Genomic DNA, 72089 nt, shown 5'->3' on the forward strand with positions numbered 1-72089 from the left:
CCGAAAGAGGAATTCCCGCACACAAGAAAGGGAATTGGGGTGATATTTGGCATACATATTGTATAGTATCTAGTTCTAAATAGATAACTGATTAGAATTATATTATGATATATAAACAATGCCAAATACAATTCCGAAGTTTCCTTATTTCAAATGAAGTAACGCTACAAAACTCAATGGTAGTGACTGTAGTACTGGTGGTAGTGATTGTAGTACTGGTGGTAGTGAGGTGATGTGGTGTTGGTGGTGGTTGAGTTGTAGTAGTAATAGTATGATGATGTGGTGGTGGTGATGATTGTAGTTGTAGTAGTAGTGGTAGTGATGATGATGTGGTGGTGTTGGTTGTAGTTGTAGTAGTAGTGGTAATGGTAATGATATGGTGGTGGTGGTGGTGGTTGTAGTAGTAGTGGTAATGATGATATGGTGGTGGTGGTTGCAGTAGTAGTGGTAGTGATGACGATGTGGTTGTGGTGGTTGTAGCAGTCGTGGTAGTGATAATGTAGTAGTAGTGTTAGTGATGATGATGGAGTGGTGGTCGTTGTAGTGGTAATGATGATGTGTAGGTGGTGTAGTGGTAGTGATAATGATGCAGTGGTGGTGGTGGTTGTAATTGTGGTAGTGATGAAGTGGTAATGGTGGTTGTAGTAGTAGTGACAGTGATGATGTGGTGGTTGGAAAACATAGGTTATTATAATACATGATTACACACATTCTCTAACTTCATTTTTTGACAGCTTCATTGTGGCATAAATATACGCAACAGTTCTGAACCATTTTATTGTTTGTTGTTTGTCGTTATGTTGACATAGAGACCGAATGAATGGTAATGCTTACATTCCCAGCCCAAGATATAATGGCGCTGAATGCTTTCATTGGTGGACACTTTTTAGGCTTCGTACGTATTCTCATTCGTTTAATTCTATGGGGTAGGTATAATTAAGTTCTGGTGTGTTTCAAGGAATTTACACAATGGAAACCGTACGGTGCTCTTATTGGCTAACCAACCAGCGGCCTCGATGAGAAAAATATCAGCCATTGAGACATGGGCTGGGAATCGCGTTACTATAGTAAACAAGCGCTGATCGGCCGTTCATGAAATCTAAGAAAATAACTTCCTGATCGCTCGTTTAACTCAAAATTATTCAAAACGATGTCTCTAAAATGATATAAATGTGACTTCTTAAGGTTTTCTTCACGGCCAAAACCACACAACATTCTATTAATGATTACGTCCAAGGCAAAAAGGAATATTGACAGGTCGACCGAGAGTTGAAATCGTGAGACGACAAACATCAATGCGAAGTGGAGAGAGAGTCAAGCTCTTGTTTGTCTTGTCCTGTTCTATATAGAGACAAGGATAAATAGTATAGCCTCGTGTGTGAGTGGTTGCGTGTCATAGTCATGTTTTAAATTGTTTCTGTGTTGTTTATGTGTGTAGTGATGATTCTCTCAGACTCAATTTCAATGCCGAAAGAGGAATTCCCGCACACAAGAAAGGGGAATTGGGGTGATATTTGGCATACATATTGTATAGTATCTAGTTCTAAATAGATAACTGATTAGAATTATATTATGATATATAAACAATGCCAAATACAATTCCGAAGTTTCCTTATTTCAAATGAAGTAACGCTACAAAACTCAATGGTAGTGATTGTAGTACTGGTGGTAGTGATTGTAGTACTGGTGGTAGTGATTGTAGTACTGGTGGTAGTGAGGTGATGTGGTGTTGGTGGTGGTTGTAGTTGTAGTAGTAATAGTGATGATGATGTGGTGGTGGTGATGATTGTAGTTGTATTAGTAGTGGTAGTGATGATGATGTGGTGGTGTTGGTTGTAGTTGTAGTAGTAGTGGTAATGGTAATGATATGGTGGTTGTGGTGGTGGTTGTAGTAGTAGTGGTAATGATATGGTGGTGGTGGTTGCAGTAGTAGTGGTAGTGATGACGATGTGGTTGTGGTGGTTGTAGCAGTCGTGGTAGTGATAGTGTAGTAGTGTTAGTGATGATGATGGAGTGGTGGTCGTTGTAGTGGTAATGATGATGTGTAGGTGGTGTAGTGGTAGTGATAATGATGCAGTGGTGGTGGTGGTTGTAGTAATTGTGGTAGTGATGAAGTGGTAATGGTGGTTGTAGTAGTAGTGACAGTGATGATGTGGTGGTTGGAAAACATTATAGGTTATTATAATACATGATTACACACATTCTCTAACTTCATTTTTTGACAGCTTCATTGTGGCATAAATATACGCAACAGTTCTGAACCATTTTATTGTTTGTTGTTTGTCGTTATGTTGACATAGAGACCGAATGAATGGTAATGCTTACATTCCCAGCCCAAGATATAATGGCGCTGAATGCTTTCATTGGTGACACTTTTTAGGCTTCGTACGTATTCTCATTCGTTTAATTCTATGGGGTAGGTATAATTAAGTTCTGGTGTGTTCAAGGAATTTACACAATGGAAACCGTACGGTGCTCTTATTGGCTAACCAACCAGCGGCCTCGATGAGAAAAATATCAGCCATTGAGACATGGGCTGGGAATCGCGTTACTATAGTAAACAAGCGCTGATCGGCCGTTCATGAAATCTAAGAAAATAACTTCCTGATCGCTCGTTTAACTCAAAATTATTCAAAACGATGTCTTTAAAATGATATAAATGTGACTTCTTAAGGTTTTCTTCACGGTCAAAACCACACAACATTCTATTAATGATTACGTCCAAGGCAAAAAGGAATATTGACAGGTCGACCGAGAGTTGAAATCGTGAGACGACAAACATCAATGCGAAGTGGAGAGAGAGTCAAGCTCTTGTTTGTCTTGTCCTGTTCTATATAGAGACAAGGATAAATAGTATAGCCTCGTGTGTGAGTGGTTGCGTGTCATAGTCATGTTTTTAAATTGTTTCTGTGTTGTTTATGTGTGTAGTGATGATTCTCTCAGACTCAATTTCAATGCCGAAAGAGGAATTCCCGCACACAAGAAAGGGGAATTGGGGTGATATTTGGCATACATATTGTATAGTATCTAGTTCTAAATAGATAACTGATTAGAATTATATTATGATATATAAACAATGCCAAATACAATTCCGAAGTTTCCTTATTTCAAATGAAGTAACGCTACAAAACTCAATGGTAGTGATTGTAGTACTGGTGGTAGTGATTGTAGTACTGGTGGTAGTGAGGTGATGTGGTGTTGGTGGTGGTTGTAGTTGTAGTAGTAATAGTGATGATGATGTGGTGGTGGTGATGATTGTAGTTGTAGTAGTAGTGGTAGTGATGATGATGTGGTGGTGTTGGTTGTAGTTGTAGTAGTAGTGGTAATGGTAATGATATGGTGGTGGTGGTGGTGGTTGTAGTAGTAGTAGTGGTCGTGATGATGATGTGGTGGTGGTGTTTGTAGTAGTGGTAATGATGCGGCTAAGTGGTCTAATAGTATGACACTCGCTTTCGGATCGGAAGGTCCTGGGTTCGAGCCTCGCGCTCGGCGCATAGTTGAGGCCTTGGAAAAGGCTCTTTACTCACATTCTCTCACCATACTCAGGAGTAAAATGAGTACCTGGCCGTTAACAGAGTTGCCTTTGTCCGAAAAATTGTAATATCGCCTAACAGACGTCATGTCCCGTCCTACATGTTAAATGTTGACCAGGGACCCCTTGTAAAGCGCTTTGAGCACATTTAGTAGATATTGCACTATATAAAGCTCAATTTTTAAAAAAATATTTCAATGATGATGATATGGTGGTGGTGGTGGTTGTAGTAGCAGTGGTAGTGATGATAATGTGGTGGTGGTTGTAGTTATAGTAGTAGTGATAGTGATGATGATGATGTGGTGGTTGCAGTAGTAGTGGTAGTGATGACGATGTGGTTGTGGTGGTTGTGTAGTAGTGGTAATGGTAATGATATGGTGGTGGTTGTAGTAGTAGTGGTCGTGATGATGTGGTTGTGGTGGTTGTAGTAGTCGTGGTAGTGATGATGTGCTGGTGGTGGTGCAGTAGTGGTAGTGATAATGATGTGGTGCTGGTGGTTGTGGTAGTAGTGGTAGTGATGCTATTGTGGTGGTGGTTGTAGTAGTTGAGGTAGTGATGATGATGTGGTGGTGGTTGTAGTAGTAGTGGTGGTGGTGGTTGTGGTAGTAGTGGTAATGATGATATGGTGGTGGTGGTTGCAGTAGTAGTGGTAGTGATGACGATGTGGTTGTGGTGGTTGTAGTAGTAGTGACAGTGATGATGTGGTGGTTGGAAAACACATTATATGTTATTATAATACATGATTACACACATTCTCTAACTTCATTTTTTGACTGCTTCATTGTGCGATAAATATACGCAACAGTTCTGAACCATTTTATTGTGGATTTTGATATTGTTTGTTGTTTTTCTTGTGTCGTTATGTTGACATAGAGACCGAATGAATGGTAATGCTAACATTCCCAGCCCAAGATATAATGGCGCTGAATGCTTTCATTGGTGGACACTTTTTAGGCTTCGTACGTATTCTCATTCGTTTAGTTCTATGGGTGTGTTAGAAACGAAACCAAAATATCTAGTATTATATATAAAATATGATATTAGACGTAGTAAAGCCCTCAGTAAAGCTACCATAATCTAAGGAGATTAACGTTTGACAGCAAGATTTTTGGGAAAAATTCCTTGCCTAGGTATTGTTAATTTACAAGACGTAACAATTAGAAATATTGAGAAGCCGAAAAGATATGGATGACAAATTCACATTTTTGTATTGTATGTTTGTTGTTTGTTGTTTTTTTTTTCACTGTATAATTGATATTTGAAATTGCTAAGATCCGTATTCTCGATTAACAGACAGGAGTTGCTTCAGAGGGCTCTATTTTTCATTAAGTCCTTCTGTATTTGTTTGACGTCAGTCACATCGCGATAGTGCGGATATGTGGTCTTGTATGACACTCGCTTTCGGATCGGAAGGTCCTCGGTTCGAGCCTCGCTCGGCGTATAGTTGAGTCCTTGGAAAAGGCTCTTTACTCATACTCATATTATTCTATCACCGTAGTCAGGTGTGAAATGAGTAGGCCGTTACCTGACCGTCTCTGTCCGAAAAATTGTAATATTATTGCTTAACAGGCGTCATGTCCCGTCCTACATGATAAATGTTGCTGTTGGCCAGAGACGACTTGTAATGCGCTTTGAGCACGTTTATGGATATTGCGCTATATAAAAGCCGAATATTAATTTTTAGAATGAACTGCCACATTTTCATTTACAATTGTATTTTTTTTCTTGAAAAATACCTCAACCAAAATGCCCAAAGCTATCAAAACGAAACCTTTTGATTTACGTACGGTATTACAATGTTACTATATGATATTTTCAGAGTTAGTGACACTTAACAGGTCAATTCCTGCTTGCAGAGCATTTCGTTCACGATGCACAAGGCGTGCTTTCCTTCCGAAATGGGTAGGTTGGAATACAAGTCACCAAGTATATTAAACATATGTTGAGTAGGAGTGAACTTTCTATTTCAAAGAGTTACAAACAAAACAAAAAAAAAAAAAACGAGTGAATCTATATTATATACATTTAATATCTTCATCGGTTTTATTTAGAAACGCAGCATAACGGCCGTGTGGATGATTTATATAATACGAATTGTTTTTATCGTTATCTATTTGTTTTTAAATCAATTAATTTTCCTCCATGATATACACTGTTGTATTAACCCTTTTGTATCCCGCATTTTACGTACAGCACGCAAGGCAAAAATTTTACATTCGTCTTTCTCGACTTCTTCCAAGTCAAAAGCATAGTCTTAAATCATTCTAATATTCATTGACAATGCTAAGACCTAATTCAGAAGCATACAATAGTATGGGTGGGTACCTTGAAGCAGGCGCCTCAGTCATTTAGTAGCCAAATTGAATAGTCTCACTCTTCATTAACAAAAGCACATGTTTTTGAGATAAAAACAAAATCTTGAAGATTATGTGTAACATTGAACAAATATAATAGCCAAAAAGGCTTTCCGCTACGTTTCAAAATTTAAAAAAATGAGGCTGGTTATAAATGTATACATATTTTTGATAAAGAGTATATAATATCGTTATTCAAAACCGACAAAAATTGCTATGTACTACACCAATGCGTTCAGATGATTACCACATGCTGCAGCTGCTCAGACAAGTAATCCTGCTCCTCCTAATGACCGGCCGCAATAGACTTAAGCATATGCACAGACGCAGGAAACTAACAGTCACCGGTCTGCTCGTGATGAGAAGAAAGATGCAGAGCATATACTGCCGCGATGCAGAAAATACTCAACCCATAGAGAAGAGATATTGCCCTCTGTAACTTCTCTACATTAAAAACGTTTTGGCCCGCTAGAACTAAAAAAAGGCGAATACCTTCATCTTCGGGACTCCAGATATAAAGGCATACGAGAAGGAAAAAAGTTCAATGGACACTAACAATCTCTTTCTACAATTTGGATAGACCAGTATTCTATCACAAATTACTTTCCGCCATGCCAATTCTATCGAACCTACCTATCAAACCACTGCCGTATAATAGGATTCAGAAGGAAAAAAAGCAACCTTACTTTTGACTGCACCCTAAGGACACGATTTATAATTACGAGAAAGCTCTTAACTAAGTTATCGAGACGATCCATTATGATTAACACAAATATATGGATAATACATGTAGTTTTTTTTTTGTTTTTTTTTTTTTTATTTTTAAGTTCAACCGTCTCTTTAAAGAATCAATGGGGCCGTCTTCCAATTATCAAAAGAGTCAAGCACAGGAGAAACAAAATCGTCATGTAAAGACTCAATGGGAGAAATTCCATTTGTGTCCGCCACCTACAAACAGAAGGTCTTCGTAGATGCAAAGTTACTGAACTGGTCTAGTTCATATCACAGTTTGCATCTACAATTAGGGTCTTATTTAAAAACGGTTAGGGTTGTTTGAATTGCCCAGGGACTATCAGGCATTACTGATAACTAAGCAAGATTGCTGTACAAATGAATCGCTCGACTGGAAATTTTTAAACAATGAAAGATTGTCGTCTTTGTGGCTTAATAGAGGTCAATTTGTTTCTCTTTGAATAAATAAACATTCGGTTAGCAACTATGTTATATTTATTGCTTGTAATGAATGAATGGTACTACCGCAAACTCGGGGACCCAAATAATTTTGTGGTTTGGGAGAGGGGAAACTTTTTTTTAAAAAAAGTCTAGTAGGGGGTTTGGGAGGGGAGAGACTTTTAAAAAAAAGTTTCCCCTCGCCCAAACCCCCAAAATTATTAAAAAAAAAAAGTTTCCCCCCTCCCAAAACCCCAAAATCATTTGGGTCCCCGAGTTTGGGGTAGTAAAAGTGGTGGACGCATATTATGGACTTTCTCCCGAATGAATAAGTTGGCAGTATAGAAAGTATGTGTGAACGGATGAATTCACAGCCACATGGACAATACGTTGGAAGGCACGCCTAAAGAGGGATTTTTTAAATGATTGGGGGGGGGGGGGGGGGGGGGGGGGGGGGGTAGATACTATGATACTATAACCTAATGAAACTATGTTTGCCATCACTTGCAATATCGAAACTGATGGGAAACGCAATAAGTAATAATGGCGTCGGCCGGAGTCATAAACGTTAACCGACTCGGCAAATTGTTTTTGAAATTAGAAAAATCACACGACTTATAGAAATGAAACTTAAATATCTAGTAATATTTGTTGGATATTGCATTTAACTGAGTCCATAATGGCTAGAAGATTAACTAATATAAGTGTTGTGAAACTACGGAAGTCCTCCCCAAAAATAAGATGTCAACCAAGTTTTTTCTTTGTATTGTTCATTGTCATTGCTGCTTTTACACATCTATATTATTTAGAACAATTTATTTCTTTTAATTTAAGTAACCTTTTAGGAGGCATTGAACAAATTTTGATGCTCATATTCATAGCAACGCTTTCCCTCGGAGGAAAGGAGCAGTTTTATAATAAGCCAGTTCGATTTTCAATGACTTCCATCATTCTGTAAATAAATTAAGACCACAAAACCGCATTCTACAATAAGACATTATTTGAAATATGACGGGATATAAGCTTTTCTTACCTGCTGGAGACTATTTCTCTCTTAATTTCTCAAATCTTTTCTAAATATATAATATAAATTGTAGACCTCTAACGTTGCTCAGAGAAGTGATATAATAGTGGACAGTCCAAGTGATTTTGTAATAAGTATCATGAAGCAGATCGGGGCTTGATGTATGGTACACAGGCAAACTGATCTCATGAAATAAATACAATGAAGCACGTTGAGGAAGAAGTCATCTAAAAATAAATGGGAGCGATCTATATTCATGTTTTCGTCCAACCAGGTCACCAATCACATGATTTGTTGCTGTCCAACGATTGGATATTTCTTAACAAATGTAAACACGTTGCTTTGTTTACAAATGTTATAAACATACCCATGTGTCAAGCTGTATCAAATGACCAATCGTGATGTTAGATATTTAAAAAGCTGTGAACACTTTTCACTAAGTGGGTCACTTTGAGCACATTTTGCAATGTGACTAATGACCTCGAGCACATGGAAAGTTAATATAGATCATGCCCATTGGCTGAGTAAAGTGTAAGAATCGGTTTATTCTTGAAATGCACGGGTACATCGACACCGTTGTTTTGACCACCAGATCAATCACCAACACACAAAACTGTGTGTAACCATAAACATTTATAGTCTGCTTGAGATATCTAATTTAACGAGAACTTATCACCCATTGCCGGCATAAAATCATTGAGCACTGAATGAAATCAACTGTGTGTAAAACTGTTGTATTTGTTCATGGGTATGACTGAATGAACCACACACACACACACAAACATACACATACGCAATGAGTAGTTCTCATCAATATTTTTATGATATGGACGGAGACTTAAATGATAATATCGAGACTTGAAACTATAGATAGAATGAAGTTGACGTCACTTGGGTCTTTGTTATTGTTTTTGCCATTCATGTCTGTGAGTAATTCTCACTATACTGTATTAACCAGACTATAAACGTTCAAGCTTACACATCATTTTGTGTGTTGGTGCGTTATACTTCCGGATGGCAATGTTGTGAGCTTCTTAGCCAAGCGCATACTATCTATAAGGCTTCTTCTGTAAAAACAAGAATAATAATGCACATTTGTTTAGTGCAGCCATAGAATTAAACGAATGAGAATACGTACGAAGCCTAAAAAGTGTCCACCAATGAAAGCATTCAGTGCCATTTTGTTGTTGGCTGAGAATGTAGTAATTACCATTCATTCGGTATCTATGTCAACATAACGACAATAAACAACAAACAATATCAAAATCCACAATAAAATGTTTCAGAACTGTTGCGTATATTTATGGCACAACGAAGCTGTCAAAAAATGAAGTTAGAGAATGTGTGTAATCATGTATTATAATAACCTGTAATGTGTTTTCCAACCACCACATCATCTACTACTACAACCACCACCACAATATCATCACTAACACTACTACTACAACCACCAGCCCCACATCATTATCACTACCACTACTACTACACCACCACCAGCACATCATCATCACTACCACTACTACAATCACCACAACCACATCGTCATCATTACCATTACTACTGCAACCACCACCACCATATCATCATCATTACCACTACTACCACAACCACTACTACTACAACCACCACCACATCACTACCTCAACTACTACAACCACCACCACAATAGCATCACTACCACTACTACTACAACCACCACAACCACATCGTCATCACGACCACTACTACTACAACCACCACATATCATTACCATTACCACTACTACTACAACCACCACTACCACCATATCATTACCATTACCACTACTACTGCAACCACCACTACCACCATATCATCACCATTACAACTACTACTACAACCACCACAACCACATCATCATCACTACCACTACTACTACAACCACCACCACATCATCATCACTATCACTACTACTACAACTACAACCACCACCACATTATCATCACTACCACTACTACTACTGCAACCACCACCACCATATCATCATCATTGAAATAATTTTTTTTTTAAATTGAGCTTTATATAGTGCAATATCTACTAAATGTGCTCAAAGCGCTTTACAAGGGGTCCCTGGTCAACATTTAACATGTAGGACGGGACATGACGCCTGTTAGGCGATATTACAATATTTCGGACAAAGACAACTCTGTTAACGGCCAGGTACTCATTTTACACCTGAGTACGGTGAGAGGATGTGAGTAAAGAGCCTTTTCCAAGGACTCAACTATGCGCCGAGCGCGAGGCTCGAAACCAGGACCTTCCGATCCGGAAGCGAGTGTCATACTACTAGACCACATAGCCGCATCATTACCACTACTACTACAAACACCACCACCACATCATCATCACGACCACTACTACTACAACCACCACCACCACCATATCATTACCATTACCACTACTACTACAACCACCACCACATCATCATCACTACCACTACTACTACAACTACAATCATCACCACCACCACATCATCATCACTATTACTACTACAACTACAACCACCACCAACACCACATCACCTCACTAACACTCAGTACTACAATCACTACCATTAGGTTTTGGAGCTTTACTTCATTTGAAATAAGGAAACTTCGGAATTGTATTTGGCATTGTGTTTATATATCATAATATAATTCTAATCAGTTATCTATTTAGAACTAGATACTATACAATATGTATGCCAAATACCACCCCAATTCCCCTTTCTTGTGTGCGGGAATTCCTCTTTCGGCATTGAAATTGAGTGTGAGAGAGTCATCACTACACACATAAACAACAGAAACAATTTAAAAACAAGACTATGACACGCAACCACTCACACACGAGGCTATACTATTTATCCTTTTCTCTATATAGAATAGGACAAGACAAACAATAGCTTGACTCTCGCTACACTTCGCATTGATGTTTGTCGTCTCACGAGTTCAACTCTCGGTCGACCTGTCAATATTCCTTTTTGCCTCGGACGTAATCATTAATAGAATGTTGTGTGGTTTTGACCGTGAAGAAAACCTTAAGAAGTCACATTTATATCATTTTAGAGAGATCGTTTTGAATAATTTTGAGTTAAACGAGCGAGCAGCAACTTGTTTTCATGAACGGCCGATCAGCGCTTGTTTACTATAGTAACGCGATTCCCAGCCAACATCAAAATGGCGGATATTTTTCTCATCGAGGCCTCTGGTTGGTTAGCCAATAAGAGCACCGTACGGTTTCCATTGGGTAAATTCCTTGAGTGCAGCTTAACCTCTGAAGAAACAAAATTGACGTCATTCCATAGAATTAAACGAATGAGAATACGTACGGAGCCTAAAAAGTGTCCACCAATGAAAGCATTCAGCGCCATTTTAACGTTGGCTGGGAATGTAACCATTACCATTACCATTCATTCGGTCTCTATGGCAACATAACGACACAAGAAAAACAACTGACAATACCAAAATCCACAATAAAATGGTTCAGAACTGTTGCGTATAGATAGTATGCGCTTGGCTAAGAAGCTCATAACATTGCCATCCGGAAGTATAACGGACCAACACATACAACTCTGTGTATCCATGAACGTTTATAGTCAGGTTAATACAGTTCAGTGAGTATTACTAATAAACGCGGATGGCAAAAAACAATAACAAAGGCCTGAGTGACGTCATCATCGAACTATCTATATATGGCACAATAAAGCTGTCAAAAAATGAAGTCAGAGAATGTGTGTTACCGTGTATTATAATAACGTATAATGTGTTTTCCAACCACCACATCTTCAGTCACTATCTACTACTACAACCACCATCACCACTTCAATACTACCACAACCACTACAACCACCACCACTGCATCATTATCATTACGACGACACCACCACCACATCATCATCATCACTACTACAACCACCACTACTCCATCATTATTACTACCACTATTACTACACCATCACTACCACCACTATTACAACCACCACCACTCCATCATCATTACTACCACTACTACTACTACACCATCAATACCACCACTATTACAACCACCACCACCACATCATCATCACGACCGCTACAACTGCAACAACCACCACCACATCATTATCACTACCACTACTACTACACCACCACCACCACATCATCATCACTACCACTACTGCTACAACCACCACAACCACATCGTCATCACTACCACTACTACTGCAACCACCACCACCATATCATCATCATTAACTCCACTACTACAACCACCACCACCACTACTACTACATCCACCACCACATCATCATCACTATCACTACTACTACAACTACAATCACCGCATCATCATCATCACTATCACTACTACTACAACTACAACCACCACCACAATATCATCACTACCACTACTACCACAACCACCAGCACCACATCATTATCACTACCACTACTACTACACCACCACCAGCACATCATCATCACTACCACTACTACTACAACCACAACCACCATATCATCACCATTACAACTATTCCTACAACCACCACCACTACATCATCATCACTATCACTACTACTACTACAACTACAACCACCACCACCACATCATCATCAATACCACTACTACTACAATCACCAACACCACATCATCCTCACTACCACCAGTACCACAATCACGTCCATTGGGTTTTGGAGCTTTACTTCATTTGAAATAAGGAAACTTCGGAATTGTATTTGGCATTGTGTTTATATATCATAATTTAATTCTAATCAGTTATCTATTTAGAACTAGATACTATACAATATGTATGCCAAATACCATCCCAATTCCCTTTTCTTGTGTGCGGGAATTCTTCTTTCGGCATCGAAATTCCTACGAGTGGTGTCTGAAATTCCTGTGAGCCAAATTTAAAGTTGGCATTTCTTTGCTATTATGATGCAGTGAGTGTGAGAGAGTCATCACTACACACATAAACAACAGAAACAATTTCAAAACATGACTATGACACGCAACCACTCACACATGAGGCTATACTATTTATCATTTTCTCTATATAGATAGTATGCAGATGACGTCACTCAGGCCTTTGTTATTGTTTTTGCCATCCGCGTTTGTGAGTTGTTCTCACTAAACTGTATTAACCAGGCTATAAACGTTCATGGTTACACAGAGTTTGTGTGTTGGTCCGGTATACTTCCGGATGGCAATGTTGTGAACTCCTTGGCCAAGCGCATTCTATCTATAGAACAGGACAAGACAAACAACAGCTTGACTCTCTCCACACTTCGCATTGATGTTTGTCGTCTGACGAGTTCAACTCTCGGTCGACCTGTCAATATTCCTTTTTGCCTAGGACGTAATCATTAATAGAATGTTGTATGGTTTTGATCGTGAAGAAAACCTTAAGAAGTCACATTTATATATTTTAGAGACATCGTTTTGAATAATTTTGAGTTAAAGGAGCGAGCAGGAAGTTATTTTCTTAGATTTCATGAACGGCCGATCAGCGCTGTTTACTATAGTAACGCAATTCCCAGCCCATGGCGGATGGTTTTCTCATCGAGGCCGCTGGTTGGCTAGCCAATAAGAGCACCGTACGGTTTCCATTGGGTAAATTCATTGTGTCACTCAGTTCTTTATTATTTTTTTTTAACTAGTAAAAAGCCGGCAATACGATTCAATAGTCTGATGTCACGTCGCCCGGCAACGGAGGCCATCTTGGTTCTAAACAAAAAAAATCATTACTTTATATTTTTCATGCTGGCTAGAACTTTTCATATGTCTTGTGATCAGAATGTGTAAAAGTCAAAACATGATCAAATTTATGGGGGTTTTTTTTTCCACTGGATACGCTTTTATGCTCGCCGGAGAAATATTTCATACGGCGTCCGCCATTGTTCCGATAGTTTAAAGGTTCCATACACGCACGGTTTTGATAGGCGTCCGAACCACGATCAGGCAAACCGGGGTGAAAACGCAATGTGTGTGGCCAAATACCTGGCCGATAAACCTAGGAACGGTCCATCGCTCGCAAAGCCCGCTTTGCTTAATATTTTTCGAGGCGATCGGCGATCGGGGGCGTGGCAGTATAAAAAATTGGACAATTTTTTTTCGGATTTTCGTTGTTTTGACGTCAGATTCGTGATCAGCGTCGAATTTACAATAGGTTTGATACCAAGAACTATGTTTTTACTCCAAAAATTGATGAAATTAGAAATAAAATTTAATTAATATTGAGGTTATGTGGCCGACAGAACAGTGCTCCTCCCTGTTTTGTTGTATGACTCTCGCTTCCAGATCGGAAGGTTCAGGTTTCGAGACCCGCTCTGCGTTGCGCAGAGTTGAGTCCTTGGAAAATGCTCTTTACTCACATTTTCTCACCGTACTCAGGTGTAAAATGAGTACATGGCCGTTCGTTGAATTTGTTAGGAAAAAATGTCACATCGCCTGACAGGCGTCATGTCTCGTCTTTCAAGTTTAATATTGCTGTTGCCTTGGGACCCCTTGTAAAGCGCTTTGAGCACGTGGATATTGCGCCAAATAAATGCTGTGTTATTATTTTTTAAAAATAATATTTTTATAAATGTTGCGCCAGGAAGAGGTAGATGGCAAAAGTTTCGTTCTTGATCATCGTAAAATTTATAAAGGATTTCATACAAAATAAAAAATAGTTTTCATAATTTTCAATGTAATGATATAATAATATGCCAGTTCTTTTTTTTTTTTTTTTTTTTCCTCCTCACCCGTTGACGCGACATGACGGTCGACCTTGACACAGACATTTGGGATTGGCAGATGCCAAAAAGCCTTGACTACGTGATGACAGGGGTGGGCATTGTAACCCTGAATTATACTCTACAAACAACGCCCCCCCCCCCCCCCCAAAAAAAAAAAAAAAAAAAAAAAAAAAGAGCTGTGTGCGTGTGTGTGGTGGCGGTGGTGGTTGGGGGGGGGGGGGGGGGGGGGTGCGAATGCGAGTAGTCCCGAGGAGTACCCGTTTCACCTGCCACGGGAACACTGTCGATTTGTTTTATAAATAATAATAATAATAATAATAATAATAATAATAATAATAATAATAATAATAATAATAATAATAATAATAATAATAATAATAATAATAATAATAATAATAATAATAATAATAATGACGATAAATAACAAATCTTTATTGTCCACACAATTGAAAAATTTCCGTGGTCTACGTTGCTTTTAAACTTAAATCGGATTGCAAATGTATGGATGTTATGCGTATTGGAAAAATACTCACGACATCTCCATCGGGGTATAACATATTAACACACAAAACTGCAAACGCGAACGTTCATTGTCTGATTGATATAACTTAGCGATAAGTTAATTATAAAATGCTGTCTAAAAGCAATAACAACGGTTGACTAACGTCCAATTCATTCCTTCTATTGATGCTCTGTGTTAAATTAAAATACTCACAAAGTCCGCCAGCCAGAAATATCACTCCAGCCCAAAGATCTACATGGAATCTTGAACGTTATAGTCTGATATATTTTAATGAGAACTAATCATAAAAATGGGTGTCTAAAAACAATAACAATGAGATGAGTGACGTCAATTTGGTTCCTTCTATAAATATCCAAGAACTTTACTCACTCCATCCGCTCTCTCCTCCTTCAATACATATGAATCTATTCTCTCATCACTTTTTTGTGCGGCTATGCATGTGATCTTGTGAAATGACACTCGCCTTTGGATCGGACGGTACTGGATTCGAGTCCCGCTCTGAGTGGCGCATAATTGAGTCCTTGGAAAAGGCTCTTTACTCGCATTCTCTCACCTTGTTCACTGTTAAAATGAGTACCTCGCTGTTTACAGCGTCGTCTCTGACGGGAAACAATTGCAATATCGCTTAACAGTCATGTCTCGTCTAACATGTTTTTATGTTGGCCAAAGACCCTTATAAAGTGATTTGAGCACCTTTATTGAATATAGCGGTATATATAGCGCAAGTAAATTTTTCTCTCTTTCTCTCTCTCTCTCTCTCTCTCTCTCTCTCTCTCTCTTCTCTCTCTCTCTCTCTCTCTTATAGCTATTGCTACATATGATGGGAATATCTTGGACGGTTATTGATGCTATGAGTTTAGGTAAAATGCTCACAACATCCACCAGTCGGAAATAACGTACCCTCACACAAAACTACAAGTAACCTTGAACGTTAAAAGTCTGATTGATATAATTTAGTGAGAACTAATTACCAAAATGACTGCCTTAATACAATAACAAAGAGTGGAATGATGTCAATTTCGTTCCTTCAACAGTCTAATTGATATAATTTAGTGAGAAGTAATCACTATTGTGCGCAAGACGAAAGATAGAATAACAGACAGTAACTGGGATCGTAGCCTCACTATTAATCAAAATTTATTTCTAATTTCACCAATTTTTGGAGTAAACACACAGTTCTTAGTATCAAACCTATTGTAAATTTGACGCTGATCACGAATCCGACGTGAAAACAGCGAAAATCCGAAAAAAATTGTCCACTTTTTTATACTGCCACGCCCCCGATCGCCGATCGCCTAAAAAAAATATCTCCCCGTATGTGGGCAAAAATCATCTGCGATAAACGCAGGGATCGGGTCACAGCGATAGGTCATCCGTCCCGCTACCAGCGGATGTAGGCGTCTATGGGGGGCTTTAGAGCCAGTGTTGCTAAGTTACCATGCGTCATTAGGAAGGAAGTGACGTTACGACTATTGAATCCTATTTCGCGGGGAAAGAACTATTTTCATTCGATATTGCCTGAATCATTTTCTTGATTAGCTTGATTACGATTAGATGCACATTTTAATCGATGTGCTTGTCGTCGCTGCCATGCTTTATTCGGCATGATTTTAGTTTATCAGTCAGTAGATATCAATATCAATATGTTGCAAGTCTTTACCACGCTTTACTTGGGAGTGCTTTGAACTACCTTCAATACTTCACAAATTAAAATGGCGGCCGAGAATTAAAACAATGGTCAAATTAGGAAATTTTAAACTTTCACAAATCTATCAAGGTTTGTTCTAGAGTTTTTAAAACGCTTTTATGTGATGACAAATTGAGTAAATAAACGCATGACAAAAGATCAAGGTGAAAATACAAATTGAAAGAATAATGGGGATGTAGGAGCTTTCGGAATATCTCTCCTTTACTTAACTTATGTGAGGTCAAATGAAAATCTGAAGCAGACGCGAAAAATATCAAGTCCCCGAATCTGTCTACTTTTGGTTTGTTCGGGCTAGAAGCTAGACAGAACCAATTGACAGTTTGCCGAAACGTTTAACTAAATATTTCCCAGGGCAATAATTATCACATCAATGGCATAAAAACGACAGTAATATCAGCAGTAATATTAAATGATGTTGTTAATCGGTGAAATTTGTTTAAAATTTCTGTAAATCCGAATACCGTCATGTGATCAAGTGAATTATATCACTATGAATGACACAATTTGCTGCAAAATGCCAATCTGACAGTTCCTAGCAAACCCCCCCCCCCCCCCCCTCGCTCAGGAATTTCTCTACTTGATGGACACCCCCACCTCCCTTTTTTTTCTTCCACGCAACCACATTCCAAAACACACACACACACACACACACACACACATGTATATACTACACACAACACACACACACACACACACACACACACACACATAAACATACAGGCAATGAGAACACACTACTACATAACAACACTGATCACCGCTCAATCAACACAACGGAAGTAAGGACTCTACTGGACAGATAGAGTTGAGGGTGTGGCCATAAGTTAAACCTGGGTATTATCCACCCGAAACCATCATATTGAAAGCATCAAAGGGGCAATACTAATACTTGATGTCATTGATAGATGAAAACTGTTGAAAACTAGTGTAGGTCTGAAATCCTTAAAGTGATTAAGTGAATACATTATTTCGAATGCAACGATTTGCTTAAAAACGCCAAACTGACACCTTTTTACAGTGTCGAAATTGGTTGATTTTGAGAGTGTTAGTGTCTCCGGTAAATTTTTTATGATATCTGTTTGACTTAACGAACTTTCAAACTGACTTTAAATTATAAAAAAGGAAATCAAGTTATCTGTTTATCTATCTGTAAAAAATACATTTCTATTTTTCAAATCTTTCAGTAAAGTTGTGCGCCGTATAATTTTTTTTAATTGACTCAAATAAGCACAATGTTCTCCACAAGGCTATATTTTGTAAAGAAAGGATAGCATTTTACTGATAGTTCTCACTCATTATTGATGCTATGCCTTTTGCCAAAATGCTCAAAACATCCGCCAGCCGGATATAACGTACCAACACACAAAACTGTTTGTAAACGGAGACATTGATACATAGATAGAACGAAAATGACGTCACTCATCTCATTGTTTTTAGCCAGCCTTTTTTTATGAGTAGTTTTCACTAAATTCATTCAATCAGACTATAAACGTTTAAGGATACACATAGTTTTTGTGTTGGGTACGTTATATCCGGCTGACGGATTGTATGAGCTTTTGGATAAGCGCATAGCATCAATAGAGACGCGAAACTTCTGAAGTGACGGGTCGGTAAACTAAACATCCTCTCTCTCATAATGCTTTTATGTAAATAAATACAATTGGAATGTGGCAAGGTTTTTCACAGCTTTTATATTCAGCTAGGAGATTTCTACTTACGAAATTCTCTGACTATAAACCTATGTGTATTTGTGCGAATGGCAGGCAGAAATGGTCTGTATTTTATTTAAACACATACCATCAATTTCTCAAATGCTATGTTTACGACATGACATTGAACACCTACATACGGAAGGAGCCCCTTAGTTTCCTTTCCCCATATTTCCATTTTTGTCTCCGGTGTAACCTTGAACGTTTGTAGTCTGATTGATAGAATTTAGTGAAAACTACTCATAAAAATCGCTGGCTAAAGACAAGTACGAAGAGCTTAGTGACGTCAAATTCGTTCCTTGTATATCAATCAGACTATAAACGTTTAAGTTTGCACATAGTTTTGTGAGTTAGTATGTTTTATCAGGCTGGCGGATTTTGTGTTTATTTTACCTAGACGCATATCGTCCATAAAACAGGCTCTGGACGCGTTACAATGACATAAAAGTGACAAAATTAATGTACAATGGCTTATAAATTTGATTTCATCAAAACACAACTAAAATAATTTATTCAGTGCAGCCGTCGATAAACTTTTTCTTCTTTCTACATCTTCCTTATCTCCTATTATTAATAGGCTATTAATGATCCTACTTTTTTTTCGAGGCTCTCCATCCATCTTTCTTCCTTGACAATAATGTTACATCTGTTTTGTCACTATTTACGTACAGTTGGTGATTTTGTAAGGCTCTTTGGATGTCATTTACATTGACTTGTTTCGGGCCTATAAAGTCGATGTCGTCTGCATATGCAATTTCCATGGGGAGTTCGTTTGCAAAACGTGATTGGGCCGAAGGTACAGATTTATGCACATCTTTTAAAGCATTTGCTAGGCAAATAATTACATATATTATGGATTAGAAAAGATAAAATAAAGTTAAATACTAAAATCAAATTATACACAACCCTTGTAAAATCCGTGCTTATATACAACTGCGGAACATGGGTACTGACTGGAGCCGAAGAGCAAAGATTAGACAGATTCCATAGAAAACAAATGAGAAGAGTCCTGAATATACGATACCCCACAAAAACAAGAAATAAAATACTGTATGAAAAATGTAATGAAAGACCATTATCCAGTCAAATCATGGAGGCAAGATGGCGGCTTCTTGGGCATATACTCATAAGAGATGAAAATATACCAGCTAATAAAGCCATGAATACGTTTTTCACCCCATCTGGACACAAGAAATATCAAGGTAGACCACCCACGTCACTTTATACTGTCCTCAATCGAGACCTAAAACGCCTTCAAAATAATAAAGAAATCAAATCAAAGGAAAACCTTATGAACTTAGCATCCACAGCAAAAGACTGTGAACTGTGGAAGGAAATGACACAGATGATTGGAGAGGCAGCCGAGGCGTCCCGATCGGATGATTAGGAAGCGAAAGGCCTTAACCTCAACCTCCACAACTAAAATGCAGACACGAATGAACACACACACACACAAACACACACACACACACACACACACACACTTATTGTGTACTTACGAAGGCGCTGTATGTGGGTTTTTAATGTGAAGTCGATAAAACATATCGTTGATTATTGATGGGTTGTGTTTGAATAAAATACACACCGTTTCTAACCGCCAAATCAATCCTACAAATACACAAAGCTGTGTGTAAAATTGAAAGTTTATATTTTTTTTTAGAGAGAATTTGATAAACGTTTCCTTTTTTAAAAGGTTGATCGATTTAAAAAAAATGATTTGTTTTATTCTTTTTATTATTTTTGTTTTGTCATTTTGATTTGATTTGATTTTGTCCTCTTTTCTTTTCTTTTTTTTATTTTTTTTTTGGTTTCAACTCTTCAGTTATTTTAACTGTTTTTTTTTGTTTTGTTTTTTGTTTGTTTTTGTTGTTGTTTTTTTTTACGATCAATAGAACATGCTAAGGGCTTTTTGGGGAAAAAAGAGCGTAGAGATACAAGCAAAACATTGGATCTTACCTTATGTTTGTACAAAAGAATCAAGATTAAGGATTTTACAATGGAAGATTATGCATAATATTTACCCTACCAATAAATTGCTTTATAAAATGAAAGTTGCAAATTCAAATAAATGTCAATATTGTGATGAAATAGACTACACGGAGCATTTCTTTTTATTTTAATTGTAAATCAGTAAAATCTGTAAGTCGGGAGACAGAAAGCATAATTAACAGTAAGATAGGGAAACAAATACATAGAGATTTGCAAAAAGTAATGGTCAGATTGATTGATTATCCCGGAATCAATTAATCGGATCGTATGTGGATATATCATTTGGATCTCGTTGGAAGAATGGTCATCTCTAAAATCAAATATGGCCCAGAAAATTATCCATTAGCGATATTAGGAACCGATATGAGGATCAGAATATTGATATAAAATCAAATAATATTGATTTACAAAAGAAACTAGACAAATTTTTATTTGCTATTGTCTAACATAAGAGGAAACATATTGGTACATAGGATATAGCTTACAGAAGTAGACATTTTTTTTTTCTTTCTGTTGATGTAGCACATTCCTTTTTGAGCTTTTAGATAATTATACATCATCTATATCTTATTTAGTAAAAGCGCTTTAGAGCATGAATTAATGGACTTTGCGCACTATACAAATGATTTATCATTATTATCATTATTCAGTGACACAAGTGAGAAGCAGTAGCGGACAGCCAAACAGGTGGATATAAAATGTACATGGTGTAAATACGCACCAAAAACATTTAGGATATTATTCATTTCACATAAGCGTTGCTACGTAGTTGCCGCACCAAATGTTCACTCTCGGTGAGCATTTTTTGAAATATCAAAAAACCCGTAATTCAGACCAAAGCGGACACTTTTGCACAGTTGATCGATTGAGGTGAGCACGTGAACCCCAGGCCTGGCAGTAGAAAATGTGGAATGTCATTTTGTTTACAGACAAATTGCGTTTTGAAGTGGATTCCAGAGACTTCGTGCTTTCGATGCTGAGGTGACCGTTTCAAAGACGAAACCATCAGTGAAATGACAAATCGAGAATATGGATCTGTAATGGTGTGGGGAGTGATGATTGGTGGCATAAAAACTGAGCTAATATGAATCAACCAATGACTCATCTCAGCGATATTCTTGAACTAATTATTGTCCCGCATATTCGGAATCAGAATAATCAAATGGTGATATTTCAGTATCAGCGCATAGGGGTCGACAAATATCTGCTTTCCTAAACGAATTAAAGTGTGCAATAATTTTTTTTTTTTAAGTAAAGAAGATTTCTCATAAGTAAGAGAAACACACTAGTCAGTTTAAAATAGATGTCTATTGACCCTAATTACAGGTGAACGAATTAAACTACGGGTCTTTTTCAGGAAAGAGTCTCTCGTATCCAAAGTCTTCATTGTGTCCTAAATTAAAATAATAAACTTAAAAGTGAGTTTAAGTAAATATTATTTTTTTAAATGTTAAAAGTCGATAAAACTTCCCAAGTCACCAGGAATGGTGTCAACGTGCTGAAGTTGAAAATGATGAATTTTTGCCAATGGAGTAAAACAAGAAATAAAGCAAGAAAATGTTATGCCTAGAATTAAGGAGTTCGAATCCCTAACTCAACCCACTCCGGTTACAGTTACGCTGTGCTAAAACAGCCGGCCACCTCGCCTTCTTGCTCTCGGTCAAACAGTTTAGCCCTTATAATCTCTTCCGGTGTACTGAATACACAGCTGTGTTTTCAGTCTACTGGTGGACGGACAACACAGTTCCCAATCTAAAACACCTATTTGGTTACGGATACTGCCAACTGAATGTCCTAGTCGAGGACCAGCCACTCCCATATGAGCCGCATCCAAAATATTTAGGGGTGACGTTGGATCGCAGCCTTACCTATCGGGTGCATCTCGAAGGGGTTGCCCGGAAGATAGAGAAGCGGAACAGTCTTCTGAGGAAGCTGGCGGGATCGACTTGGGGCGCTCGCTCCTGAGAACGTCCGCCTTGGCACTATGCTATTCCACCGCGGAGTATTGCGCTCCACTGTGGGGTAGAAGCAGAAACGTTGAGAAGGTGGATGTAAAACTTCGTAAGTCGATGCACATAGTGTCAGGAACGCTAGAAACAACACCTAAAGAATGGGGCCCGATAATGGCAGCGATCCAGCCCCCCGATGTCCGGAGGGAGACGATTACGGGAAACTGGCTGAGTAAGATCAAAGAGAGAGAGAGGGAACGGGGATACCCCTCTGATGCGCATAATGGACGGCGCCCCCGTTTCGAGCCGAAATAAGTCTCGGCAACCCCTGTACGCAGAATCCCTGACTACGTCTAGAGCTGCACATACGAGATGGAAGTCGGTTTGGACGAATTCAATCCCTCGTGGGGGCTTGGACGTAACCTCCTCTAAGCTTGGTGAGAAGTTGCCAGGTTTTGATACCATTAAGAGGAGACACTGGGTAGCTGCGAATCGGCTTCGGTCGAGGAGCTGCCTCACGGCCAGTGCGCTTCATCGGTGGGGTCTTTCTGACTGTCCAACATGTACCCGCTGTGGGCAAGAACCTGAGACGGCAGAGCATCTAGTCGAACGGTGTGTTGTGACGATGCTACCCGGCGGGTTTGCCACGGTACACGAATGCGGACCAGACTTTGCTGATTGGGTCGGGTCGATCGTCATAACATACCTAGTAGTGTGAAAACCATAGGAGGCTGCTGCCATGGAGCTCTCCAGTTAGTTCGCGATGCTCCATCGGGTCGATCAATTTTGCCAGGTGCCTTTGAAAAATTTCCGCCAACTTCATGCCAGAAATCCACCAACTTTATCCTACTTCACCCGTGACATTTTCATTTGCCCAAAATTCGCCAAAAAAATCTCATTTGATTAAAAACACTTATAATCAACAATAGTGTATTATCTCAGAATAAAAATTGTCTTACTAAATGCTACTCGCATATTTACAACTGTATACACGGCTATTTCTTTTCACATTATGCGCTGGATCCATTTCAGCCTAAAGATTATCTAAAAGTCAGTTTAGGGGGAAAAGAAGAAATAATTAGACTTGATTGCTGTACTTTACTTTTTAATCATTAAAAATCCGAAGAAAAAAAAACAAAAAAAAACAAAACAAAAACAAAACAAAACAAACTAAAAAACACGCCATCTATCAGGCCACTATTTACCCGCCACGCGATGATTAAAAAGCCGCCAATTTGGTGGAAAATAGCCAACCGGGCAAGACCGTTCGATCCTAATTTTTAATTTTTAAGAAAAATGGCGACGTCCATCTCAAAACTTACCTAAGCGACGACCTCTAAGTTTGGACGAATCCTCATAGATTTATCCATTCAAAGATCCAGGAAACAAAGTTGACGGTTGAGATGAATTGTATCAGAGTTAGAAAATGACGACAATACGGTGTTTAGAATTATTTCATGGTAGCCTTCCCCAAACCTTTTTTAGAAGGGAAATATGCCAGACCTCCTCACTGTTTGGCAAGAAAAGTAAGCACTCTTCTCTACTGTTGTTATAGCTATGGATTATTGACTATTGGCAGAAAAGTATATGTATGTGAATAATGACGTGACAGAATGGTATCGGCTGACGGCTTTAAAAAGAAAAGAAACAAACATTACTCATACAGACACAGAGAGTAGAGTATGAAAACTTTCCGGATGACGGATGAACATATTAATAATAAATAATATTATTATGATTATGATGATGTCATCTATCATCTAGGCCTAGGGTAGTCATCTAGCCATAGCGTATAGAATAGAGCTATCTCTAGATCTAGATAAATATAACTAGACGTCTATAACTTATAAGTATAAGTATAATAATATAATTTGAATTAGAATTAAGAAACATATGCAAATAAATTCCATAAACATAAAAAATCTATGGAACTTTTTCTGAGACCCATCACTTCCATCACTCAAAAGTCAAAAAAATCGGGTCACAAGTCACTAGGCCATTTGTTATCAGTTATCAGCTCCCTGCTGGAGGGTCAAATGGACGTTTAAGTTTATCAAAGTACCTATCTACTTTTTAATTTTACTTTAATTTTAATTTTAGTAGGCAGTTTAGTGAGCAGCAGCAGTGGGAGTCAGATTGTGACCCAACTCGCCCATCAGAAAGTTGTGACTGGAAATTGCCGTTCGCGTTTAGGGGGGGGGGGGGGGGGGGTTCAATTTAATATGCATAACTTTGTTATAAAGTTAAAGAGGAATCAGAAATTTAGGTATCATATTGGCCACCTCTATTCACAGTTTTACTGCGAATAGTGATTTCCTCTTTTCGCAATAGTAGTGTGATTAATGATTTCCTCTATTTGCAGTTCTACTGAAATAGTAGTAGGCACTTTGATAGAATTTTCAACTCAAAATATCTTGATTTGACTCAGTCAGGGGGATGGGACTTGACAAAACATAAAATTTGATACCTTATTTGTTTCTCTACGACCTACGGTTCCAGAGTTATTTATATTTTTCTACTGAAATTTTTTGTCAATTTTACAGAGAGAATCTGTGATCTCACCGCTTTCTCAAAACCAGCATCTCGCAGCGATCGGGAAATTTTGAGTCTTGCAGTCAACATGGCCCACTTATTGTTTTCAGTAATTTTGTTTCAATTAAAAACATAAATGGCAAGTCTTAGATATCATTTTAAAGGTCAGTAAATAAGCTTTATTTTCATATAAATCATTTTCATGTATGGAAAGTATGGAAAAAATTAAGGATAAATGAAAATGGAAAAAAAATATGAGGTTTTTTGTCCTAAAAAGTGGGGTTGGTGGCGGGAAAAATAAAATAATGAGCGAGTGTATCAATTTTGATGAAATTTGGCAGAGATATTCTTCAATTAATTGTCTATCGATTTATGAAGTATAATTAAAATGTATCCATAATTTTAAAAGTTCTTATAATTCAAAAATTTATGAATTTTTATTACATAAAAGCTTTGTGAGAAATACAATCAGGAATTAAGACTGAAATACACCATTACAAAGCTTGTTTTGTGCCCTTTATAATGATTTAAAAATTAGTCACATAGGTTCACAAATAACGCCATGGTGACCAACACAGTAAAGGGTAAAAAATAAAGTTCCAAAAAACGAGTTTCACCTTACAGTGAGCCTATCGGCGGTCACTGGACTGGAGTTATCAAAGTGCCTAATAGTAGATATCATTCATCTCAGTTATTCTCTCTGGTCGCGTAGTCATATATGCTGATGACCTATGCCTCGCAACACAGGATGTGTCCTTCCAACCAATCGAGAGCAGACTGACAAATGCCCTAGACACCCTTACAAAGTACTACACTAAAAACTCGCTGAACGCCAACCCAGGGAAAACACAAGTGTGTGCATTTCACCTCAACAACCACCAAGCCCACAAAAAACTTAACATCAAGTGGAATGGCCAGACATTAGAGTACAACTACCACCCAGTGTACCTCGGAGTGACGCTTGATCGAACTCTGTCCTTCAGAGAACACGTGAGAAAGACCAAGGCAAAAGTGTCCACGCGTAATGCCCTCCTTGGATAGCTGGCAAACATGAACTGGGGAACTGACCCTAAAACTCTAAGGACCACAGCATTGGCCCTCAGCTACTCAACTGCGGAGTACTGCTCAGCTGTATGGGCCCGATCATGCCATGCCTCCAAGCTAGACCCCGAGCTCAACAACGCCTGCCGGATCATAACGGGCCAGCTGAGAGCAACACCATTACCACTGGTCTACCGTGCAGCAGGAATAGCCCCACCACACATCCGGAGGGAAACTCATGCCCAAATACAAAAATACAAACAGGAAATGGTCCAGAGACACCCCCTTCATGACCACAATTGCCCCAAAAGCAGGCTCAAATCAAGAAAAAGCTTCCTCACAGTAGAGAGCCTTCACCCAGACCACTCAGCATTCTTCCGCCTGGACAAATGGGTAGAATGGGACAAGACAGCAAACGATGCCCTCCAGCCCCCAACAGAAAAGCTCCCAGCAGGCACAGACCTCAAGAGAAAAGAATGGGTGGCGTTGAACAGAGCTAGAGCAAAGGTGGGAAACACCGCCACCAACCTCTTTAAATGGAAAATCTCACCGGGCACTGAATGCCCATGCGGTCACCCCAGACAGACCATGGACCACATCCTGTCCGATTGTTCGCTGGGACCTCACTGCACCAATGCTGACCTGAGGGAATGCAACCAGACTGCCCGGGACTGGCTGACTCACTGGCGCGACAAGATATGATGATGATCTCAGTTATTTGCAGTAGTACTGCAAATATGGGTTCATTCTGTATTTGCAGTAGCCTGCGAGCCTAGAGCTTTATTGTGTAGAGAGTATAGAGGATTGGGCGCAAAATCTAAATAAACTACATTATTCAGGCCTGTAAATCTTCCGACTATTGTCGGATTTCTGACAGTACGATTTTGCTCTATATGTGCTAATATTAAATTTAAATAAATTAATAGTAAAAATAAAATTCGTAACGTCAAAGAACAGAACCAATAAAAAAGAAAACAAAAGAGTTATTTAATTCCTGAAAAAATCTGATTTTATTCCGTTTCAAATGCCGACTTAAAAAAACAAAACCAAAAAACCCTTTTTATTTGTCGCATCAAAGACAAAACAAAAGTAGGCCGCCTATCAGTTAGCTTTATTCTTTTTGCGTTTTTCAAGAAGGTTGAACAAACATTGCAATCACTGATTTATTTTGAATTTATTTCGGCCAGATGTGATGACTATGGACTAGTTGCTGTTGTCACTGCTTCCCCTCATATTTGTTTTTAATCACGTTGTCTCTGTCGGAAAAAAATGTAATATCGCCTAGCAGGCATTATGTCCAGTTCTACATGTTACGCGTTGCTGTTGGTCAGTGACCCTATTTAAAGCGTTTTGGGCACCTCTCGTGAAAATTGTGCTAAATAAAAAAGCTCAAAATGATATAGTCTGTCATGACACTTGTAGCGTAAAGTTTTGAGGGCTTCTTAGCATTGTCATTATCAATGTCCACATTGAAGATGAGATAAATACCTGGTTTTAAAGATTAATATCTGGTATTAAATCCTGAAACAATTATGTTTTGAGATTCGTTTTCTTTTCTTCTGTGTCTCTTGACATTTCTACAAAGCCTGCACAGTTCATTCAAATGTTTATCATGAATTTCTTGAGTGTGCTCCATGACTAAATGAAATTTAAAAAATCATAATAAATTCAATTTTGTTGACGCACAGATGGAATTTTAGCAACTTATAGTTCAATTGTAATAGATTCTATTTGTGGAAGAATAAAAGTTATTCTCTGACTATGTTTGAAGAATGTAATTTTTTATTGGAAAAATTAATGCATTTTAAATTACAGAAAAACGGTCTATTTAGGATTGAAATATCACAATCATTATATACACCACTGGCAGAAAATACATATGAATGGAAAAAGGAAATCTTGATAAATATTACAGAGTAAAGAAATTTGTGTTTAAGCTCATTGTGAAGCGATAACAAAGAGATGAAAGTGAACATAAATCGACTGGTATCACCCGATATCACCGTAACTGAACTCACTAGGGGATGCCCCGTAATTTGGCAGGCATGACCCCGGTTCAACCTCGGGTCATCACTTGAACTAAGTTACCGCTCAGGCGATATTTTCGTTACTGTGAAGGATAATTATGATGATGTAATTGTGGTGGCGGTTGCTGTAGTTTTGATAACAATGTGGTAGCTATGATAGTGGTAGTAAAGATGATGACGTGATGGTTGTGGTTGTAGTAGTGGCGGAGTTAGCGATGATGAGGAGGAGGAGGATGATGATGTAAAGGTGGTGTGGTGGTGGTTGCTATAGCTTTGATAATGATGTGGAGGTTGCTGTGATAGTAGTAGTAGTAGTGGTAGTAGTAGTAGTAGTAGTAGTAGTAGTAGTAGTAGTAGTAGTAGTAGTAGTAGTAGTAGTAGTAGTAATGATGATGTGGTGGTGGCTTTAGTAGTAGAGGTAGTTTATTGATGGTAACTTCTATTATTTGCAGGAGCACTGAGATATGAGTCATGAGCAATGACGAGAGTGAGTGTGTGTGTGTGTGTGTGTATATGAGAGAGAGAGAGAGAGAGAGAGAGAGAGAGAGAGAGAGAGAGAGAGAGAGAGAGAGAGAGAGAGAGAGAGAGAGAGAGAGAGAGAGAGAGAGAGAGAGAGAGAGATTCCTGGAACTTTATAAAATATATTTAACTAACTGTAAATAATACAATAAACAGGGATGGAACTTTTCTCATTAAAGTAATCTGGCAGATAAGCTGATAGATTTCAAGATGTGAACAAATGATCAAGTCAGAGAGGTGGGGATGGGGAAATTTTCATGAATTGGATTGGGGTAACAAAAACAAAACAAAACACGATCTTGTCAAGTTTCAGACTTGAAGGAAACGTTCAAAATCTCAATTCTAAGTCACACAAAATGTTTCAATCATCCCTCCTTTTCTTTCCCTCTCAAACTAACACACTCTCATTCAACTTCAAGTAGGTACCACAAGAGACAATTTTAAAATATTTAAAATTGACTTTTCTTACTATACTCATAAAGCATTCTGATAGTCATGGAAATCACTTTTTAAATTTTGAAAATCCATACATAAATAAGAAATTGAGAGCAAATTCATTTTTCAAGAACTTAGAATTTTTTTGCTTGCCAATTGATGTAAGAAAATATTCCAACTTTGACGTAATATAACTAACCACTAAAAAGATTCATCATACTTGTGATACACATTTTTAAAGCAGAGTGACTAGGTAAATAAAATATAACAAGATTTGAATCAGACACAAACTTTTTCCTAAATCTACAGTCTGTTGAACATTCTCCAAAACACTCGCGAAAGTAAATGTTTTGGCCTCCAGCATGACGAAATAGCATATTCCATATACTATATTAACATAATGATCATACAATATGACATGTAATTCACGTCAACGTGTAGAGAGTACTCCAGGGAAGAGATCCAATTTTTTTCAGACATTTTCTTCAAATGGTCTTTGAAAAATAAAGAAGTAAACATCAGGAAACACGCAATTTTGCATGTTGGCAGGAAAAATAGTTATAATCACGAGCAAAATGTATAAAAGAGTAAATATCTCTGAAAATAATGAAGATAGAAGAAAAGTAGGACACGCTATAGGAAACTGGACATGCTGAATTCAAAAATCGTCTTAACTTTTTGTTAAAGTCAATATTTCTCAAAATTCAACACGAAATCATGAAATGATAAGCATACTGTTCGAACCAGCAGCATAAAATAATAAATCAACCTCTTAAGAAATCCCTATAATCTCAAGACATCATGTTTTTACTTCCGCAACGTCTGTTTTCACTTCCATTCTACTTTATGGACTTGTCTGGTAATTGTATTGCTTGGTTTTGCCTTGGCCCTCTCTGGAATCCTTAACCGAAAGGGTGCAGTAAAATGTATTATTCCTATATAATGGGGGATGATTTTTCCACTGTAAATCGTCTCTTTGTATGTTATTAGGAGGATATCGATATATACGTTGGCAGTAGAGTGCTTTCCTCTTATACGGAATCATGCGCTTGTGCCCAGCAGGTGTGTCTTTTGAGCCCTCAACCCCCTACCACCCCAAAGTCTTTTAGCGCCTTAAGGTCTGATGCGTGACTGTATCCTGATTTCTGTGTTACTGAATGAACTGCTACCCTTTAGATAGGACGTTAGTCTGAAATAAAGTACTTTCTGCCACACACACCCTACAGACCTAGCCACCCGATTATTTATGCTTAACGTCCCTTTGCTTGAGAGGCGAGTATTGTACGAATTGAGGTATCGCAAATCTCAACAAAACTAAAACTGAAAAAAAGATCTTTATTTGCTTCTTTTCTCGTCTTAAATTTACAGCTCTTCTCGATTGAAAACAAAAACATACAAAAAAAAAAAAAAATACAAACAAACAAAAACAAATAAATACAAGTCATCCTATTATCCATTTTGATGCAGTTTTAATGGCGTTAAGAATTATTATTTAACTTCTACAGATATACTGCTTCATCATCCACTAGTAACTCTTATTGTTCCTTTACATAGTCTATCACTATCATGAAAGCATCAAAAAGAAAGAAAAAAAAAACTGTTAGACAACGAAGTGGCACTTCGAAGTCTTATTTCTCCAATCTTATAACCATTACAAGTACCACTTTTCCCAAATAAAATAAACAATAGCAATGCTTTTTCAATTTTCTAACACATTGGGACGAATCATTGTGTGTCTTTTGTCTATTTATAAACTACAAGTAGTGGGTATTCCTATGCAATTGTTTTAAAAAACGACATTACACCTTCGACCATAAAAATCTACTTCAGTTCTAACGAGGTCAAACAATCATTTTGTCATAGCAACATTATGGCCACCATGAGTGTGTGTATAAATTCGTCCCGTGTTTTTGTTTAGCAATAACTAGACATCGAGAGACAAACCAGATTTGAAAAAAATTACATGTATAAATTGATAAAAACCAAACGAAAACCAAGGCTAGAAAGTCATCAAAAAAAGATTACACGTTAATAAAAACCGGAAAAATGAGGGGTTTATTTAGGCTGTTCCATCATTAAAACACCCACTTACCGACCCGAGTTATCAATTGAAATAACAGCATTTATCGTATTCATTTTGTTTTAAACTATCTAAAACATAAACTATGAAGGTACTTTAATAAAATATTCATGTGGTTTTCGTGAACTCTTTTCTTTTTGTCAATAATTTGAGATCTCATTCTCACAGCATTTTCAGTGCTGTTACAAACTACAATGAGGTGTAAAAAAATCCGATAACACCCAAAGCTGAAAACAAGGATTTGGTGGGCTTTTTAAAAATGCGATACCTCGGCCATTAAACAACCTTCATTAAAACAAATGGGTAGAAATAGAGATAAGATGTTTGTCTTTTAGATAGACGGTTCAAAATTTATATCAATAATATGTCAGGATTTTTAGCTGCTGTAAAGTTTTAAAATGGCATTTTTGAACCTTTAGTGTCAATTTTTTTTTTAAAAGTGGTATAGGAATAAAGCTGAAACCTTCCTCTTTAAGACGATACCAAATTTATCTTTGTGCGTTTTTTAATGGCCGAGGTATGAATGGTTGAATGACCCGATTGAAAAATAGTCCTTTTCTCGACGCGTGACGCAAAATATATAGGATTTTTTTCTGCCACAAACATGACATCTATTGTGGTACCTACTTCAAGCCATTCGACAACACGCCATTTTCATCAGATAATACTGTGTTGTTTTCAGTGAGGGGACAAAGACTAATTTTCAGAGACTTTTTTCAACTACTGCAAATTAGTGATTCCGCTGTGAAATCACTATTCGCAGTACTACTGCGAGCTGTGTGAAAGTCAATGTTGATTACTGTTTGCTACATTGATGATGAAGATAAACAGAAATATTTTTAGAAATTAGAAAGAATTAGAAGGGGATGATTAGGGTGAATGCGAAAAAAATAGAACACTTCTTTTTTATTAAATGACATTCCTAATTCATTTTTATATTACTGGGTACATGAAAAACTGCTTTACTTCTAGATAAGGAAAGCTGATATATTATAGCATGCTATTAAAATCCTTTTGTCTTCACACCACCTCGAGAGGCAACACAGTTTCATTTACCTAAACAAATGAGGTTTATAAAGGTTTCAGTTTGCTAATATACATTTGTACATCAAACAATATAGGTAATAAATATAAATGATTGCTTTTAAGTTATCTGTGTTTTTTTAAAATGTTATTTTTCAGTTGAGGTTGTGACAACAGAGAATAAGACTGTGGTAAAGATACTTTATTTCCTTTTTATATTTAATGTTTTAAAAATCTAAGATCTTCATTTTTTTCTTCTCCAATAGACTGATGAATAGATTAATCGCATTGTTTAGTTTTATATCTTTTGTAACTATATTGATATGATGTTTTAAAAAAAAACAAACGATTGATAAATAATCCTTGTAAATCAAATTTGATACATCTGTTCACTAATATATCATTGAATGACATTTTATTCTTCATTACTTGCCTGTCTTTAATAAGAAGACAGATTGTTTAGAAAATTATTTTATATGATATAGTGCACCTCTGATACGCCAACCTGGGATTCAAAGAAAACTTTAAAAATTCATATTTTTTAGTTATTTAATTTGAGAACACAAAGTTTCATCTATTCCAGGTTGAGGGAAAGCCTCTTGATGCTGTAAAGAAGACAAGTGCCAGATCAATAAAATCACCAATGGGTTGCCCGCTTTGTGAATTTCAAGATAGTCTGACATATAAGGTAAGATTTAACACATGGTCACCATTTGCAAACAAACAATGAACAAAGCAAAAATGGATTTTAAAAAACAAAATATTTTAAGCTTTCGCAATCAAGAAATAAGCTTACACATAGGCATCTATCATTAGCTCTGCATCACAGAAAAGTTTTAGCATACATGATAATGTCCTGTTCATTTTATGACCCTGCATGAAGAATGAAAACCTGTGTAAGACAGAAAAAAAACAAAAAGCTATAGCTTTTATATAGTGTAATATCCACTAGTAGTGGTAGTATCGTTCGGCTACACATCTATGTTCAAGGTATCAATCCAGGTTCGGAAGTCATCATCACATCTATTGATGGTTTTAAATCCCCCTACAAGTTTTGTCTCTGGGCAATCTAGTACGAGGTGGTTTGCATCTTGTGGTGCTTGGTTGCACTTTGGGCATGTTGGTGATTCTTGTGCATGTTGGCAGCTGTTCTTGTATGTTTTGACCGTAGTCTATTTGCAGCTACCCAGTATTTTCTTGGTTGATCCTGTAGACCTGGGAGACTTTTACGGGGATCTTCAATTAGTTCCCCTCCTGTTGGTTTATTTCTTTTCCATTCCTCGCACCAGGCTTTTTGCGTGTTGTAGTTTTCTTTCTATGATAGGTAGAAAGGTGAACGAGATTTTAGTCTTGATGTTGGGGGCGCAGTTTTGTATATGGTTTGCAGAGGAGCTCCACTATCTTCTTCAGCTCTGGATATCCATTTTTGTGTTGCATCCTCTCTCCTCAAGTGGGTTGGTGCTATAGCGCTCATGACTGGCAGCCATTGTGTTGGGGTTGATTTCAGGAATCCAGTTACTATTCGCATCGAGTCTCTTAGTTTCACATCAACAAGGTTTGTATGGGCACTTCTCGTCCAAACAGGAGCACAATATTCTGCCACACTGTAGCAAAGGGCCAGGGTTGATGTTCTGAGAAGAGTTTGCGATGCTCCCCATGTTGTTCCAGCCAGTTTTCTGAGTAGACAATTTCGTTTTCCTATCTTTCTTTCTGTACCCTCAAGATGGGTTCTATAGGTCAGCCGTCTATCCAGTGTCACTCCGAGGTATTTTGGATTTTGATCAGTTGGTAGTGTTGTCATCAATCTTGATCATCAGTTTTCGTTTTGATTCCCTGTTGTTAAGGTGAAATGCAGTTGCAACTGTTTTTGTCGTATTCATTTTTAGATATGATCTGTCAAAATACCTTTTCATGGCCGTAGCAGACCTGCCAACCAGTACGATTAATCGTATTTTAGTACGATTTTTGGACCCCAAATACCCGGATACGATTTTCGTGGATTTAATACGATTTTTTAAAAGATATGTGATGTGAATGATATTGATGATACATTGATACACACATGTCGTGTCGTACACCAACTGTTGATCGTGTTTCTGAATGAATGATGCATCACATTTAATGCTATAGTTATCATTTCAGTTGCTTATATGATGCCGGTTTTCACCAATATTTTTCTCATACATTTTCGAGGATTTGCATAGAGTTATGCATAGAATCTTGTTTTATACTTTAAATAGTCTCAGACCACATTTAAACTTTTGCCACTAAATTCTAGAAAATTAGAAAATTCTAAGTGAAAATTTAATTGAACCAACATCTTTGACTTTGAAGCCTTCAATTAAAAACTGTATTGCTAATTAACTTAAACATAAATGGGTTATTTCCCTTTATAATAACTAAAACTACTGTGTCACTCCGAGGTATTTTGGATTTTGATCAGTTGGTAGTGTTGTCATCAATCTTGATCATCAGTTTTCGTTTTGATTCCCTGTTGTTAAGGTGAAATGCAGTTGCAACTGTTTTTGTCGTATTCATTTTTAGATATGATCTGTCAAAATACCTTTTCATGGCCGTAGCAGACCTGCCAACCAGTACGATTAATCGTATTTTAGTACGATTTTTGGACCCCAAATACCCGGATACGATTTTCGTGGATTTAATACGATTTTTTAAAAGATATGTGATGTGAATGATATTGATGATACATTGATACACACATGTCGTGTCGTACACCAACTGTTGATCGTGTTTCTGAATGAATGATGCATCACATTTAATGCTATAGTTATCATTTCAGTTGCTTATATGATGCCGGTTTTCACCAATATTTTTCTCATACATTTTCGAGGATTTGCATAGAGTTATGCATAGAATCTTGTTTTATACTTTAAATAGTCTCAGACCACATTTAAACTTTTGCCACTAAATTCTAGAAAATTAGAAAATTCTAAGTGAAAATTTAATTGAACCAACATCTTTGACTTTGAAGCCTTCAATTAAAAACTGTATTGCTAATTAACTTAAACATAAATGGGTTATTTCCCTTTATAATAACTAAAACTACTGTGTCACTCCGAGGTATTTTGGATTTTGATCAGTTGGTAGTGTTGTCATCAATCTTGATCATCAGTTTTCGTTTTGATTCCCTGTTGTTAAGGTGAAATGCAGTTGCAACTGTTTTTGTCGTATTCATTTTTAGATATGATCTGTCAAAATACCTTTTCATGGCCGTAGCAGACCTGCCAACCAGTACGATTAATCGTATTTTAGTACGATTTTTGGACCCCAAATACCCGGATACGATTTTCGTGGATTTAATACGATTTTTTAAAAGATATGTGATGTGAATGATATTGATGATACATTGATACACACATGTCGTGTCGTACACCAACTGTTGATCGTGTTTCTGAATGAATGATGCATCACATTTAATGCTATAGTTATCATTTCAGTTGCTTATATGATGCCGGTTTTCACCAATATTTTTCTCATACATTTTCGAGGATTTGCATAGAGTTATGCATAGAATCTTGTTTTATACTTTAAATAGTCTCAGACCACATTTAAACTTTTGCCACTAAATTCTAGAAAATTAGAAAATTCTAAGTGAAAATTTAATTGAACCAACATCTTTGACTTTGAAGCCTTCAATTAAAAACTGTATTGCTAATTAACTTAAACATAAATGGGTTATTTCCCTTTATAATAACTAAAACTACTGTGTCACTCCGAGGTATTTTGGATTTTGATCAGTTGGTAGTGTTGTCATCAATCTTGATCATCAGTTTTCGTTTTGATTCCCTGTTGTTAAGGTGAAATGCAGTTGCAACTGTTTTTGTCGTATTCATTTTTAGATATGATCTGTCAAAATACCTTTTCATGGCCGTAGCAGACCTGCCAACCAGTACGATTAATCGTATTTTAGTACGATTTTTGGACCCCAAATACCCGGATACGATTTTCGTGGATTTAATACGATTTTTTAAAAGATATGTGATGTGAATGATATTGATGATACATTGATACACACATGTCGTGTCGTACACCAACTGTTGATCGTGTTTCTGAATGAATGATGCATCACATTTAATGCTATAGTTATCATTTCAGTTGCTTATATGATGCCGGTTTTCACCAATATTTTTCTCATACATTTTCGAGGATTTGCATAGAGTTATGCATAGAATCTTGTTTTATACTTTAAATAGTCTCAGACCACATTTAAACTTTTGCCACTAAATTCTAGAAAATTAGAAAATTCTAAGTGAAAATTTAATTGAACCAACATCTTTGACTTTGAAGCCTTCAATTAAAAACTGTATTGCTAATTAACTTAAACATAAATGGGTTATTTCCCTTTATAATAACTAAAACTACTGTGTCACTCCGAGGTATTTTGGATTTTGATCAGTTGGTAGTGTTGTCATCAATCTTGATCATCAGTTTTCGTTTTGATTCCCTGTTGTTAAGGTGAAATGCAGTTGCAACTGTTTTTGTCGTATTCATTTTTAGATATGATCTGTCAAAATACCTTTTCATGGCCGTAGCAGACCTGCCAACCAGTACGATTAATCGTATTTTAGTACGATTTTTGGACCCTAAATACCCGGATACGATTTTCGTGGATTTAATACGATTTTTTAAAAGATATGTGATGTGAATGATATTGATGATACATTGATACACACATGTCGTGTCGTACACCAACTGTTGATCGTGTTTCTGAATGAATGATGCATCACATTTAATGCTATAGTTATCATTTCAGTTGCTTATATGATGCCGGTTTTCACCAATATTTTTCTCACACATTTTCGAGGATTTGCATAGAGTTATGCATAGAATCTTGTTTTATACTTTAAATAGTCTCAGACCACATTTAAACTTTTGCCACTAAATTCTAGAAAATTAGAAAATTCTAAGTGAAAATTTAATTGAACCAACATCTTTGACTTTGAAGCCTTCAATTAAAAACTGTATTGCTAATTAACTTAAACATAAATGGGTTATTTCCCTTTATAATAACTAAAACTACTCTATTTTGATTTATAAAATTTATAATGATCTTTTTTTCCTTAATTATTTTGTATGAGTCTTGAATTACAAAGTGGGCAGCTTTAGGAACAGTGTTTGATTCAAAATGAATTCTCCATAACCGTTTTAGAAGTATTTAACTTGTCTTTGCATATTACATACTTAGGAATTTCTCATCATTTGACCAAAGTAATAGTATTAGTAGGATGTAGTAGTAAAAGTAGTAGTAGTAAGTAGTAGTAGTAGGAGGAGGAGGAGTGAATGCTCAAAAAAAAAAAAAAAGAAAGAAAAAAAAAGAGAGAGAGAGAGAGAGAGAGAGAGAGAGAGAGAGAGAGAGAGAGAGAGAGAGGAAGGGAGGGAGGAGGAGAAGAGAGAGAGAGAGAGAGAGAGAGAGAGAGAGAGAGAGAGAGAGAGAGAGAGAGAGAGAGAGAGAGAGAGAGAGAGAGAGAGAGAGAGAGAGAGAGAGAGAGAGAGAATTAGATAACATACGTGGAAAATATTTTGCCACTGTTGCAAAATGTCATGTATTGAATTGAAGATCACTCTCTCAAATATTATATCTCAAAACTTACTCATAACTGATTTACTGGGCTAGCAGATATCACCATCACAAGTTCATTTGGTACATCAGCATCATCCCCACATCATCATTTCTTACCACCACCGTCATGGCATCACCATTTCTACAACCGCCAACACAGCATTGTCACTGCCACAACCACCACCACATCACTTCTACCACCACCGCCACCACAGTTTCATCATCATCACCACCACCACTAGAGCACCATCGCTACAACAACCACCACTTCTTCCACTGACACTAGCATCAATACTACGTACATGTTTGGGGCCATTTCTTTGAGTGTTTCGAAAGCAATTTCCTTAGATATTGCAATTTCTAAGCCTTATGCTAATTTAAAATGGTCATTGAGTTTTAGTTTCTTGAAAAATCTATAATTTTGTAATCACTAGAGATTGCTTGAATGATGAAGATCAGAGTTTATTTTGATTTGGGTTTGATGTTAGGTTTTATATAAATTTGTGTATAGTGCGCACTTTTTTTCTACTCACGCAGACAAAATACACTTTTTTGCTAAAAAATACACTTTTTAGGGTCATAGAATACGCTTTTCATCCTTGGAAGGTTGGCAGGTCTGCCGTAGTGTCTTTGCTAAGCGTTGTTTCTATATCTTCCCAGTTTCTTGATTGGTATGCTAAGGCCCAGTCATCTGCATATTTTGTGGAAGTTGTTTGAGGCATGTCGCTTATGTATACGTTAAACTATGCGGGTGTTAAGACTGAGCCTTGTGGTACTCCATTTTTTATTCTTCTGACTTTGCTGGTGTTGCCACCAAGTACCACATGGAAATTCCTAGGGCCTGTCATGTATGAGAGCAGTTTCAAGATTTTTCTGCATGGGATTATTTTTGCAAGTTTCAGCATCAAGTCACCAGTCCACACTGTGTCATACGCAGCAGAGAGATCAATAAACACTGTGCCTATTTTAAATTTCTTTTCAAATCCATTTTCAATTAAGGAGGTGAGGGCAAGGACTTGCTCGGTTGTGCATCTATTTCGTTGAAACCCTGCCTGTTCAATTGGAATTATAGGATTCAAGTAAGGGGTTATTCTTGTTAATATTATTTTTTCTAATAGTTTGTAGAGGCAACATAGTAGAGAGATAGGTCTATAGCTTGATGGCTCTGTTGCTGGTTTTCCTGGTTTGAGGATGGCTATAACTCTAGCATGTTTCCATGTTTGTGGGTATCTTCCTTTGTCAAGTATGTCAGACATTACGGCAGCCAACCAGTTCTTTGCATTGTGTCCAATGTGTGTTATCATATCTGGAAATATGCCATCGATCCCTGCTGCTTTCCCATTCTTCATACTTTTGATACCTTCATGTATTTCTTCGTGACTGATTGGGAAGGTCCACATTGAGCCAGATGATGGGAGAGAGAATATCCACTACACATGCTCAAAGCGTCCCTAGCCAACAATAACAGTTTATGTAGGACAAGACATGACGCCTGTTAGGCGATATAACAAATTTTTCTGACAGAGACAATGCTGTTAACAGCCAAATATTCATTTTACACCTGAGTTTGGTGAGAGAATGTGAGTAGAGTCTTTTCCAAGTTTGCGGCAAAGTGGGACCCGAACCCAGGACCGTCTGATCCGAAGGCGAGTGTCCATACCACAAGACCACATAGGCCACAAGACCTGTCTATAACATAATTTTTTTACTAAGCTCATTCCGCTACATCTTACACAGGTCGGACATGTGCAGGCATTACTATTATGTCTCATCAGTGGAGCTTGGCATATGCAATATAAATGTGCATTTTAAAATATTTTGTTTTTGTTTTTCCCTACAGGATGTGTTGATATTGCACCAGTTCTTATCTCCAGATGGCCGCATTTTACCAAGACATGTCACAGGAATGTGTAATACGATGCAATGGAAATTGAGTAACATACTGTATCAGTCCTATTCTGCAGGTATGATTTTATTTTCTTTAAATTTAAAGATTTGGAAGTATATTATTATATCATTTGCATATCGCTTTTCCAGGAGTTCGTCAAGACATGTTTAAAAAATCAATTAAACCAATACACATGAATTGAAAGTTTTCCTAGTGGTTTGAAAATTTGTCAAATGTGTAACTTGACAGGCACTTGATAGCGCTGCTGATTTCCAACCCCAATCATGGCAGAACACCCGGTTGCGACCGGTGATTCCACATATGTAGTGCTTTGTTTTGAAGCTCTTTTTTAGTCGGGGGAATATACATTACTATATAAAAAATGCGAATTTATGAATGTATGAGAAGAATGAAAGTGAAAGTAACTTTTTACCGTTTCCTATTTTGACAATTACCAGCGCAGGTACAATTTTTTTCAATTTTGTCCAAAAAACGAAGTGAAAAACAAACAAATGGCCTTTGATTTCCTAAATTCTTTGGTTCTTGAGACGATGATGACGATGTTAGAACCCGATATTGATGAAAGTAGTGATCCAGAACCAACCCCAGAGTGGTCAGATGCAGACATCCTAAGCAATGTCAAACTAGAGGATTTTTCGGCATTTTCGGCCCAAACATATATGGTTGTTGGTATCAAAATGTAGATAAATTATTCCTCTATATAACACAATTTGAATTATAAAAATCCCACCAATAGAGATGGCACAATGATTTTTTTGTGACGTGTGGTAAATTTTCCAGCAGTTATCTTCCTGTCCTTGGTTGTTGGGATTAAACTTCCTGAGATTGGGCTGTCAAGCAATGAGTTAAAAAATAGCCCATTTTAGGACAATTGGCTATGGTGCAAAAATCTTGGATTATACCATGCACTGCACATCTTTGTAAGTGGGCTTTTGTGGAACTAACCAGGTTCCATCAATGTCACTCTCTGTAGCTGTGGCATGATACAGTACAGCTAGCATACAACGGCCTCCGTTACAACGGGAGCTCAGCTGCAATGGGAAATTTTTTAATCCCCATTCTACGGCCTATTGCATATAAATCTGTCATCTGCATTTTTTGTCAAGTTGGGGCCTAAAAATTGCCAAAATTTGCACCAAAAAAAATTCCCTAAATTTGTCAAGAAATTTCCCCAAAAGACCAAAATTTGCACCAAAAAAAAATTTGCCGAGCAGAATTAAGCCTCCCGGGAAAAATTAACACGCTACATGGAAAAATCAATATAAAAGACATTTTATTACACTGAAAGGAGGCTGCATTTATTATTTTCGGCACTGTAACGCTATTCTGTATCACGATTTATGCCCCCAAACTTTCAGACAATTGCACTCACACACACAAAATATACACAGACACATACTGTGGAATAGAACATTTACACATTCAACTCAGTCACACATAAGGCCTACTCCCTCTCATTCACAGTATCAATTTTATCAAACTTTCACACCTGCAGACTATCTCAAACGTAAACTTTCTCTCAGACTCATCAAAGGCCTAGTTTTCCTTTACTACTCAGAAAAAAAGAGGCATCACTGAACTTATTGTAGTAAAGGAAAACTAGTGCTTTGATGTTGTCTTCTGTGAGTCTACGCCTTCTAGAAGACAAAACAAGGTTATATAATGAAAAAGTTCGTTCAGCATCAGCTGACGAGCATGTTGAGAAGCTATACTGGGACGCCAAGGCAGCAAGAGCTGGAACATGATCTGCCACAGATTTCCAGAAAAGAGTCAGATCAATGTTTTTTTGTTTTTTTACAAACATTTGCCAAATTTTGCCAATTTTGGGAATTTTGCCAAAATTTGCTGATCGCCCTGATATTTGCGGCTGCAAATTGCCATGTGCGACCGCAAATAATGCAAATGACAGATAAATCATGCATGGCTATGACGGGGAAATATTTCGTGGATACAACGTGGGTGTGAGTTGCAAGTTTAGTACCCAGTTGAGAAAAGCTACTTACTCAAGAAGAAAAGAGGAAGGCATACATAACGATAGGAATGGAGATGAGGTGGGAGTGACCAAATTGCAGTTATTGTGTGTATTGACATCCCTCTGTGTACAATGCAAATAAAGGCTAGTGAGAGACGCGTGACTGGCGATCACCGTGTTGATACACTTAGGCCTAGTATGTTACGCATAGAGTGATGTGCGTCTTGTGACTAATTAGGTAACTATGCCCAATGAGAAGGATCGTGAAGAGCTCTATGTGAAGCCTGAAGCTAGGACTGTGCGCTACTCAATCAAGTATTGAAGTGCTCTTAGTGAATGTCCGTGGCGCAGTTGGAATGGATGGAAAGCAGAGGAAAGGAGGAAGGTAGAATCAATTGTTGCATTGTTCCAACCCACCTTGTACCCTGAAGTAAGGGGTAGAGGGGGTGAGGTATGGTGATTTACAGGATGTACAGGAATGGAAGTCACAATCACTTTATTTGATTTAATTAATTAGGGAGGTAACTTGAAATACATATACCTTGTGTTTTGGTTTGTTTTAAAAAAAATTCCCCCAGTATTGCTTCCCTTAAAAATCTGTATGCATGGATATAACTGGACTCGGCTACAGCGGGGATTTTTTGCTAGTCCCGCTATCCCCGTTGTATCCGAGTTCCACTGTAATTCAATTGGGGATCTTCTAAGTTAAAGGTGATAGTTCAATTGGGGATCTTCTAAGTTAAAGGTGATAGTTCAATTGGTGATCTTCTAAGTTTACAGGTGCATTTTAAAATATTTTTTTTGTTCCTTTCTCTTTTCTTTCTTTCTTAATTTGCTATTTGTTTGGTTTTTAAAAAATAATTTTTTAATAGAATTAATTACAATTACAACTTCCTTATTAAAAATGATCAATTCATAATTTTGGTAGAGCAGACTCTCTCTCTCCCAGACTCAGTCTCAGTCTCTTTTTTCGTTATCCATATTCCTTTAACTACCCATCTATCTTCATGTTATGTTTATGGAGGTCATTTGGTTATAGAGAGAGGGTATTTAACAATAATAAGGGTAATCGCCGCAAGAAACAATTGTTCAATGGCATATTTTAAATTAAATATTAAAAAAAAAAAATCTTAGATAGACTATGTTTTGTATAACTTAAAGGCTGCACAACCTCTATGTTGCAGTAACAAATAAACTAGCCTGCTTTGTTCAGTCAAAAATATTTTATGGCTTTTGGCCAAAGTTTGAGTGGCTGGTGGTAAGGTAAATATTGGGGGCCTCTAAAATTGTATTTGTGGAAGGGACAATTGATTAAATATTTACATAACATTGTTATGTCTAATGATAAAAACGGATGTAGTTACACTAGTGGTAGTAATATCTCACAAAATATTATGCCACTATGGTATATCGTATTTTTGGTATTGGTTTTTCCTCTTTTCTGATAAAGAGCCATTATCATCACTGTATTATTCTTTATCATTTTATTTTATTATTATTATTATTGTTATTAAAGTAGTCCTTCAGAGCCAAGAAGCCCATAGAGCCAGAGTTTAACCCGGTTTCCATAGTGTGAAATGGACAATAGCAATTGTTTGCTAACCATTGGATAGGACACTAGTTTATCACAAAGAACTTTCCACCCGATCTAATAGACCCAGCTACCCAATCACTGCTGGATGGAGAGGGAGGTCAGAAAAAGTCTCAACTGCACCCGTGATTTATCATGATCCCTTTGCATGTGAGTTAATGCTCTACTAACTGAGCTATCGGGGCCCGCATTATTATTATTATTATTATTATTATTACTTTTTTTTATTATTGTTATTATTATTATTATTATTATTATTATTATTATTATTATTATTATTATTATTATTATTATTATTATATTATTATTATTATTATTATTATTATTAACATTTTTATCAAGCCCACCAACAATCTATCAAGCCTCCAATTGAAATGAAACAAGGTAGATGATTCTTGTTTGAAAAAAATGTCTATTTTTTTTTCTTTTTTGAGATAATGAAATCAAAATTGTATAAGTATGGGTGATAGAATAGATCAGTGTTCAGTGTTCGCACAACATGTGGAAAAGGTCGGGAATTTAATAATTTTCTTCCCGGGTCTTGAAAAGGGTCAGGAATTTACTCATTTGAGTACATGGGTAATGAAGTGGTCGGGACTTTGTTCAGGTCTATTTCAACACAAACACCACCATTTCATCATCAGTACCACCACTGCAACCACCATCATCATCATCATCATCACTACCACCACTACTACCACCACCATCACATCATCATCCTCAACATCATCACTGCCACCACTAGTACAACTATCCACCACGTCATCATCATCGGCATCACCTCTACTACAACCACCACCACCACGTCATCATCTTCATCATCACTACCACCGCTACTACAACCACCACCACCTCATCATCGTCACTGCCACAACTACTACCACTACTGCAACCTCCACCACATCATCATCTCTAGCACCACTACTACAACCGCCGCCACCACACTATCATCATAACCTTCACCACATGAACTAAGCTTTTTACTTCATATTTATATAGCATCTGAAATCCTTTTCAAAAATTTGATAGTCTTTCTTCGTTTTGTGGAGTTTATTGGTCATGATGTTGGTCTGAAATAGGTCTTCAAATTTTTTCTGCTGAAGTTGTGGGAAGCTTGATAACTTGATAGAATTCTTGCATGGTTGATTTGGAGTCCGAACTTTCTGTTCACTGCTTACTCAAGTTTACATAACATTTGGAACACATCCAAATTTCAAAATGTTAGTGTAGAAAAATCCTGTATTGGAGGATTCATTGTTTGCATGTCAACCCCTTGTATCTACTTCTGTATTACTCTTTCAGGTTACAAAGAATTGATCTTTTTTTGGATTTGATCATAAGAGGATATCTGAGATATCTGTTCTCCAGGTATTATTCAACTTAGTTTGTGGTTCTAACAATTCAATATTAGCATTATAATTCCATTATTCCCTTCTAATTTCTTTTTTAAATTTTGTTTTATTTCAGGCCTCTTGCCCAATTACAAGCCTGATCTTCCTATAGGTGAAGACCCCAAAACATATGCAAAGGAGTATAAATGGAGGAAGAATAATGTTTATTATGATGATTTTAGTATTGAAAACCCTTTATGATAATAAATTTATGTATTAATATTTACATTTTATTTTTCCTTTTCTTGATCATATATTTTCTTTATTTACCCGGGTGTTGCAAAAAACGTTGTGGTTTGTCTTGGGGTTATTTTTAAAATGTGTTTTGCCATGTTTATGATCTCTGCCTTTGCATGATATTCTATTGGATACTTAAGTCTGTTATTACAAAGTATCCAAAATTGGCTTTAACAAAAGTGAAATTTAGCCACTCAGTCACGATTGGCTCCCTATGTGAAAGTTTGGAAAGCAAAAAAATAATTTTCATGAAGTCTGTATGAAAATAACTATACGAGTATATGTTCAGACACTGAAAATCTAAAAGAGAGCATCCCTTAGCCATAGTCACTAAAAATTATCCATTGATAACATAAGCGACCCATGTGCTATGTTTAGCAATGTGGAACATTCCTGATTATTGTTTTAAAGCCTTGTAATGTATTCATTTATCTGACAACGTTCATGGGGTTTTTTTTTGTTTTTTAAATTTCTTTCCTTCTTTCCTTATTTTTTAATTTGACAAATCGACTGAGGATTTACAGGTTAAGAGTTTGTTATAATACACTCATTCTTACTAACTCATTCCCATGGTTTGATGATTGTCGGGGAGACTTGTGGGATGCAGACTTCACAACTTTGCACCACTCTTTCCAGTCATTGGCATTTTCCAGAAGCTGACCCATGCCCAGTCCATTCCTTGATATTTTCTATTATCTTCCTCTCTTCCTTTGCCCTTCGACTGTTCCTTGCAACAGTCTTCCTTATAAAAACATCTGTATCATCACTAACCACCTTAACAACATTGGTCAGTGAAGCAGCATGTATTGCTCGTTGCATCATTATGACACTCACTTCTTTTTCTTCTTCTTCTTCTTCTTCTTCTTCTTCTTCTTCTTCTTCTTCTTCTTCTTCTTCTTCTTCTTCTTCTTCTTCTTCTTCTTCTTCTTCTTCTTCTTCTTCTTCTTCTTCTTCTTCTTCCATTAAGGCCAAAGTTTCAGGATGAAGATTGTTTGGCCAATTTTTCAGTAACAGGGGTTTTAGAGGGAAGCAGGGAGCGATTTTTTAAAGTCATCAGTCGAAAGGGCTTGTTTACAATTGGTTGTCGTGTGTCTTCTTGTGGTGACTTTTCCATTTTTAATTTGGAGAGAAACATTTTCGTGTCCTGTGATAAACAGATGCTTTTTATGTGGTAGGGCTACAACTTTGGACATTAATCCCACACAGTGTATGTTGACCAACTGCTCTTTGTTCTCAATGCAAGCAAGAATTGAGGCTTGAGCAGGCAAAGGATTGTGTAATGTATGTTGGTGTGCCATTCAAACTTTTCCACTGCGACCTTGCCGAGTAGCACTTTTGGTGCTTAAGTCATGGTATCTGTCAAAAAACAGGGGGAACGTCACCTCTGTCCATTTTTGCCAATAAGAGTGTCGAAAAACTATTGACATAGTCCTGGATGGTCCTTTGGATGAACAGTTTACACAATAAAGAAGTGCGCATCCATCCAAGATCACAATCACACAAGCAAAAACAGTTTTTTGCAGATTTCTCTTCAGAGCGGCTTTTGTAGTAACAGTACTTATGTCTTCATTGTCACTGAATAAAGATGTTGGTAATGGCGCCAATTCATATTTGAAGAGAGACTCCTTGTCAAAATCTCGACAAGCCATTAATCCCATAGCGCAATAATAGATCAAATTTGTGCCGCAGCATAAATGTTCGAACGGCACACCAACTTACATTACACACTCCTTTGCTGCTCAAGTCTCCCCCAGATTTACAACCAACAGATTTTGGAGGGATGAAGTTACCAGCAACCACTTGCTCCAATCACAGTCCCAAGCAATACACCAAGTGTACCACCCGAATTGATAGAGACTATTCAATGTAAATTTTTTCCTGGAAAGCCTTGTGGATCATCAAAATGTCGCTGTGTTGCAGTATGGCTTCCATGCACAATAGTTTGTAAATGCCATGATCACGAGAAATCGTCAAGCGATGAGTCAAATGACGAAGACATCGATGAGGAGTGATGTAGTTTACCAGTCAGAGATATATGCCAAAAATTTTAATTCCATTTTTTGTCCTTCAGTAATTATATAAAAGAGCAAAGGTGAAGAAAACTAAAGACTCAATTTAAGGCACGGCCTCTCAGTATGGAGACTGTCTCCGTGTTTTTTGTGTGATTTGACACCTTACCCACAATATTAGTAATTTCCATTATCTCAATTGTACTTATACCGCTGCAGATAATTTAAATATCAACAAATAGCATAAATATCCAAAATTCTGTATTGGTAGGTCTTGTCAAGACTTTTAATTTAATACCTAACACAGCAACATTTGGGTCATTTTACGAGACGACCTTAGCAGTGACATTGACCGTTTGGATATTTAAAATGCAAATAGTTTGTCAACTATTCGGTCAATTTTAAAAATACAAGTATTTTTGGATTTAATTTGACTAACTCTTTCATTCTGTATACTATAAAATGATTTCTGAGGGTTTTTTTTTTTTTAATGACATTTTCTTGTCCTTTGTAACGTGATTTCTCAAAATGCTCAATATGCTCAAGGCAGCGCTATCCAGATATTTATCTAATCTAGAGATGTTCAACGTTGATAAAAGGAAAAAAAAATTTTTTTTTTAAATTGGCAGACTATTTTTTTTGGGTTCACGGTTTGGCAACTAGACTACATGGCACTTGTAACATTATCATGTTATTCGCCAATAATGCTTAAATTATATATTGCGCACCTTATTATATCTAAATGTTATTTTGGTGCTCATCCTTTTATTGGGTTACTAAGTTACTTGAATGTAGAAGACACTCAATGTCAGAAAAAGATGAATAAACCGAATGTTAAGAAACGCACATCTCTATCTGTCTGAATATATTATACAATGCATCAATATGCATGGTGGCAGCGGTAAACAATTAACAAGGTAAAGTGTTAACAGATTATAATAGTCTGTATAGCCTAATAGTAACAGGTGACTGCCTATCAAGTTCCAATGCTGTACTTGGATTGGGGCAAGGACAGCCTGCAAACGGCTTTCCAAGGTTGGAAGGATTTTATGTTATCGTTTTTTACTATTAACAACATTGATGAAAATATTAGGGGAGACCTTCCATAAGCTACTACATCCCAAGTATTCTTGTTCTAGTAGGGGGTTGGGAGAGGGGAAACTTTTTTTAAGTCTCCCCCCTCCCAAACCCCCTACTAGAAGTTCTAGTGTAGGGGGTTTGGGAGGGGGGAGACTTAAGAAAAAAAAAGAGTTTCCCCCCTCCCAAACCCCCTACTTCTACTAGAACAAGAATACTTGGGATGTAGTAGCTTATGGAAGGTCTCCGCACTATTAGTTGGCATTTTCATCTTTCATCTGGGCTAAAAGGCAGAGAGTTGTTTTTATCAGCAAATCTTTCCATTGAGCAGAAACGAAACTCAGAAGTGGTCTGGGAAGGTTGGAAAGTCATATAATATAATATATGGGTAGAACGGATCGAGCTGCAATGATTCGAACAAATTAAATAAGAATCTGTTGATTCGATTACGCAACAAAACATCCAGGTGGCCAGATAGCATAAGAAGTATACCGAAAGCCATAAAGCCATTTTGGTCTATAAAACACATCTTGTCAATCGATGATGGACTAGTATTGAAAGGAAGAGCCATCGTTGTGCCCAAAAGTGTGCATAAAGTGATGCTGGAAAAAATTAATACGACCCACCAGGGTCAGGGAAAATGCCACAATGCCAACTAGTTGCAAAAGGAAATAGTTTTTTTTTTTAGTTGAATGACAAACTACATCACAGACTTTGTCAAGTCATGCAGTGCTTGTAATAAGTACAGGAGAAGTCAGACTAGTGAGCCTTTATTGCAAACCGAATTACTACAAGGACCATTCGAGATAGTTGCAGTAGATATCTTTCACTGTCAAGGAATTATCTATCTACTTCTAACTGATTATTATAGCAAGATGCCATTTGTGATAAGTCTAAGAACTATGATTAGTCAGGAAACCATCAACTATATCCAGTCGATATTTGCAATACATGGAATTCCGAAAACACTCGTTAGTGGCAACGCAAGACAGTTCACTAGTAGAGAATTTGCTGAATTTGTATACCAGTGGGATTTTCAACACATCACCTCTGGCCCATACTATCCTAAGTCAAGTGGGTTTATTGAACGATCGGTGCAAACCATAAAGCTTTGTCTAGAGAAAGCCCGAGAGATCAAGCAAAATCCACAGATCGCACTGTTGAATTTACGATCAACACCAGTTGATCACTCACTTCCATCACCTCCTACAGAACTTTTTTTTTAAACAGAGACATTCCCACACCTATTCCCAGAGTTGCTCGTCTCAATCAAGGCGATGGAAATATCCGACAACAATGTGCAAAAGGCAGTTGCGACGAAAGGTTACTACAATAAAAACTCTCAGCATCTGTCTCCTTATCTAATACTAATAGACAATCGGTGTACCTCCAGGATCCGCTGCAACTTACATGGGCATCTGCTACAATTATCAAACATGCACCAGAGCCATGGAGCTACATGGTACAAACACCAGATGGAGGAATAGAATTCAAATTAGGGAGAGAAATTCCTCAGTCCAGCGCTTCACATACCAGCGGCGACGAAAACGATGTTGACGATGATGGAGACATTCAAACTCAAGGTGTTAAAAGTACAACCACTGAACACCATAGTCTTGAATCTAACAATGACAACGTTGACCAGAATCTCCAGCAACAGTCACACCTTTCGGATAGCGACACCTATCGCACAAGATCTGGTCGCGTCATCAAATGTCCTCCCCGCTATGGGACAGACGTACTATAATAATAATCATCATCATGTAGTTCCATATCTGAAGCAGACATCGGAGGTCATCTTCCGCCAAGCTGATCTATCTCTTGCCAATTCTAGTGCATGGGCCAGTGGGCGAAACCCTCCCCCCCCTGGGGGAGTTTTCGCCACATGGTTTTTCTGAAACAGCAATATATCTTGAGTATTAATCCGGGTGTTACCGTTTTTTCAAGTGTCATTTACGAGAGTTACGGCCCTTGAAAGGTCATTAGGTGCAATTTTTTGTGAAATCGTTTTTGTGCATAAAATGGTTGTTTATCACCTTAAAATTGTTTCACATACAATCAATAATGGAATTTTATTGTAATTTCTCATTTCTTGCCTCATGTCATAAAATATTTTACAAAGCCATATAGCGTTTTTAAATCTTTGATAGCCATTTTCTCTATAATTTGAAAAAAAATCTATTACAGTGTACTTGTTTCCCTTCAGGATGAATAAACAAGAGGGATTTTGCACTAGCACAATTCAGGCATGCTTCAGGGACATATAACACAAATTAATCCGGGTGTTACAGTTTTTTCAAGTATCATTTACAGGAGTTATGGCCCTTGAAAGGTCATCGGGTGCAATTTTTCGTGAACTCATTTTTGTGAATAAAATGATTGTTTATCACCCTTAAATTGCTTCGAATGCAATAAATAGTGGAATTTTATTGTCATTTCTCATTTTTTGCCTCATATCATAAAATATTTTACAAAGCCATATAGCGTTTTTAAATCTTTGATAGCCATTTTCTCTATAATTTGAAAAAAAAATCTATTACAGTGTACTTGTTTCCCTTCAGGATGAATAAACAAGAGGGATTTTGCACTAGCACAATTCAGGCATGCTTCAGGGACATATAACACAAATTAATCCGGGTGTTACAGTTTTTTCAAGTATCATTTACAGGAGTTATGGCCCTTGAAAGGTCATCGGGTGCAATTTTTTCGTGAACTCATTTTTGTGAATAAAATGATTGTTTATCACCCTAAAATTGCTTCAAATGCAATAAATAGTGGAATTTTATTGTCATTTCTCATTTTTTTTGCCTCATATCATAAAATATTTTACAAAGCCATATAGCGTTTTTAAATCTTTGATAGCCATTTTCTCTATAATTTGAAAAAAAATCTATTACAGTGTACTTGTTTCCCTTCAGGATGAATAAACAAGAGGGATTTTGCACTAGCACAAATCAGGCATGCTTCAGGGACATATAACACAAATTAATCCGGGTGTTACAGTTTTTTCAAGTATCATTTACAGGAGTTATGGCCCTTGAAAGGTCATCGGGTGCAATTTTTCGTGAACTCATTTTTGTGAATAAAATGATTGTTTATCACCCTAAAATTGCTTCAAATGCAATAAATAGTGGAATTTTATTGTCATTTCTCATTTTTTGCCTCATATCATAAAATATTTTACAAAGCTATATAGGGTTTTTAAATCTCTGATAGCCATTTTCTCTATAATATGAAAAAAATATATATTACAGTGTATTTTGTACTAGCTCAATTCAGGCATGATTAATGGGCATATAACACATATACATTTGTAACATTTGACCTTGCTGTAGCAAAGAAAGCTTACGATATTGTCTGGCAAAACCCACAGCTTTACAAAACAGTCATTATTCACCTGGGTGTCTTTCACACCATAATTTCATATCTTGGTGCCCTGGGAAAGCTCCAAAGTGGATCTGGTTTTGAAGAAATTGTGACTGAAGCAGGGCTATGTGCACATGGTTCTATGGATAGGGTTATGAGTGGAAAGAACTACAACAGGGCTATACGAGTGCATGTGTATGTTTTGGAGGCTCTAGAGAGGCTTCTGCTTGCAAAATTTGAGCAGAACACGGATTCAAAACTCAGTAAAGACCTCATGTCTTACACATAAAGGAATTCACCGAAGGAATTTCAAGCCATACAGCTAATAAAATTCTCCAGTCAACTGTGTATGCTGAGTTATTTTCCCAGTATGAAGCCTTCAAAGAGAGTGTCCGCTCAGGAAAGTACGGAAAAACTGCACAATACTGGATCCAATACATGGACAGAGTTTGGCTTCTCCTCCAGTTTCTGCGAGCTACCAACTTTCTTCTTCATATATCTTGTTTAAAAGAACTGTGCACACTGCTTTTTACCATGAATCACCACAATTATGCCAAGTATCTCAGTGTATATTTTGTGTCACTAGCCAACCTGATTCATTCCCACCCAGGGGCAGAAGAAATGTTACAAGATAATGGATTTAGTGTCTCCAGATCAAGGACGCCTGCTGGAAGAATAGCAGTTGATATGACCATTGGACAAACAATAAACAAACATGCAAAGACAAAAGGAGGTATTGTTGGGTTCAGCAAGAGTCTTCCAAGCTATTACCGTTGGAGTGTAACAAGACACAATCGATCAGAATATGTATCAGCAACCCAAAGAATGATCAGCAACAACAACTGTATAGATATAGACACCCACAAAGAATTGAGCCTTGCAGAAAAAAGACAAAGTGAAAAGCGAGTGCAAAAGATCCTCCAGGCATTTTCAGCATTTATCAATCCCTTTGAAGTTGAAGATGGTCTGGTCAGTCTAGCCTCAGGAATGAAAGTGCAAGAGGATGTTGCTGATGACCTGCTAGCCGTGGAAAAAACAGGAAAAAGATTGTTTGAAAGTTTTGTTGAAAACAGACTGAAGGAAAAGACTGTAGAATTTCACAAGCCATTAGAAAGGAACAAGACCAAGACATTTGCATCATTGAGGAAAGTGGTAACAGTGAAAAAAGACATGAACGTGGTCAAAATCAAGGCACAAAGAAATTTATTTGGCCAGCTTCTTGTTTTGTCCCAAGAACACAGTGTTGATCTTCAAAAAGTTCTTCAATATCCTCTAACACCTACTCCATGGTCGCTGGCTTCATCAGATGGTTTACCTCTGAAGACCAACAAAGCAACTCTGTTGCACAAGCTCACGCCTGACAATTCATTAATGTTCGAGGATTATGCAAAAACAAAACAAACACCGTTTACATTGTTGATGGCAATGCACTGTTACAAACTCTGTCAGCAATCCCAAATACATTTGGTGAAGTAGCCAAACTTACATTTTCCTCCTTACCACAAGCAGCTTGTGTACACTTTGTGACTGATACTTACATAGAAGATTCAATCATAGAAGATGCATACTTGTTAAGAGGATCTGCAACAACAGTGCCCAGACGTTGGAAATCATTTCTCAGCTGCGTTGATAACAAAAGATCCCTTATCAGGTTTCTCCTCAAGGAATGGGAAAGTAACGAATATGCAAAGAAACTGAGAAACACAGGAAATCTTCTTTGTCTGTGAAGAGAGATGCACCTTACTTTACAGTGACACGGATGAATTTACCACAGCTGTACCTTGTCTAGATCTCTACTCATCACAGGAAGAGGCAGACACACGAATTATACTGCACTGTCAATATGCTTCCCGCCAACCAAACTGTGAAACAATTGTTGTCAGATCACCAGACACGGATGTCTTCTTACTTCTCCTTTCATTCTCAGAGACAATTGGAAAGACCCTGATTTTTGATACTGGCTGTGGCAACAACAGGCGACAAATCAATGTCTCTCGGATAGCAAAGACTTTGTCTGAACAGATGTGTGATGCATTACTTGGTGTCCATGCATTCACAGGCTGTGACACAACAAGTTGCTTTGCTGGGCAAGGAAAGCTGAAAGCTCTAAAGTTTCTTCAAAAGGAGGAAGATCTTAGAATTCTGTTCTCCAGATTTGGAACATCAGCAGCTGTTTCGAGTAATGACTGTCTCATGTTAGAGTCATTTGTGTGCAAGCTGTATGGCAAAACCTCATGCACAAGTGTCAACAAAGTGAGGTATGACATAGTTCGCCAGCGTTTCAAAGGAAAGAAAGGTACCATCTCATGCAGTGGTGGAATTGATCTGTGTCAGATGCCTTCTTGTAGTCAAGTATTGTCACTGCACATATCAAGAGCCAACTTTCAAACTCTCATTTGGAGGAATGCAGTGTGCCAGAATCCTAGCATTCCAAAACCAGAGGATAACGGTTGGCAGAGAAATTCTGCAAATGAATTGGAAGTACAGTGGTTCAAAGATGCTTTCATTCCAGATGAGTTGCAGGAAATTGTGTATGAAGAAAGCTGCACCAGTACTGACGAAGATACATATGCCGAGGATGGTAGTGATAGCTTTGACAGTGATTTCCTTGACGACACTTCAGAGGACGAAGAGGATTTTGCTACTGATAATGAGGATATGTAATAAATTGGTGAGCAGTGCAAACTGTTAAGGAGTAAAGCATGTTTGCAAAACACATAAGGATATTGTTTTTATGTACTTACTGCATCTTGAATCAAGAATCCCTTTTGAGTATCAATTATTCTTCATAATATAACAATGCGATTTCGTTCAAAAGTCTTCGGTAATGATGCTTCACTTGGGTTGTGAACAAATTAGTCTTTTTTCATGATATATCTATTGTTTTTACCACACCTTCAACTTACTTTTAAATGTGACAACTGGACATCAATACCATGTTTAAAAAGAATGAAAATTATGATGAATTTGGCATCCGACAAAGTGGAGAAAAATGTAAGGGTTGCGTACACTTTTAGTTTTTCCTGTGACGTAGAAATATGAAGGTTGTTGTTGAGGCTTGGGCCATAGCTTTTTTCAGTGCTACATTTTTAATTAACATGCTGTTTTTGGCCATATTTAAAATATTTTTTGTGTAAAACACTGAAATAGCCCATAAGTTTAGATATGACACTTCATGAGATTACTGACAAATTGTTTCAACTTTCTGTGAATCTATATAATATTTACAAATTGAAAGCTTGTGCACATAGTTTGATAGTATATTCAATTTCCTTCAGTTTGATACCCAATTTGCATATATTTGAATTAATATTGTAGTCTCCAGAGCCTTTGAAAGAAATGTTGTCTCTTTTTTGCAAGGGGACACAACTCACTTTTTTCAAAGAGCCATAACTCTCTTAAATGACACTTATTTTTACGGTAACAGTGGAATTTGTATGGCCAATAAGTTCTATTATTTGAAAAACATAGTGGCATAAACTCCCAAATGGGGGGGAGGGGGGGGTCCCAGTGGCCTAAGCACTATTCTATTAAAGCAGCGCCACCTTTCTCAGCTTCATCTGTCCAAGTTCTTATCCCTTTCAAATAAGTTATTCTTTGTCTTCCTCTTATTCTTTTTCCATTCATCTTTCCAGTCAAGGCGAGTACTTCCAAACCAGGGTGGCGGATAATGTGTCCTAAAAATTCCATTTGGCGTTTGATGATTTTTGTTATCAGTGATCTTTTTCTGTTTGCCATTTCTAAAAGTTCTTCATTTCTTTTCCTTTCCACCCATGACACCCTCATCATTCTTCTGTAAAACCACATTTCCGCTGCCTCCAGTCTTTTAACCATGGTCTTGTTTATAGTCCAGCTCTCACAACCATATAGCAGCACAGACAGTACATAGCAATCCAGGACTTTGATTTTTGTTTTCATGCTAATATTCCTGTTTTTCATAATTGTATGCAGCTGGTTGAATGCATTCTTCGCCATACCTATTCTTTTCTTTATTTCACAATCTGATTTTCCATTGGATGTTACATTGAAGCCTAAATATTTGAAACATTCAACTTGTTGTATTGTTTGTCCTCTGCTTGTTATTACACAGGCTGGTGGTTATTATTTTTAGATACCGTCATACATTCTTTTTAGATATATTCAGTTCCAGTCCCATATTTTCACTACTCCTGACTACAACATCCAGTAATTCTTGTAGTTCATGTTCAGATTCTGCCAGTAGAACCGTATCATCTGCATCCCTCAGATTTGTTACATTCTTTCCTCCAATACACACCCCCTTCTTATGTTCGATATCTCTTAATATCATTTCACTATAGAGGTTGAACAAATCTGGGGACAAAACACACCCCTGCCTAACTCCTCTTCTAATAGGTGTAACACTGCTTAGCTCGTTGTCAACACGCATTGCTGCTTCTTGTTCCCAGTACAAATTCCGTAATATTCTTAAATCTTTACCATCAATGTCCAAGGATGATAGAATTTTGAATAGTTTTTCGTGTTGTATTTTATCAAAGGCTTTTGAATAGTCGATGAAACACATATACAGATCTTTATTTACTTCAATACATCTTTCCATCAGCATTGATAATGTGAATATTCCATTTCTGGTACCCTTGTCCTCAACAAAACCAAATTGCATCTCCCCAATTTCAGGTCGTATTTTATTTCTTATTCTTAGTAAAATTATCTTCAAAAGAATTTTTGTGAGGTGGCTCATTAGGCTAATAGTTCTGTGTTGTTCACAATCAACTGCCCCTGGCTTTTTTGGTAATGCTATAAAAATGGATCGTTTCATATCAGTTGGCATTTTTCCTGTGTCATACACTTGATTTAGAAGGTTTGTGATGAATTCAATCCCCCATTCACCCAGGCCAGTCAAGGCTTCAATTGTTATGGCATCAGGTCCTGCAGCTTTTCCATTTTTCATGCTTTTCATGACGTTCCTAACTTCATCTTTCATTATAGAAGGCCCTTCCAGTTCTTTTATCATAGGCATTTCTCCTCGATTATCAAAAAAAAAGTTCTTCAATATATTCTGACCATCTGTTTAGAATGCAGGCTTTGTCCATGATGGTGTTTCCACGCTTGTCTTTGATGCATCCACTTTTATCACCTGATTTAGTTTTGTTTGTCACTTCTTTGATTTTCTGATGGAAGAATTTGCCATTTTTTTCTTTGCAGGACATTATATAGTGACATTGTTCATTTATCCAGTCTTCTTTAGCTTCGTTGCATTTTCTTTTTATCTGCCTGTTCAGAGTCTTGTATTTTTCTTCCTGATTTTTGGCCTTTCTTCTCTCATTCATTAGTTCTAATATCTCTGGAGTAATCCATTTCTTCTTCTGCAACTTAAGTGTGGTTGGAACATTTTCTTCTAATGATGCAGCAACACTGTCTTTAGACTGCTCATATTTCTCTGCTATATCTGTTAGTTCTCCAAGCACTTCAAACGTGTTTCTTACTGATAGTTCAAATTTTTCTTGTATCTTCTGTTCTTCCCGGAGAATGTCTAGTTGGTATTTAGGTTTAGCCTTTGCTCTTTTGCAGATTTTCAATTTAACTCGTATGGGGCATAGCACAGGTATATGATCGCTGTTACAGTCAGCCCCCGGCATAGATTTGGCATACAAAACTGAGTTTCGGAAACGTTTGCTGATGAGTATGTAATCTTGGTTTCTCACTCCATCTCCAGGACTTTTCCATGTCCACTTCCTTCTATTGTGGTTTGTTGACCAAGTATTTGTGATTGTCAGATCATGTTGACGGCACCATTGAATAAGACGGTCACCTCTGTCATTTTTGTCTCCCAGACCATGTGGGCCCACAATATCTTCAATTCTTTCTCGGCCCACCTTGGCATTAAAATCGCCCATGATGAGTTTTATGACTGAAGACTTAAACTGATGCATTGCTTTATCTATTTTCCACTTCTTCATCATCGTGACTGGTGGTTGGGGCGTATATTTGTAAAATATCAAAATCAAAAGGTTTTGCTTGTAGTTTGATTGCCATTACTCTGTCTGATATGGGCCAGAATCCTTTGACTGCTCGCGCCGTTTTATTATCTAGTATAATTCCAACACCCCTTTGGTGTTCTCCTCCTCCTGAGTATATAATTTTACAGTCATCATAATTAAGTTCTCCTGCTCCTTTCCATCTAACTTCTGATAATCCTAAAACATTGATATTCAATCTCTTCATTTCCATAACTACATTTGCTAATTTTCCTTTCTGATACAGACTTCTTTCCATGTTGCTGTTCGTAATGTTTGGTGGTGCACAGTAGCTGGATGACGGTCGAGAGTCACCTGTTCACCTGCATGACTATCTCTACCGGACGAGGCTGTAATCGAGTTGCTCGAAAAACATCCATTGACGTCGTTGACTAGATTCGCTTGGACGGACATCATGACGATCTTGGGATAATAATAATACTAATAATAATAATAATAATAATAATAAAGTTTATTTGTATAGCGCCCAATCCCGTTGACAAAACAGCTCTAGGCGCACAAAATTGTAAAATATCATTATAAACATTTTTGTACACACACCCTTGTAATACAATCGCGCACACACACAAACCATCACAAGGACACACACGTGCACCAAAACGTAGGCTACATATGTATACAGAGACGAAAAATAGCTGTTAACATGAATTAATGAATAAAAATCATATCAGGACATTTAACAATAATGGCAGATGAAGGGAGATTATATTATGTCACGAGGATTCTGATGTAACAAATGTATATCTTACAAAAAATAGTTATTTAATCTTACTCATAAGATGAGATTTTAATTTCTTTTTAAAGATGACTGGGAATCCATAACCCCGCTCCTAACACTGGATAGTAAAGAATTCGAGACAGCGGGAGCAGCATGAATAGATGCACGATCAGCATAGGTCTTAGATCCTTTTTTAGGAACACATAATCGTGATTGAGAGTTGGATCTTACAGAGCGTTTGTAAACATTTATCAAATCTGATATATAGGCTGGAGAAGTTTCATTAAGATGATTATAGCACGTTACAGCAATGTTATACGTAATCCTATATCTAACAGGGAGCCAATGTAAAGTCCAAAACAAAGGTGTGACATGATCACTTTTTTTCCTTTTCAAAACTAGTTTTGCCACTTGATTTTGAATGCGCTGTAGTTTTCTGACAACATTATTTGGAATAGAATACATGAGCATTTTACAGTAATCAAGTCTAGAAAACATCAAAGAAGAAATGAGGGTTTGAATGGCTTTTTGATCTAAAAAAATTAGCCAATTGTGAATTTCTTCTGAGCTCGACGTATAAAGTCATATTATCGATATGACAATGCATGTAAAAGGTAGAGTCAACGTAAACACCCAGATTTCTAGCTCTGTCAGTAAAATGGACTTTTTCATTTTCAATTGTAATAACATTTTTATATTCACTTTTTTTTTTTTTTAGGATCACACAAAAGAACTTCCGTTTTTTTTTCTTCGTTCATTTTGTGCCTATTTAGTGTCATCCAGTTTTTTCCAAATTTCCAGGTTTTTAATAAACGAATTTAATTCAGACGGACGGACAGAGCTATACACCTGGGTGTTGTCAGCGTACATGTGGTAGCTGACCTCATGCCTTCTTATTATTCCTCCCAATGGTTGTGTATAGAGAGTATAGAGGAGAGGGCCTAAAACGGAACCTTGGGGTACTCCATAATTTACAGTTTGTGGATTAGATTTGATGTTGCTCTATCAGGACTGATTGTGTACGCCCGTCAATGTAAGACTTAAACCATTCTGATACTCCAAATGTCTTTGACAAACGTGTAGTTAATATGGAGTGATCTATGGTGTCAAAGGCTGCGCTAAGATCTACCAGCGCTAAGATGGAGATTTTTCCAGCATCAGCCGCACAAAGAAGATCATTATTAATTTTAATAAGGGCAGTTTCGGTATTGTGGTGCTGCCTGTAGGCAGATTGATAAGGTTCGTAGAGATTATATCTAAGTAAATGATTTTAAGTTGCCAAGCAACCACGTTTTCAAAGATTTTAAAGAGAAAGGGTAATTTGGAAACGGGACGAAAATGTACAGCTCTTCGGGGGGGGGGGGGGGGTAGATTTGATTTATTTTTTTTAGGCAAAGGGGTCACAATTGCACGCTTAAAAGAATGTAGTACACAATTGCACGCTTAAAAGAATGTAGTACAATTCCTGTAGACAGAGATTCATTTATGATTGAAGTAATAAAGGGTAAAAGGGTATCAATATGAGAAATGAGTAACGACGTTGGTATTGGGTCAAGAATGCATGTCTTTGGAGGTGACGATTTGATTATTTATTTGACTTCATCCTCTATAACAGGAGTGAATGAAGAAAATCGCCTTCAAAGGTCTTAAAGTCGGGTGTTCCGTAGGAATTGCTATCGAGTTTCTTTCTAATTGAAGCTACCTTTTCCAGAAAGAAATTTCCGAATATAGTTAAGGAATATCCCCCGCTGGAACCGACATATGATATGTGGATTTGGAATAGGTAGTAGACTTTCCAGTCAATGAGTTGGTGATGGAGAATAACGTCTTTGAAGAAGACGGTCGTTGATCAAGGCGTTGTAATAAGACGGTTTTGCTTCTTTGATCTTATGTTTGACGTTTTTGTTGTGATTTTGAGAAACTTCCTTGTCGACTGTCAGGAGTGATGTTCGCCATTTTCTTTCAGCACGACGGCGCTCAGTTTTTGCCTTGTTAATATCGCTGTTCATCCATGGAGCAGATCTTCTACTTGTGACGATGCGCGTCTTAATGGGGACAAGATAACAACTAAAGCAACTATATTGCTTGGATATATCTATCTATCTATCTATTTACCTTAATTACCATCCCTGGAACGACAACGGTCCACACAATTCTTTAATTTTCCACAATCATTAATCGACTTTATGCATATTAATGAGGAGACTCAAAGAGTAGGACTCGCCTCTTTGAACCTGCTGTTCGGACTTGCTTATTCATTTGACACATACCTGTTTTATGACAAATGGCTGTTATTAGTAGGAATTGATTAAAAGTGAGGAAGACGTGGGAATTCCTTTCAACATTTCGGACCCGTTGATTTCTATCTACCAAAGACAGTACCTTGCGAACACGTAACTTGGTCATTATTAAAATATTGTGCACATTGAGTAGCGCAATGCGCCCCCCCTCTCTCTCTCTCTCTCTCTCTCTCTCTCTCTCTCTCTCTCTCTCTCCCTCGCTCTATCTCAAGCAGTATTAAGTGTAACCAACGACAGAGTGAGACAATGATTGGAAACTCACAAAGATAATGTCCTTTTATAATGCATTTGAATAAATAAACCCCAACCGTCGTCAGTGTAAATTAATACCTGGCGATAAGCAGTGATGGATACTGTAATTGTATAAGAGCAAATAATTATGCTTTCTTGGTGACTTGTATACAGCATGAAATGAAAATGTTGTTTTATATTACAACAACAACAACAACTACTACTACTACTACTACTACTACTACTACTACTACTACTACTACTACTACTACTACTACTACTACTACTACCACCACTACTACTATTATTACTCCTACTACTACTACTACTACTACTACTACTACTACTACTACTACTACTACTACTACTACTACTACTACTACTACTACTACTACTACTACTACCTACACTACCACTACAACAACAACAACAACAACAACAACAACAACAACTACTACTACTACTACTACTACTACTACTACTACTACTACTACTACTACTGCTACTAATTCTACAACTACCATTATTATTACTTCTGTAAGAAACAAAAATAAAGCATTTATATAGCGCAATATCTCATAAACGTACTCAATCGCAAAGCGCTGTACAAACGGGCCCCTAGTCAATAGCAACACTTAACATTTAGGAGGAGACATGATGCCTTTTATGCGATATTACATGTTTTTCGCCCAGGTACCAATTAAACGCATGGGAATCGTCCCACAAAAAAAAAAAAAAAAAAAGATAAAATAAAGACTTGCATTTCAAACGCCGTACATAATAAATGTGGTGTAATGTTAGCGAGTTTGACAAGGAAACAGAAGGTTCGATCCCACGTCAAGGAAGACTGATTCTTTTGGAATGGCATTTTACTTATATTTTTCTTTCTTGTTTTGTCTGGCACTGCTCCATGCACACTTTTTATGATCTTGACATAATAAAGCGCCGAAAAGATAGACAAACGCCTGGCCTAGAGCCGAAAAGGCAGGGAATTTCTGTGACAAAACTAAAAAGACGGGCCAAGTACACAGGAGTGAGTCCACGTTGGACCCCCCCCCCCCCCCCACCACCACCAAAACCAATCAGCAACGAATGTATTTGGCTTAAATAGGCCACAGTTAATATCGAGTCCATCTCTGGGAAAGACAGTAAAACAAAACAAAACAAAGTTTTTTCAATGGTCTAATTAAACATCTTCAGTGTAGCGCCAAAAAGTAAGTATTCTGGTTAATCTATCTGCATGTTATCGTGAGGATAGAGAGCAACTGTTAGGCTGTCTATTTCTAGTCTAAGACATATACCATACAAAAAATCCATAATGACAATTTCTCTCATTTCAAATATCTAAATGAATGGAACTTCTATCAAAAGCTTTACAAAGGCTAGATTTTCCCACTTCAAAGCGATCTTTGGCATGAAGAACGTCGCTTTACAAAAGAGTGAGCACTTGTTTTACTCATAACACATGCGCCAGTTCAATACATGACTCGGCCACCGCCTACTTTTCTCTATTTATTGAAAATCAATATTATCACTGCTCTTTGGACGATCATTTCAGACAAGAGAAAAGCAACAAAAATAGTTCCGTCGTAGTACTATAATATCCTGCACGCTCTAGTGAACACATTACACGTATAAGAACCCGTGTTACGGGGATCAACAAGAGAACCAATCTGTTCGTCAATCTTATCGATCTCTGTGAAATCAAAGGGAGCCCGCGAAGAGACGTCAGAGCTCCGAGAATATGCGAAAGTTTGCGAGATCAATCTAAGAAACATGGTGGCTTCTGTTGTTGTCAAGTGAAGCTACTTATGTATGCAAGCGGTATGAGAGTTGGTCATGTTTCATTTCTGATCAAGGATTCTTCTTGAAATTCTCGCCACTGGAGGCTCTTAACTTGTTGAAAGTAATGAGTGTATGAGGGCAAAAGTGCCCTTCTACTTCAAATAACAAAATGTCGGCGGTAAAAATGCTTTCAGACGACTTGGCCGAACTCAGTTTAGACCGAGTGGATAAGGAAATCTCAACACAGTTGAAGGTAAAATATCAAAAGAGAGGCGTAAACTGTTGAATTAGGTTATTCACGTACACTTGATGAAACTTGTGCCGGGATAAACCCATATTCAAACCCCGAATAATATTTAATCGTGCATCAATTTTAAAAAATAAAGACTGCGAACGAAAACCATTCTACTTTGGCTGTCATTATTCCCAGACGCCTGTCTGGGGATAATAAAAATTCGTTATCCCCAGACAGGTGTCTGGGGATAACCAATTTTTGTTATCCCCAGACAACTGTCTGAGGATACTATCCCCAGACGCATGTAGCAAGTGGGCAGAAAGATTTTATGCAAAATGCCAAACTAGGCGTGAAAAATACCAAATATTCTGGAAAAAATACTAGTGGTTGTGTCCCAAAACAGTTAATATATCAAGTGATATTTAACATAAGATGAAAGTAAATAGTGATCAAATGTCAAATCCAGCTCTTTTTTTAAAAATATTTTAAAGCAAATGGATCAGTGAAATTTCTTTTGTTACTTTGATCTGAAAACGTCAAACTGGCAATTCGACTTTTTATTTTCAACCAGGAAGAAAGTTGTTAATCATCAAATCTGTTCATAGTCCACCAACCATTTAAATTTTCATTACCAACCTACCTGTTAACTTTATTGATCATCTCTTGTTTCTATAATTTGCTCATTCTGGCCACAATTTTGGGGACGACCGGAATAATTTTTATGTCGCGGACGAATTCCTAGGCCATGGTGTTGTTCGCCCCAAAGCCCAAAACCCACACCTGTTATTTCCTGTCTGCTTCGCACAAGACAATACAATTTAGTATCACACGTCCACAAAACTAGATCCAACAACATATTTTTATTCGAATCAGAGATGAAAATAACTACCAAAACAAGGAATCAAAAATGGTGGAAATATGTTTAGCTCATATATGAATTTAAAATATTCCGATAGCGGTGTGGATAGGCAGCTCAGTGGGTAAGGCCACCTTTCATTTTACTCCTTTTAGCTGCACAGATTCGACCCAGTCGCGACCGCCCCCCCCCCCCCCCGCCCCCCCCCCCCCCACTCATTTTTTTTTTTTTTTTTTTACTTTTCTTTCTTTCTTCCCAATTGATTTTCATTGTTTTCACTTTTGTTCCGAGTTCCGAGCAAGAGTTTTTTTTTAATCAGTTGAATTTTTTATTTCTCCGATAATATTATTTCATTATTTAATTTGCTCTCGATCTATTATTGTTTTTTTTTGTTTTGGTCAATGATAATAATAATAATAATAATAATAATAATAATAATAATAATAATAATAATAATAATAATAATAATAATAATAATAATAATAATAATAATGATGATGATGATAATTGTAATATTTGTTATTATTATTACTGTTACCATCATAATCATTATTATATTATTATCAATAATAGTATTATTTTATTATTAATACTCTTATTATCATACTATTACTATTATTATTATTATTATTATTATTATTATTATTATTATTATTATTATTATTATTATTATTATTATTATTGTTATTATAATTATTATTATTATTATTATTATTATTATTATTATTATTATTATTATTATTATTATTATTATTATTATTATTATTATTATTATTATTATTATTATTGTTAACACTATTCCCTGCTCCGAGGGAAATCTCTCTTTTTCTTTTTTCTTTTTTATATTTTGACCTAAACCTTAGAGTTTTTTGTTTGCTAAACCTTTATGTAAATGTTCCGTTTCTGAGCATGAATTTCTTAAATTGTTTTTATTTTTAAAACAATTATTGTTTTTATGTTTAAAACACTTATTGTTTTTTTTTTTCTCCTCTATCTGACCATTTGGTCGCTCTCTGAATATTTCTGTTTGTTTGCTTTTTAATTATTTATTCTTTTTAGACACTATTTGAGATCGGAGTGGGGACGAATTTATTTGCTAGAAACTAGAAAAAAACAAGAGAGAGAGAGAGAGAGGGAGAGAGAGAGAGAGAGAGAGAGAGAGAGAGAGAGAGAGAGAGAGAGAGAGAGAGAGAGAGAGAAGAGAGAGAGAGTTTAATAATAAAAAAAAAGAGGTGGGGGGAGATGGATGGGACATTTATCCCTTTCAACGTTCTGTAAAAAGAAGACGGAATTTAAAAAAAAAAAAAGTGACGTTACCAGGATTTGAACCCACAACGTCGATTATGGTCAAACTTCCAGGGCAGACGACTAAACCATTCGGCCATGACACCCACTTCGAAGTCGACGCATATTGTGTATATGTAGTAACAACTGATTTCAATGTTGGTTAATTTTATGTTTTTATAGATATTTTATTAACTTTCCTTATTTCTATGTGTATCTGGAAACATTCCATATTCTGGAATGTGGATAATTGTTTAAAAGAGCGGAGTTTCAAATATGCGTCTGGGGATAATAAAAATTCGTTATCCCCAGACAGGTGTCTGGGGATAACAAATTTTTATTATCCCCAGACAGGTGTCTGGGGATAATCACAGCGTTCTACTTTTCAGTCTCCAGACTCAGACTCAGATCCACACTCACACACCACACCTCAACCGAAAAATCGGATGAAAAACAAACAATAAAGCCTCACTCTAATTGCAAAACGTTCGTTCTTATCCATTGACTATCTTTTCTATAGCCTTTTATGATTAAAATCTTTGGTGGTTGTATTATTATTATAAAGAAAAAGAACGGAGAACGCTGTAACTGAGAACGGTACTGTTCTGTAAATTAGTGCATTTCCAGTGATAGTGAACTTCACTAACGATCACCGTAAGCACTTTGTAAATTTTTGGGGAAAAATATTATAGATACGAGTTGATGTTTGTTTATAATATACACTCCCCCTTTCCCCAATTCGCTTTTCTCTCTCTCTCTCTCTCTCTCTCTCTCTCTCTCTCTCTCTCTCTCTCTCTCTCTCTCTCTCTCTCTCTCTCTCTCTCTCTCTCTGTGCCTCATCACCTCTCTCTTTCAATTCATTGGAAATCAGTTTTAAAAGCAGGAGAAGAAAAGTAAAAGAAAAGACTTATTTGAATTGCCATAGAGCTTTACTGAATTCATCCAGTATTGCTTTACTTTTATGCTTCAAAGAAACTTTAGGTCCACTAAGTAACTAATTTATATTTAAAAAAAAAAAAAAAAAAAAAACAAACAAAAAAAACTTAAGATTTTATATAGTGCAATATCCACTAAACATACTCAAAAGGCTTTGCAAAGGGTCCCCGACTAACACCAAATATAGAACAAGACACGATGCCCTTTAATACATTTTTTCCGACAGAGACAATGCTGTTTATGACCAGGTATTCTTTTTACCCTTTAGTACGGTGAGGAAATGTGAGTAAAGAGCCTTTTCCAAGGACTCAACTATGTGCTGAGGGAGGCTTGAACTCAGGACCTTCCGCTCTGAAAGCGAGTGTCATACCACAAGACACATAGCCCATAGTGATATAACCAATTTTATTTACAAACATGTCCATATAGATAATAATAATATAATAAAGTAATTTATTATTAGCGCCTGTCCCATACATAGCTTTAGGCGCACAATATACATGGCATGCAATATATATCATTTTTTTTTAAAATAAAAAAAATAAATTACTCTATCATATTATGAACATTTAAAAGATGAGAATACAGAATTATAGTTAAAAAAATGTAAATTAGGGTAAATACATTACTATGAGATGACAGTACAAAAACAATGTAATTAAACCTGTGGTATATTGTGAAGATTACCTATCCATAACTTAATTTATTAAAAAAAAATAAAAAATTAACTGTTCAATTGGTCCTTCGAAATAACAGAAAGAGATGACTTTTTACTTCTCTTTTAAAAACTGCTTCAGAATCAGTAAAGCTAGAGTGCAGATTGAATGGCAGAGAATTCCATACTGTTGGAGCTGTGCAATATATGGTTCTGTCTTTTAATTTTGTGTTCCCCCTTTTTGTGGTGTGCAAAAGATCACACGATCTTAAATTACGAGATGGGATATAATGATTAATAAAATCCTTCAGATAAAACGGTGAGCAATTGTTTTTATAGTTACAACATTGCAGTGCAATTTTATAATCAAGTCTAGCTTTTTTAGGCAACCAGTGGAGTTCATAACACTCTACGTGTTCTTTTTTTTTCTTCTTTAAAACAGTTCGTCCAAGTTGGTTTTGTAAAAGCTGTAGTTTCTTTAAAAGATTATCAGGCAGGGTACAAAGTAATGAATTACAAAAGTCAAGTCCAGAAAAGATGAAAGAGACTAAGTTTGAATGGACCTATTTGTTAAGATATTTGACAATTTTTCGTAATTCAAGATAAAGAATTTTGCAAAGATAGGATACATATTTTTCCATAGACAGATTACAATCAAAATAAATGCAGAGATTACGAGCTTAGTCCAAAAATGGAATAACTTCATTGAGCGTTTAATGAATTCCATAGGTCCAGATTGTTATATGATGCTAATTGTTCCACCAAAGTTTAGGGTAAGAAACAAAGAATAAGGTATAGAGAGAGAGAGTGATGAATTTTAACTCTAAATATGTAATTCTGACAACATTACACATTATCTCCATATCATATTTATACCTAATGGTGTGTCTTCGTTCAATTAAAGAGGAGTCAATAAATTAGATCATTAGCTAATAGCTGACATACATCTAAATGATACATGGTGATAAGCAGCTATCATGTCAGAGTCCTTATATATAATGCACTTTTATATTTCAATAACATATTTGTAGCCCACCAGCTCAAAACGGTACTCTATTGTTTTGAATTCAATGTTAAAAATTTGAAAATATTGAAAACTGTAAGACTTGGGTTACATTAATTTTTTTAATTTTTATCTTTTATTCAGGGCTTGATATAGTTTCTTTGAATAATAAAAGTTTAAGTTTCACATTTCTTGCTATTTTAACTTTGCAATTAATTTTTAACGTATGGTTTACTCTGAAAAAATTCTGTTTTGATATGGTTTCACACTTATATCATCTTTGAATCCTTGCACTTAGCCATATATGATACCGAAATTCAGTCATGTTGTATACCTTTGATATCTTTTTTGTTTTATGTATCAGTGGAGTAGGGAAATGGGTTTAATATCAGCTCAATAATTTAAATCTATTACTAGAAAATTGTGCTTTTCATGAATTACACTCCATTACTGATATCAGTTATTGGAACATCCATATGACATATAAATCACTTGCGGTCGAATGTGCTGTAATTCAATAAAAAATTTGATACCCCCTAGGCCCACATTGGTGTGAGTAACTGTGTTTTTGAAATTGCTTTATGATGGATCAAGATGTCCCTTAAATGCCAGATACATATTTATAGCCTCTCGTCCAGTAATAAATAGTTTTAAAAATATATAAACCAAGATAGATAAAAAAATAAAATTCCATGAGGAAATTTGTCATTGCAGTATTATATTTCAGGGGAAAACTTAAATAACCAAAAGTTAGTCGAACTGCAACATTGTGATGTGAACTATAGAAGTTATTTAGCTTGCTCAAGGAGAGCACAAGCTGCTGAAAACAGACTTCAACATGTGCTCTTCAGGTATTAGTACAATGCCTTATTCACTCAACCCTCTCGTCCCTATTACAAATGAGTTATATTGTTGCATACCAGCATCCTACCCTGGTTGAGCTTTTTTATTGGATATTGTGGTATATAAAAGCTCAATTTTTTTTGGTCTCTTGTTATCACTGAAACATACTTTAATTTCAGAGTGATGAGGAATTGGATAGATTGACCGTTGACCCACATTTGACTGGAATAGAACGTGCTGTATATCTGCTGAGGTAAGAAGATTGTCACTTTCAATTCTTCAACAAATACTGAAGTTGATACACTTTTCTTTGACTGTGAAAAATATTATATATTTTATTGCCATTGAAATATTAAAAAAATATGAACATTTATAAAGCACATTTCCACTGATTTACTGTGCTCAATGCGCTTCACAAAGTTTTATATATTCTCCCAGTTGGCCATTAGGAACCGTATTTCCATTTTATACATCAATATCAATTATGAAACATGCAGCTTACTGGTTGGTGTGAGATTTTTATTTGTTGCCTCCTACCAAAATCCTTTCCCAAAATTTGAATGAATTTTGCTTAGGATTCGGTTTGTGATTTGGGGGGGGGGGGGGGGGGGGGGGGGAGCTTGCATTTTCTCTAAGGACAAAATCGACAACTGCACTCATTCTCCTCATAACTTCTTTTGGATCTTAGATGTTCGTCAATGAGTCCTGACTGAATGATGCAGGTACACTGGATAAAAAGGGACTCATTTAATGGGATGTCAGAGAAATCTGAGTGAGGAGAAGACAGAAGAAGGAGGGGGAGGAGGAGGAAGGGATTTAGTCTTCCCTGCTCAAAGCTTGTTTACTTACTTACTTACTTATCCGAACCAGCGATCACCTGAGCTCTAGCCCTTCGGTCTTGTGCCATGACGTAGAAGTTAGACATCTTTTGTAGTTGTTTCAGGTGACCATAAAGTGTGTTACTGATGCTTTGATTTGGTGAGAGAAATGTGCATCTCAGGTCTTCAAGAGGTTGACATTCAAGCAAGTGGTGCGGATTACTGTTACTTACTTACTTATCCGAACCAGCGACCACCTGAGCTCTAGGTCTTCAAGAGGTTGACATTCAAGCAAGTGGTGTGTTACTGTTTCATTGGGGTGTTGACATAGGGGGCAGGAAGGGGATGTGTCTTTTGTAATTTTGCTTAAATGGTTGTTGAGCGGTATGTGTTGTGTTCTTAGTTGAAAGATGATGCTTTGCTCTGAGCTTATTTAGGCAATCAGTCTTTACAGGAGTGGTCATATGGGAAAACATATATCTACCCGTGGTGCTTATTGCCCAACTGTTCATCCATTCTTCTCTCTTATTTGTTTTGATTATTTGTTTCGCTGTGTCTAAGGATACTGGAATTGTACTGTTACAAAATGCCACTACTTCCTGTCCTGTCCTGCTTCCTGAACATCACTGTCCTTTGGAGACAAACTACTCCAATGTTATGCCAAACGTTAATTTTTGTTCAATTTCTTTATCATTTCCCCCGTTAGGTTTTCAGTTTACTCTGAACTTTCTCAAACCATCTGCACTTCTGTGCACCTCCCAGACGCATTGTTGATCAATCCGCTAACATTCCACACTTTCCTTTTATGTCCATTTGAAACCTACAAAACGATTGCCCTTTGAGGTCGATTGTCCTATAGCGCGATGGTGATATATCTGAAGAGAGAGAGAGAGAGAGAGAGAGAGAGAGAGAGAGAGAGAGAGAGAGAGAGAGAGAGAGAGAGAGAGAGAGAGGGGGGGGGGGTCATACACAGCACCCACAGGAATATAAGGATAGAAGTATAGGTAGGTTGATAGATACATAGGTGGATATATAGAGAGATAGATAGATAGATAGATATGTAGGTAAGGAGAGAGCGCAGTACATTATATTGATCTGATGACACGATATGATAACCGATAAACAAGGAGCCTTACAACGGAAAGAGTGTCAACTGTTATTGTTATCAAACGAGATGACCATACTTTATCAAACCATATTAGGGAACGCAGGCACACACACACACACACACACATACACACACATACACACACAACATACACTCACACACTCACACCCACACCCACATACACATACCCAAACACACACAAACACACATATATTGAGCTTTGAGCTTTAATATAGGGCAATATCAACTAAACGTGCTCAAAGCGCTTTACAAGGGGTCCCTGACCAACAACTACGTGTAACATGTAGAACGAAACATGACACCTGTTAGGCGATACCTTTTTTTTTCGACGTAGACAACGCTGTTAACGGCCAGGTACTCATTTACACCTGAGTTCGGTGAGAGAATATGAGTAAGGAGCCTTTTCCAATGACTCAACTATATATTATGTGTATCTGTGTGTGTGTGTGTGTGTGTGTGTGTGATGTGTGTGTGATATGTGTGTGTGTGTGTGTGTGTGTATTTATGAAAGGCACGAAATGATAACAGAGAAATCGATCCGTCAGTCATGTCTGTCCTGCTCTCCCATGCGAATCCTTCTTCTGGCGTTAGGGCACGATTACGGAACTGATCACCCACGACGAAAAGCAATAATTCGAGAGAGCAGGGAGCCTATTATTTTCTGCTTAATATATGAATGCACGTTTTGAAATATTCATAGACCCATGCGTCAAGCCCAAAACTTGAGCAGTTTATAAACCGAGGACTATTTTACATTTCGCGATAGAATTTCAATCGACAATACACGGGATGTTAGAATAAAAAGAAAGAAAGAAAGAAAGAAGAAGACTGAGGAGAATACTATTTTGCATCTGTCTACCGATATCTCTAACTCTTATATAATTGTTCAAAAGTGTGGACAGCTCAATAATAAACCCCACATTGACTCCCTTTCCTTGAACCTTAAGTTAAATAAAAATAAATAAATAAATTCATCTCAGTCGTAATTGAAAATAACCTGTAAAAGAAATAGAATAGTTCTGAAAATGACTCCCCCCCCCCTCCCCTCTCTCTTTCTTTCTCTTCCTCTCTCTCTCTCTCTCTCTCTCTCTCTCTCTCTCTCTCTCTCTCTCGCCCTCCCTCCCCCCCCCCCCCCCCCCCCCCGTAAATCCGCGAATTGTACGTCCGCGCATGTGGCAAAAGTCAAACACATACTTGATTTTTTGAACTCATTAAAATATTGAACCATGTTTGATGGCACCAATGACCTGCTTGTAGCATGTTTATTTCACGTAACAATGTTGGGCGACATGGATCGTAGCCACTCGTGTGACTGTCATAACAAACTTCTCTCTCTCTCTCTCTCTCTCTCTCTCTCTCTCTCTCTCTCTCTCTGTGTCTCTCTCTGTGTCTCTCTCTCTGTCTCTCTCTCTGTCTCTCTCTCCTCTCCCCCCTCTCTATCTCTCACATACACACACACACACACACACACACACACACTCTCTCTCTCTCTCTCTCTCTCTCTCTCTCTCTCTCCCTGTGTGCTCAATAAACAGCGAATATTGCTGCATGGATTGATCATTGTTTCCCGATGGCCTGATGCGGGAGGTATAATTGGAGAATTTGGAAGCGCTCTGATCATGGTGAAAATCTTTTTTAACGAATTGGTTTTTCTACCGGTAAATAAGTATATACAACACGTCACCCAGTTATCCGGTTTATGTATTGGTAGTCGGAAATATTGTCCATTTTTATGGAGAAAAGCAACAAGCAACAAGAATCATGCGTAATTTCTTAATAATAATAATGATAATAATAATAATAATAATAATAATAATAA

The 72089-nt window shown here is 37.0% G+C and overlaps 2 protein-coding genes across 3 annotated transcripts in view; both read left to right on the forward strand.

Annotated features, from left to right (window-relative positions):
- Window positions 1-23953: 23953 nt before the first annotated feature.
- On the forward strand, window positions 23954-44999 carry LOC144975532 (small ribosomal subunit protein bS18-like). The gene is made up of 5 exons (XM_078919698.1): window positions 23954-24196; window positions 32487-32518; window positions 32911-33015; window positions 39749-39872; window positions 44848-44999. Exons 1-5 carry the CDS (start codon window positions 24097-24099, stop codon window positions 44970-44972), a joined length of 486 nt encoding a protein of 161 aa, XP_078775824.1. The 5' UTR covers window positions 23954-24096; the 3' UTR covers window positions 44973-44999.
- A 17390-nt stretch (window positions 45000-62389) lies between these two features.
- LOC144975543 (serine/threonine-protein phosphatase 4 regulatory subunit 4-like) overlaps window positions 62390-72089 on the forward strand; it is a 102739-nt gene continuing 93039 nt past the window's right edge. For both annotated transcript variants that reach the window (XM_078919742.1, XM_078919749.1), the window contains exons 1-2: window positions 62390-62764; window positions 68503-68576. In XM_078919742.1, coding sequence (XP_078775868.1) covers window positions 62681-62764; window positions 68503-68576 — 158 coding nt within the window. In that variant the 5' untranslated portion in view covers window positions 62390-62680. The remainder of the gene's footprint in view (window positions 62765-68502; window positions 68577-72089) is intronic.

The sequence above is a fragment of the Berghia stephanieae genome, chromosome 1 (assembly GCF_034508935.2).
Source record: "Berghia stephanieae isolate SIO BIC M18660-M18661 chromosome 1, UCSD_Bste_1.3, whole genome shotgun sequence".
In the NCBI taxonomy this organism is placed as follows: Eukaryota; Metazoa; Mollusca; class Gastropoda; order Nudibranchia; family Aeolidiidae; genus Berghia; species Berghia stephanieae.

What these genes read in the sequence shown, in the direction of transcription:
- LOC144975532 (XM_078919698.1), top strand. Translation starts at nt 24,097, where the DNA reads ATGACGACAATACGGTGTTTAGAATTATTTCATGGTAGCCTTCCCCAA. An exon ending in CTCACTGTTTGGCAAGAAAA is followed by an intron (nt 24,197 to 32,486) that starts GTAAGCACTCTT and finishes GTTATTTTTCAG; the next exon opens with TTGAGGTTGTGACAACAGAG. An exon ending in GTATCAGTCCTATTCTGCAG is followed by an intron (nt 39,873 to 44,847) that starts GTATGATTTTAT and finishes GTTTTATTTCAG; the next exon opens with GCCTCTTGCCCAATTACAAG.